General features: G+C 35.2%; 3 protein-coding genes across 6 annotated transcripts; 2 read left to right on the forward strand and 1 right to left on the reverse strand.

Annotated features, from left to right (window-relative positions):
• Nucleotides 1–2,965: 2,965 nt before the first annotated feature.
• Nucleotides 2,966–42,239, reverse strand: LOC115975530 (histone-lysine N-methyltransferase ASHH1). Of its 4 annotated transcripts, none has more exons than XM_031096336.1 (11): nucleotides 42,042–42,239; nucleotides 41,435–41,513; nucleotides 38,977–39,032; nucleotides 28,429–28,585; nucleotides 17,933–18,019; nucleotides 16,849–16,933; nucleotides 16,675–16,768; nucleotides 16,371–16,569; nucleotides 7,697–7,752; nucleotides 5,873–6,365; nucleotides 2,966–3,520 (listed from the first exon to the last, which is right to left on the reverse strand). In XM_031096336.1, the coding sequence occupies exons 2-11, from the start codon at nucleotides 41,435–41,437 to the stop codon at nucleotides 3,257–3,259; spliced, it is 1,494 nt and encodes a 497-aa protein (XP_030952196.1). In that variant the 5' UTR covers nucleotides 41,438–41,513; nucleotides 42,042–42,239; the 3' UTR covers nucleotides 2,966–3,256. The 4 variants fall into 4 exon arrangements, with proteins under 4 accessions (XP_030952196.1, XP_030952195.1, XP_030952194.1 ...); XM_031096335.1 differs by having other exon boundaries at nucleotides 38,977–39,041; XM_031096334.1 differs by lacking the exons at nucleotides 41,435–41,513; nucleotides 42,042–42,239 and adding an exon at nucleotides 39,509–39,562 and having other exon boundaries at nucleotides 7,697–7,731.
• A 5,099-nt stretch (nucleotides 42,240–47,338) lies between these two features.
• On the forward strand, nucleotides 47,339–47,937 carry LOC115964108. Its single transcript, XM_031083437.1, has 2 exons — nucleotides 47,339–47,756; nucleotides 47,909–47,937. The coding sequence occupies exons 1-2, from the start codon at nucleotides 47,339–47,341 to the stop codon at nucleotides 47,935–47,937; spliced, it is 447 nt and encodes a 148-aa protein (XP_030939297.1).
• A 7,959-nt stretch (nucleotides 47,938–55,896) lies between these two features.
• LOC115975532 (protein S-acyltransferase 8-like) lies at nucleotides 55,897–71,927 on the forward strand. Its single transcript, XM_031096337.1, has 5 exons — nucleotides 55,897–56,130; nucleotides 66,366–66,551; nucleotides 68,822–69,130; nucleotides 69,252–69,485; nucleotides 71,074–71,927. Exons 1-5 carry the CDS (start codon nucleotides 56,092–56,094, stop codon nucleotides 71,584–71,586), a joined length of 1,281 nt encoding a protein of 426 aa, XP_030952197.1. The 5' UTR covers nucleotides 55,897–56,091; the 3' UTR covers nucleotides 71,587–71,927.
• Nucleotides 71,928–72,089: the final 162 nt, after the last annotated feature.

Genomic DNA, 72,089 nt, shown 5'->3' on the forward strand with positions numbered 1-72,089 from the left:
AGAGAAGAAAGGTAAAGGTTAAAAAGGTTTGCCTTGAAAAGCACGAGAAAGCTGAAAGGTTTTCACTGGAAACAAAACCCTTTAGCCGGTCAAAATATGACATGTGGCCACAATGCACACCGCCACGAAGCAATTAATACAGAGGATGGAACCCCAAGCACCAGAGCCGCCAAAAAAAAAAAAAAAACTCTTCATATTCCTGTGATCGTCCCAAAGATGGACGACCTCAAAATAGGGGGGCAGCTGATCGTCTTGATTATATCTTCGTCCATAGAAAAGGTAATGGACGAATGTAACATCAACCTTCATCCACCTCATGGTACCCGCCAGACGAGGAGGGGGCCATTCACCCACAATCAACAACTAAGCGTTACACAACAATAATGAGCCTCTATATCGTTGGAGAGACATCTTGCCATTAACACCCCACAAGGGGCGTTACAGATACCACATTAAGTCCCCATTAAAGCACCACCAATGGCTAGAAGGAAGAAACAAGAATATATATATACCAGAACCCCAAGACCTGAAAAAGGTATTGAAACTCTAGCTAATACTCATTCATACTTTAGTATTGAACCTTCTTTTCTTCTAGTCTTTCTAACTTTATCATCAGAAGCTCTGTGGCAAGCACCACACCAGTGACCCACATTTCTTCTATTCTTCACTTACTCTTTCAGGATCTTGTTGGCTGTGCACAGTTTTCCCTCTAGACGATCCTTCTGACTAACAATTTCAGCATCATCAATTACAGAGATAGGTTGAAGGCCTTCCAAAAGGCCTTCCCTTTTTCGTTAGTTTCCTTTCATGAGGCATCACCTTCTATGTCACAATCCAAGAAAAACTTGGGTGTTTCCAAAGTGAAATTCTACCTCCGCGAATGGTTGCAAGTCTATTGTAACCTTTTTTATCTGCTTGCCATCGAAACACTTGAAACACTAGAAGGTAAACTCCTCAATTATCATGGCAAAGTGAGATTCGGCTAGACATGAATATTGAGAATTGTCATGCAAAGGTAAATACCGAATCATGTTGATTGTCCTTTAACCCTCTTGATTAAATTCTTGGATGACCAGTTGACTTTTGGATAGCTCTTCTGCCAATACTCTCAGGCATCTCATTGTCGATTTCAACATTACGTTCACAGCAAACCTCATCATCTATGAGATTCGACTTACCCTTTCTCCACGTGCTTAATCAGAGACAAAAACTTGGCCAATTATATGGTTTAGAACCCAATAGAAGGTGCTCATCGGTAAAAGTCATTTTGCCGTGGCACTTGGCACATTGAGTGAAGGCTTTTTCTAAGGCGCAAATTTTATTCGCTCTCTTCTATATCCTTCATTTCTACAGGGCTCACTTTTTCCTTCCTTTTGATAGAGTCATCTCGATCATCAATTTTTGTGATAAGATATCATGTAAGTGGTTGTTACAAGGCCCTCTAAGAGGTAACCTCTAGGGAAGAACGCTCTGGATGTTTTCTACCAATGAATGCATTAGCAAAGGTTTAGGTTTTTCAGTTGTTTGGATTATGGATAAACAACAACCGTAGTGTTTTAATCTCATAGTCATAGCTCAAGGCGAGTAACTCTAAAAAAGTTGCTCTGAAAAGATCTCACAAGGTGAAACACTCTTGGAAGAGAAATTTAAAAGTCTTTAGGCTCAAAATAGGCTTGGCACTTAGATTTGATCTTGTATAATATTCTCTCACTCTTTAGGCTTAAAAGATGCAACACAATAAGTTGTTTTACCGTTCATGTAATTTTGGTTCAAGCAAGTGTTGACTGAATATCAAGCAAATATTTTGATTAAGCAAGGGTTTAGCAAACACTTTGTCTGATCTTCACACGAGTGAGAATGATTTTGGTCAAGCGAGTCTTTTGAAGCTTGAATTTTTCAATTTGTATCTTGACTATAGTTAATACAACCATACTTGATTACATTACAACCCCTTACAACACTTTGTTTTTGACACAAGAAACAGATAAAATCTCTAATAATTAATTAAGAGATCTAGAGTTCAATCTTCGCCTACACAAAAAACCGATTAGTGTCTTGGTTTGATAACAATGAGTGCAATAATCAAAAGTAGACGTCATAAGTTTGAAACTCTCTAAAAAAAAGTACATTATAATAGAATTCATATTATAATTCTGTTTGACTTACACTCTGTTTGTTTTGACATTAGAATTTTCTAAAAAATAAATTATTTTTCAAAAAAAATATTTTCTAAGAACCCATCTCTTTTTTATGTTTGGTAGCGACTTAAAATGGGTTAGAAAAATATTTCTTAATTTCTCTTATTTAGCTTCGCATAAAGTAGAATTATTTTTCAAAAAAACATTTACAAAAAACAATTATATCTCATGCTAAGCTAAATAAGAAAAATTAAGAGATATTTTTCTTTTGACCTATTTTTATCCGAAACTACCAAATATAGGAAATATGTGAAAAAAAAAAAATCTATCTTCTTATAAAAATTTTCATTGAAACATACAGACCATTAAACTAAACTTACCATAATCAACCAAACTCCCCGAACAAATGCGGGTAATGTGAAACCCGCTCATGTTTGCCATGTGACAGCGAAAAGAAAACCCCAAAAAAAATAATAAAGAAATAAAAAGGCTATGATTATAGTTCCAATAATTTACGGTTCCAATCAATCTTATGTTGTCAAAGACAACCAAGTATCAGTGGAATAATCATCCTGAAAAAGCGGCAGAAAAGACGAAAAAGCATGTGGGAGAGGACCCACTTGCGAGTCCCAAGTCCTAACCTGCTCCTCATACGACTTCAAAGACGAAAAATGAGCCAAATTTTGCCTTCCCTTCGCACTCCTTCATTTCTCCGCATCCAGAACAGACTAATTTGAAGCTTTCAACAACTCCCGTTTGAAACCCTAAGGAATTATGTTAGGAAAGAGTCTGCACATACACAATAGAGCTTTGAGCAAGCAGGCACAACAAAAACAACTGGCATTCGGGCATTCCCATATTCATGATGAAATAAAGTTGGAAGTAGTAATTAGTTAGACACTCTGTATGGGACACACAATGCCACGTCAGCTGAAATCGTGTTTTGAAAACATAAAACACAATTTCACAATTAGTGTGTAGTATGTCGTGTGAAATAAGGAGTGCAGAACAAGATTTAGATATAAAATGGTGTAACTTGTAATAACCCCCCACATTTGACAAACCCCCGAGCTGTTAAAAACAAATGTAAATTTCACACTCTGCCTAATAGACACAAATTAATTTGTTAAGTACTTAATTCCATTCTCGTTGTCTCCTTCAGCAGGTCTTGCTTCAGCACTTTGGCGATTGCAGGCGAAACCTTTAACAATCGAGAAATGAAAGTCAAAGTCTGCCTTTAATTTTAAGCAGCTGGCTTCTATCCACTTCTCTGCTACACTGGTAGCTACACTGTCTTGGTTGTCCCTCTCATATTCTTCAATGGCAGGTCGTATCTCATTGTATAAGGAATCAAGCCCAGAGTTGGCATCATCCTTAATTTCCTGCATAGAGCCATATCTTTTTCAACATTAATTTCAAAAAATAATTATAAATGACAAAGAGGTATATAGAAAAAAATTTTAATTTCAATGTTAATTTAATAATAATTATAATTTCCAAATGGTTTCCTAAATCTACTTTGCATGGTATTATAAAAATCCACACTAATGAGGAATGTCAGGTAAAATTCTTTAAAATATTAAAATTTAACGCTTTGTTTGTTTTGAAGTAAAATATTTTCAAATGTAAGTACTTAACATTGAATATGTTTTCAGTAAAATGTTTTCATTGTAAAATATTTTACCGTGTTTAAGCGTACACGAAAATGTTGTGAAAATCATTTACCTATGTTTGGTTCCTTGTAAAAATTCCTTTAATTAGAAAGGACCTAAACTCTAAATTCTCACCAACCTAAACTGAAATTCTCAAATTCCTTTAATCAAAAACATAACCATGAATCGAAATCTGCAAGGAAAAAAAAAAAAAAAAAAACCAATATGCAAAAAAACCCCAGCAATCCAGCAAATCCAACACCACGGCGAACCATCAACACCCCACAACACCACCAAACTACCACCCCTCCAACAACACCAAAATCAGTGCCGCTGTGAGCCACCGCCCAAGAACCAAATATGGGGAAGCAAAAACAAAGAAAAAAAAAGGAATGAAATTGTGAGAAGAGGAAGTTTTCAATTAACGAGATCAGCAAGATTAAAGCAGCGGCAAGCAGCAGAGAAACCAGATTGTCAAAGATCGGCGGAAATCAAAGCAGCAGCAAGCAGTGGTGGTGAGATCAGCAATGACTCCAGCTGATGACCAACGTTTTCCTGGAGAGAGAGAGAGAGTAAAGGGAGAGGGTTTTGCGAGAATGAAGGGGGGGGTGGTTCCTCATTGTTTGTTTGGTTGGTAAAACATTTTACATTTTTGGCTTGAATTTTACTTGCGTTTTAGAGTTGACCGAAAAAATTTTAAAGCTGACTAATATTTTACAACAAAACAAACACCGTAACATTTTACTTCAAAACAAGCAGAGCAAAAGGTACAAATTAAAGCATAATGCTAAAGAGCAAAAACTGGGGAAGAGAAGAAATAACAAGTCGAAACAGAGGTCCTTTTAGTTTTGTAACCTTTAGAAATCATGTTTTGTCAAATTTAGCAAATCAACACATTTAAACGTCTAGCAATATTACAAATTACCATATTTCTCCCCAAAAAATAAAATTGCTAATGGTCATAATTTGGTCAAGTTTTGTCTAGAATTAGGGAAAGCATCCTTCACCTTGTTGACAAATAATATTGAAGGCAGGCAGAAATGGAATGAAGCATGAATAACTTTGCTTTATTTTTTCCACATCAAAATTCCAAGTACACGCTCAAAGTCTTGTCATCATAGAACCAGTAATTTCAATAGACTATAATTCATCACAATTAATATATGTTATGATTGCTCAGGTCAAAATACCAAAATCATTCCACTTCCAAGCCAAAAAAGAGTTATGCAGAGAAGATTTCCTTTAATCTAGAACACAACACTATATTAGGACTGCTTAGGCACTAGTGCATCTGCCATCAACTTTTTCATTTAGCCTTTTAGAATATTTGCTTAGATACAACTTTTTAGAGCCTCAATTTTTCTAAGTACAACCATACTTAACCAACTTTCAGCGAAAAGCAATAAGCAAAAGACCAAATAAGCCAGTGCTAAATAGACAGGCACACATAATAAACTATGGGGATGTCCAAATTACCCCACGTCCAGCACATGTGCATCCACATGCACAAGTTAGATGTTCTATATATGCCAGAATATGAGCAGATGACAACAGCATAACTGATATTTGGCTCGAGCTAATCTCAGTAAGCCTAATCGGGGAATTCATGAGCCTCAGTGATTACAAAACTATAGTAAATAACCTATAGCATACCACCATGACCTATGTTTTATTTTATTTTTTTTGATAGGTAAGTAGTACAATTTTATTAATCAGAGAAAAATATAAACTTTGAGTTCACAATGATGAACACAAGGACAAAAAAAAAATCACATGGCAGTTCTAAGAGAAGGTAGAAACTCTAGAATGGATGAACATTCAGATGAGCCCCAACACCTTGACCAATCAAAAAGAGTGTTATGAAACACAGATTTTAATTGGTTCAAGGAGCTTCAGTAAACACCATGACTTATAGTTGGCCTCAAGCAAATTTCAGTAATGCAGTACACCTAATCAGGAAACTTGAGCCTTAAGGATTAGACTTAAAATTGTAGTTAAGAACCAAAGGCAAAAAAAAAAAAAAAATCCCCAGCTAAGCTTGCATGAACCACTCTAAAAATAAACATGAAAAGCAGTTCATACCTCAGATCTTAGGATTTCCTCTTTTGCTTCTTTTGATACTAAAAGTAGGGCAACCAATTTTGCATCAACTTGCTTCTGCGACGAGTGTTTCAACCTTCCATTAGGGTACTGTTTTGATCTTTTGTTTGACAACGACCCTGGTCCAATGTGATAGTTCCGGCATGCACTATTACTTCGTATACGAGATATCATTGCATTCTTCTGTGAAAAGGCCTGTTGAGTATCTTCTGAATACAGTTTCATTTCCTCACTTGCTTCAGTTTTTATTTCACTGACAACTACATCCTCCATGGGAACTGGATCAGGTGGCTGAACGCTGAGAGCAGTGGATTCAAATTGGTGCTCAGATCCCAAACTAACATTCATTGTCATGGAGTATTTATTTTTCTCATCAACATTATATTCAGAACTTGAGGAGTTCATGCTTTTAAGTTGCTTAGAGGAAGGTTCATCCTCGGCAGAATCATAGAGAGGAATTTTCTCAACTGAATACCTGTAACCAAACAGGCATGTCAAATAAGAAGAATAAATAACAATGACTTAATGCATTAGAAACACAATGGAACAAATGTATAAGGCCACTGAATTCTTGAAGGTCAAATACTGATACTAAAGTCAAACCATCTTTGCGGGCCATCAAATCAACCTTTTTGAATTATAAGGGCCTCATGATCAGGATGCAGGGCAGATGTCTTAACAAAATTTTCATAATGCCATTGAGTACATCTAAATGGGAGATTTTGACCTGAAACAGTTGGCAGGATCAAGTCGAGCAAACCAAGCACAAGGAAACACTTAATGCCAGAAATTTACATATGACAATCCTTGTGTATCAAACTAAGCTACAAGTTTTAGCTGAATTCTTGGGCTATGAATTCCCATTTTCAACCTAGTTATCAATTTTTTTTCAACTCTAACCAATTCATTCTTTGAACTGATGAAGTGTTCCTTTCTTTCAACATTGTCTTAATCAGATTTTATGGTGAAGGCAATTATCAGTTATCATGTTGGCCATGGTTGAGAAGTGGAAAGTTGAGCTTCACAAAGAATTTTGGGTAAAATACTTTTTAAACCTTAGAATTTTGGATACAACTTTCAAAATGTTCCATTTTAACCTCAAAGTTTTTAATGTTTCATTTAAACCTCATAGTTTCAGATAGCTTTATTTAAACCTGAGTTTTGGGTAACTTTCATTTAAATCTCAAAGTTTGAATAAATTTCATTTAAACCAGCTAGTCATATGTAACAATATTAATAGAAGAAAAAAAAAATGTGATAGAAGGTCTAAATAAAATATTTTAAAAGTTTAAATTAAACATACTCAAAACTTTCAGGTTTAAAAACTTATTTACCCTTTTTTTTTAATCAATTTGTCACCTTTTCTTTTTTGTTTCTAATACTTAATTTTTTATTAATATTAAAACAAAGACAAAAAAATAAACATATAAAATTGAGGTGATATGACAAGTCAACTTTAGCAAAATTGAGAAAAATATAGGAGGACCTGATAGCACCAAGTTTAACTTAAGGGCCTTACTGAAAACAGGGTAACATTTTAGGGACCAAAAAAGTAGTTAAGCCAAAAAAGCAAATAAATAAATAAAGATAAAAGCAAGAAAAGAAACACAGTCAAATAAAACCAGCCAGGTGGAGCAAGGCTCAATGACTACAATCCAGACTGTACAAAGGATTTGACTTGCTATATATGGAAAAGTTAAAAATTATCACTTGTACATAATACATGATTCAGTACACCCACTACATGGGAACAAAGAAAAGTAGAGTGCGTATAAATGCATCATGAGATCATGAACAAAGCATTACCTATCATCATCATCTTCCCACAGATAGGTATCCTCCTGTTGAAGAAGTTGGACAACATGCAGAAAGAAACATATTAATTATCAGAACCACAGCAATATAAGAAAACCGACCCCACCACAAAAACAAAAATGAATAATACATTGAGGGACTATACTGGACAACACTAAAATTAAACAACATATGACCATTGGGAAATGTATCCTACAAGGCAAGAATGCTATATGAATTGAACACACTGAACAATGTTAGAAGCGGGTAAATTCTATAATAATTTAAGTCTAAACAGGTGTGCAACTGCAGTGTCTCTATGGCATTTGTAAACAAGAAGTTGATAATAATACTAAGGGTTGAAAATTAATTAACTCTAAAACACATATTATTTATAGGTTTTTTCATTTCCTTTTTCTTTTTCTTTTTCGGTATATTGATAAGATATGTTAAAAAGGATAAATTCAATAACGACATGATTTTACTAGTCCATAATGCAAGATGCAAACAGCTTAAGAGTTGTTACTTGTTACCATTACATAGGCCTAAGCATCTCCAATAAATAAGGCATTTTTCACCCAAATTGAAGAGAAAATTTTACTTCTATTTTACCTACCAACGTTTTTAACACACCCTCCAACAATCTCTCTATCCTTTTCACTATTTTCTTAAAATAATTTTTTTTTGTTTTTTAAAATTATTTTTCTCCCTCTTTTTTTTTATCAGTTACTAATTTCTTCTCCCCAACCATAGACCTGAGAAAGAGAGAGTGAGAGAGAGAATATGATGAGGACAGCACACCTTAATAGATTGGATTTCTTATGTAGTTGGATTAGTATAGGATTCCATTTTTGTTTTGAGATTAGATAGGGATTAGTATTTGAGTTCAGATAGGATTAGTTTTCATTAGTTGTTATATTCTATCTTTTTATTTCCTGGAAGCTCTAGCTCTATATAAAGTAGGGATGGCAATTTAAATCCGATCCGTGGATACCCGGCCCGGTCCGACCCTAATGGGTCAGATTTTACCCGGTCCGATAAAGAATAGGGTCGGGTATGGATTTTTTAAAAAAAACCCGAAGCGGGTCCTGGTCGGGTTCGGGTTTTTATTTAAAAACCCAAAACCCGACCCGAAACCCGACCCGTTTATGACCCGGTTGCCTTAAAATTACAAAAAACACCCCCCTTATATATATAGCTGTAATGAAAACCCTATTTCCCAATTTCCCTAACCCAGCCGCCTCTCATAATCTGATCTAATTTCCATTTCACGCCCAGGCGCCCTCAGCCTCACACCTCACGCCTCACGCCTCACGCCTCAGCCTCACATCTCCAGCTCACAGTCTCATTAACTCAATCACTCTGTCTCAGCTCTCTCACGCACTGTCTCACACGGCCACAAGCCCACAAGCAGTCAAGCACAGGCAGTCCGTCGCCGATCTCACACTGTCGCCACACTGTCACAAGCCTATAGCTCTCTACTCTCTCAAGTCTCAACTCCGTTCGGCCTCACTGTCGCCGATCTCACCGTCGCACAGCCTCTTCCCCTCTCATCTTCCTCGCCCATGGCCTCACGGCCTCGCTCCACCTCGATCTCCATCTTTTTCTTTTTTTTTTCCTTTTTTTTTTCTGGGTTCAGTTCGTGTCAAATTCTCAATGTGAGTTTGTGTTTGTGATTGTGATTTTGAAAGGGAAAATTATAGATCCAAAATTTGTGTTTAGGATTTCTGTGTTTATGTTTGTGATCGTGTTTGGATTTGTGTCTATGTTTGTGATTTTGGGCCGGAAAATCATAGATCGAAGTTTGTGTTTCTGATTTTGGGCTTGGCTGGGCATGAGGGACGGGGCCCGTGGGGCCCGTGGAGGCCCGACGGGGCGGGTTTGGGGTAAAGAAAAAAACCCGTTTAATAAACGGGCCGGGTTCGGATTTCTGAAACAGACCCGCGGGTCGGGTTCGGATATGAAAAAACCCGGCCCGAACCCGACCCGTTGCCATTCCTAATATAAAGGCTTCAGATTGGAGATTTTCCACTAGTTGGGTGCTAATTCCTAACACCTTGGGTGCTGATTCCTAAGTTTGTTTGCCTGGTGTTGATTCTTAGGGTTTATCTTTTAATTTTCTTGTTCTTTTATTTTCTCTTGATTGACCTGCATCATAATCACATCAAATCATCAACAACGCCTCTCCTCCACACACCTGCCTCCTCTACCGCTCCCGTCCTCGCCATTCACCGTTTCACTCATCCTCCCTCCACCGCCTCGTCGTCATCATCCCTCCAATCCTCCATCTTCGACACAAGGCAGATCAAGCTTGTGTTGATTTGGGTCTTGACTTTGGGTAAGTTTGTGTTTTTTTTGACTAATTAATTGTTTGCGGATTTGGGCCTCGATCAATTGTTTACTGATGAACTGGGGTTGGGTGAGAAGAGAGACGTTTGAAAGAGAGAAGAGCAATAGGGTTGGGTTCTTAGTTGAGAGAGAGAGAGTTGAGTAGAAAGAGAAAGAACAAATATTTTACTTCAGCTTTAGCAATTTTATAAGCCAGCGAATTCATTTGCTCACCTACAGTGACTCTCCAGACAAAGAGTCACTAAAGATGAGAAAAAAGTCTCTATTTTAGAGATACGGTTGGACCTGCATTTTAGGGTGTTACTCTCTAAAATGGAGATGCTCATGACCTAATTCACAATCATAATCACAAGAAGTGATTAGAAAAACTGCAAAGCAAAAGGAGTCTTGATAGAACGAAATCAAATAACAAAAGGGTGTTAATGCATTTCACCTTGATATTAGTTCAAAAATTGAATTATTTTGGACAACCATCAAACATGGTCACTTAAAGAATACCACCTAGTTGACAGTAAACAACTACAACGTCAAGAATTTGGCAATAGCATCTATTTATATAACTATTAAAAACTCCAAGCAATATAAAATACAACATTTATTATCACTTGAGCTTAGACTTTTCCCAAAAAAAAAGAAAAAAACCCTTAAGATACTAATGTAATTTCCTTGAAAGATGCATATCTATGATCCTAAAAACCGGCTGGCCTTTGTGACAACGTACATGATATAATATTTTTCACCCTCCACATTTCCATTCAACACTAGTTCAGGTGTTGCTCATTTGTATTCTTTTTCTTTCTTCCTTTCTTTTTTCCTCTAGTAGATACTAATGTAAGAAAAATTGAATAATTTAAATACATGTACTTGCAGATACTTTATGATTAGGAGAGTACCGAATCTAGAATTTAAAACTTTATGAAGAAGGGTTAGGGTACAAGAATGAATATGGTTTTTGTAGGAAAGAGAACAGTTGATTTAGGGTTGCAAAGAGGTGACAAGAAATTAAATCAGTGCACAATCTATGAAAAGTGCTGACGTAGGACAAGGGGGAAAAACAAAACCTGATTTATAACTCTTGGGGCAGATCTGGATAGCTTGGGTTTTGAAGAATTATAGTTAGGTTTTGGTGGGAAATAGGCTAGAAAATAATTGGGATGATAGGGTTTCCAAAGGGGACAAGGATTAGTAGGGCTTGGGAATGAAAACAAAGGTGAAAATCAAGATTTAGACTGCTGTGAACAGTATTGTGAATAGTAACGTGAATGGTCAAATTAAAGAAAATAGATAAATTCTAGGCATCACACCTAGACTTCCTAAGTATCACACCTAGGGTTCCTTGGCATCACACCTCAGAGAAGATTACATCACACAAACCATAACAAAAGCTTCATAGCTATTAAATTTTGAAAACATTCATCATCTCAATAGAAAGCATTACAACTCTTTCTAATACCTAATCCTAGTTGAACTAGGGTTTCTTAAAACCCTATGTCTTGGACTTGGACTCCGTAGGCTTTTACTACTAAGCCCAACTAAATAACCAAAACTTAAAATAAAATAAGACCCAATGGACTATTATTACAGCCCATTCTAGAATATTAAGAAATTACAAAATTGCCCTTGATACATAAAATCAAATAAAATATAATAAAACTGTCTTCTCACTGCCTCCTGCATCATCCTCCCTTGGTTGGAGAAAACTCAACCTCAAGTTTTGAAATGTTGAAGTATAAAGAATCTTGGTTTCTTGCAGTACCTCCTTTCCTTTTGTTTCTTCATTTGTGGCAGCAATGATGATAATGATAAACCCACCAATTTAATTGACCCATTAAACCTTTCAGGAATGACAATATAAATATCTTGAAAAGTTGGTGTAGGCAATAGAGCCACACTTTGGGCATGCAACATGAACTTGGGAATTAGATGCTTCAAGTGTTTACTTCAAGCTTACCTTGATCACTTGCATCTATATTCAACTCAGCATCTCCTATGTGCTCACTAGACAAATTGTACCTTTGACAAAGTCAGTAGAGCACTCATCCATAGGACGTATGGGCTTTGATAAATTTTTCAAAGAGAAATCAGAGCAATCTCTGGACAAATTCTCTGGAATTTGAGGCACTTCTATAGGCTGGTCAGGTTTTGTTTTGGTAGCTTCTGTTGCTACACCAGAATTGTTAGCTTCTAGATCTTTTCCTTCAATAACTTTTGGCTTTGATACTTTAAATTTATCCATCTTGGCTAAGGTCATAGGTTTCAAAACAACCTCCTCCTCACCAACCATTAGAGCATAGGTGTTTTCTTTCCCATTATGTTGGACATTTTGATCAAGGAGACAAGGTTGACTGAGAAGAATATGTGTAAGTTGCATAAGAATTATATCACACATGATAGAATCACTATAAATACCACAAGAAAAAGAAACAAGGCATCTATGAAACACCAAAATAGAGGTGCTAATATCCAAGACACTATGTATGGCTGAGGATGAGGTTCAACTGGAAGCTTAAGACATTCGGTGGAAGATGACACAACATTCACGCAACTTCCCCCATCAATAATAACCTTCTTTGCTTGGTTTCCACAATGAACCAACATCTGAAAAATTGAAGTTCTCCTCCAATCCTCTTCCTCTACTTTAAGGGCTGCTAAAATATGTCACTATAGAAACAAGAGAAGTATCCTCCAAGTCATCTGTAGCAAAAGCACCATAATCAAATGCATCCTCCTTATGATCTTCATCTTGTTCACAAACACTCAATTTCCGCCTAAATGATCTCCCTGATCATGTAGACATGTTGCAAATTCTCGCTCTAATACCAAACTGACATAGGACAAGGGGGAACAACAAAATCTGATTTAGAACACCAGGGGCAGATCTGGTATAGCTTGGGTTTTGAGGGTTTAGGTTTAGGCTTTGGTGGGGAATAGGCTAGAAAATAATAGGGATTAAAGGATTTCTAAAGGGGACAAGGATTAGTAGGGTTTGGGGATGAAACAAAGGAGAACAATCAAGGTTTGAGCGGCTATTCCTGTGCTATGAACTGTAATCCGTGAACAGTAAATAAAATAAAAGATAAATTCTAGGCATCACACCTAGACTTCCTAAGCATCACACCTAGGGTTCCTTGGCATCACACCTCGGAAAAGGTTGTATCACACAAACCATAAAAAATACTTCATAGCTATTAAATTCTAAAAACATTCCTCAACTCAATAGAAAGCATTACAACTCTTTAAAGCAATACATAATCCTAGTTGAACTAAGGTTTCTTAAAACCCTAATAAGTGTTGGACTTGGACTCCTTAGGCTTTTACTACTAAGCCGAACTAAATAACCAAACTTCATGCATGAACTAAATAACCAAATAACTCTGTCTTCTCACTGCCTCCTGCATCAATTGCACATGAATGCATGAACAATAGTGTGAATGTTGATGGAATAGTGACAAAATACCAAAGTGAGAGAACAAGGAGAAAGAACTAAGACCAATGTGCCTTAATAATCAAAAATACTAAATTTTTCTATTAATCAACTCAATATATAGGGAAACTTCATGTACTTAATGGTAAACCACAACTCAAATAAGGTAACAAAAGAATAACTTGGACTCAATGGAAATAAACTTGAGATATTTAGAATATCCTAAAATATATTCTCTCTTTTTTTTTTTTTTTGATGATGTGAAACCTTGCCAAGGTAGGACCCTTTGGACCCGCCTTTAGGAAGGAAACCAAGGATACACGACCCCACCTGCCAGAATTGTGTATCATGTAATCTAGGGGAACTCCTACTAGGGATCAAACCCAATACTCTTAATTCGCAGGAATTTCAAAAATTACAGTTCTACTACTGAACACAAATGCAACCATAACTTGTAAAATAAAAATCCAAATTAAAAACTATGTTAACCCCAGAATACTAATAACTAGAACTTTAAAACCATAGATTTTTGCTTCAATTGGAATCATTCATAGACTCAATAAAGTAAATCTTAAAAGGACAAAATTACAAAGCAGAAACAAATCACTCTTCCATGGCTTCATTAGTTCCTTAATCTAATCATTACAACAAGATGGAGTTGACAGTGCAGAAAAAACTACCAAGGATGTGTAGTAATGATTTTGCACGACCACACAACAAAGCCATATTTTGATGAAGAATACACCTGATATATTATAACAACTAATCCATAAATAACTACACTTTTTTTCTTTTTTTTTTTGGGGGTGGGGGGGGTGTGGGGAAGGGATAAGTAAGAATAATTTTATTGAAATGAAACCATCTCATGAAAATAGATACGAAGTATTCTAAAGAATTACAATTGGAAAAATATCTACATACGGATCGACTCTTACTATCTATGAGGCCCGAAACAAAAGATCACTCATAAAGAGAACTAATGAAGGATGCTTGCAATTGAGCAGACATGCAATCCTCATATTCAAAAGTACGCCAATTTATTTCCCTCCAAATAGTCCGCATCAAACATAAAGAAGTAATATTTCAGATATCTGAATTAGGTTCCCTACTCTGCCACCCACATAATAAATCTAAAACCTTCTCCGGTAATACCCACTGAACCCCAAACATCTTGAATATCAAACTCCACAACTCAAAGGCCACACTACAATGAATAAAGAGGTGGTCCACAGTTTTTCCACTATAACCAAAGACGGACCCAAGTGGGGGCCCGGGCCCAGGCCCCCCTGGGTCCATTTTTTTTTTTTTAGTTATTATATATTTTATTTTTGTAGTTGGGCCCCCCTTCCAAAACCTTAGGCCCCTTTCTCCCCAATCAGCCTAGCTAGCCTAACTCAAATAGCAACTATCCAACTTAAAAACTTAACAAAAACAATAAAAATATTCACAATGGTGATTATATTTTAGCAAAAAAACTATCATACCACCAAAGAACTAAAAATTTGTGTGTTATTGGAGAAGCTAAAGCTAAATTTTTTGTAACTACAGTAAACTGGTATAAATATCAGTTGACTGTAACAAGTTGTTAAAAATAAAATACAATATTTTATTAAGATTATATATCTTCCTTCAATTAAAAAAATCAAATTCTCTATCTTCTTTTATTATTTTAATGAGTTTTTTATATTATTTTAAATGAAGTGATAAAAAAAATATAACATTTGATATTGGGTATATTATAAAGTAAGGTGGTAAAATAGATAAAATAGCTTTTTGAGGTGCTAAACGTTAAAATTTTTAGCACCACCACTATGAATGCTCTAACTTCAACCACAACAAAAAATCCTAGCAAGCCTAGCATTTTTTTTTTTTTTAAATTACTTTGTTTTTGTTTTTGTCTTTGTTCGTAGATAATTGCATCTTAATGTATTTAGAAACAACGATTTTGTGTATTTATTATTTTTTAATACTATATGGATGCCTATTTGGAGTTTTCTTTTTTTTTCTTTTTTTCCTTTATATTCCGGCCCGCTTAAAATCCTGAGTCCGTCTCCAACGGTACATACAACACCGACTCACCATTGAGTAACCCCTTTTGATGAGGTTCTCACAAGCATGAATTTTCTCCCATGTAAGCCTTGACCCTCCTATGCCTTTTCCCAACACCAACTCGCCATTGAGTAACCCCTTTTGATGAGGTTCTCACAAGCATGAATTTTCTCATGAATTCCACACCAACTCCTCCTCCCCCCTCCTCCTGTCTCTCCAATAATGATTCGACAGAAGCATTCTTATCAACTGCAGTATCAAACAGTATATAGGAAACATCAGCTTCAAAGGCTGATCTCCACACCATCAATCAAGCCAGAATCGAATTTGATTACCAGAGCATATGTCAAACTGAATGCACCGTAAGAAACGATTTCCTGTCATTCTAATACTCTTCTAGAGCCTACAACCATGAGTGCCCCAAAAAGGTTTTGAGGAAATGCATTGTAGGAAAAATGCATCGTATTCATCTTCCTTTACCCCTCCTTAATGCCAAAATAAATAATAATTCAAGCCCGCACTGTTAAAAATACTGTTCAACCCATTGAGGAACCATCAAGGTTAATAAGGAATATACTTAATTCATGCTGGAGCATTGAATAAGAACAAATTATACTTAAAACCTAGCATAATAAATGCATGTTTGTAAAACCATATGAGACTAAGAGACTAACATCACCTAAAAGTGAACTTGCAAATTGATAGAAGTCCTGGATCAATAAGGAAATCAAATAACATCAACATCTGACTCAATTATTTGCATACAACTGAAAGTTTCCCTTTTTTTACTGATTTAGATTCTCTGAGCAGAACACATTCTTCAAAATTTGAATTCAGAACTCCACCGAGTTTATTAAAATTTACCTGAAACCCACGAGATTTTGCCCCAAGAAATCCTGAACAGCTTGCTGCACCACAGAGGCAACGAACCTTGGCACCGCCATACCATTCAAAATTGTAATCATATCCCAATTCGGTTCCCTTCAGTATATCTTCTTTTGCAAATATTCCAACCCTAATTTCCCCCAACACATTCCATTTCCTCGTCTCACAATTCGGTTGGCTGCAAACATTCAAAAATAAATAAATAGTGAGTGTCAACTTCACGCACAACAAAATATCTATACAAATATATTGTCTCAACTTAAACTTGTCTCAAGTGGCTAACCATGAATGGTTAATAAACCTAGCAAGGCTTCCCTTTTTAGTAGCATCAATAGATTCAGAACCATTGAGAGAAATGATAAATGCATCCTTGAGACCTGCATCAATTAACACAATGTTGAAACTGGTTTTCAAATCAAAATAATATAGACATGCAATTGACAAATTTATGCTCTACCCTGAGTTTCATAAGCATGGGATCTTCGCTTTGCTTCTTTCCAGGATATAACTTCTCCACAGTATTCAATAATAAACTGTCCTGCCTGAATTGGATAAAATGAATAAATTTTTTAAGACAAATGAAAATTTATAAATCTACTCCACTGAATGCTTTTATAACATTTATAAGCTCAGGCACACACAAAGTCATGAAAATACAAAATACCAGTTACTCATCAACATAAATATAACACTAATTTCTCCAGAGATACACTGAGCAAGAAAAAAAATGTCACAACTTTGCACATAAACAAAGGAGACTCTTACGAGCTTGTTAGGATCTAGGTTTATGTTGACAAATTACTATACTAATAATGTTAAAATGAGGGGTGTATACATTGCAAATTGTTTTTAGTACTGAGTCAACTTCAAGAAGACTTGCTCGAGTGATGAGCAAGTCCTGAAGTCGGTCAAGCAACTCTTCAAAGTCAGGCTGAAACTTTTCTTGAGTGAGTTTGCAGAATTTACTGTTGATATTTCCTAAATACATAACCTAAGCCTTAACTTATATATAAATACCCCCCAATGCACAATTTTCAGTGAGAGAGATAGCTGCTCTAAGACCATTGAGAGAGCCTTAACTCCCTTAAGCCTAAACTGTCAGAAAACCTCTTCCTGTGAGTTTCCCTCAAACCACTGTCAGCTTTCATGCCTCTATCTGTTTGGTAGTATCCCTCCGGAGGGTTCTTTGGAGTGCAGAGTTCTGGATTGTAACAACCATTTCTTCTACAGTGGAAAGATTTCCTGTGGGGTTGGTTACACTTAGCTTGGTTTTTGTTTTAAAGAGTTCTTTAAAAGTTCCACTTGGTCACCAAAACCTATGTATTCTTTTTATTATTTTGGATTGAGGTGATTATTACTATGAGTGTTATTTGTCAAACTATTAGTTCGACGTATCAGCAATAATAAATCCATTGCTTAGCTTCGATGGGGTCAATCTAGATTTTTTCAGCGCTAATGAAATAATTTTAGAATAGCAAATAAACCGTAACTGATACATTTATATGATTGCAGAAGTTCATAAAAGGTCTGTAAACTATTACCTTTATATCCTTATCAGCTAGAAGTCCCCACCCTCGGCCTTGAGTTTTAAACAACTTTGTTTCAGCATATGCACATTTCTGAAATCTCTGTCAAAGGGAACATATAAGACATCAAAAAGAGTGAAACATCAATTCCAATATATTTAAACAGGAAACTCAAATGCTCATCAAACTTTCTAAAAGTTAATTTAAAAACAACACTTTCCGAAGTTTGCAAGAAAAACATATTATAATTTTATAAGAATTCCTATTGCATAGCATAAAGTATATGAGACAAAAGAATAACACACGCGCACATTTGTGCTTGTTTCTACTGGAGTGTATGTTATGTGTGAATACAAACCCATGCATTTTTTTCCGAAACAATTTCAAGAAAGTTTCTATATGGCCCAGGTGTAATAATCATCTTGTGTTATATGATATCATTAACATTCAAGGAATTAGTTTCAATTATATTACATATCATTAAGAAGGGGAAAATATCAAGAGAAATAAATTTTTGAGAATATATATTTATTTAATTGATGTCTTAGGAATTAAACATATTGCTTTAGTGAATTCAGAATATTTTAATGATTTTGGCTAACTTAATTGGACGATTCTCTTTTATATTCTTGATTGTATGTCTTACTAAAACTTGCTTTTCTTGGATTCACATGAATACTTTTCCTTTCCTCCAATGAACACAAACTACCATCAATGAATATAGAGTATTGGGTTTGAGGTAGGGGTGGGGGATAGAGTGAAGTTTTGGACAGATCGGTGGTGTGGGGATTTACCACTCCTACTGTCCTTCCCGGTAGTGTATGGGATTGCTACTAATAGAGAGGCATCTGTGGCCTCGTCCCTTGAACGGTTGGGGATAGAGGCACAAAGATGTTGGAATGTTCATTTAATTAGGGATCCAAATGATTGGGAGTTGGGTGTTGTGGATGAATTCCTTCGTACCTTAGGATCTAATTTACCTCAAACTGAGAATGGAGACCGTATGAGATGGAAGTTGATGAAGAATGGGGATTTTGACATCCGCTCGTTCTATTATAAGCTACGAGGTCCCTTGCCTATTATCTTTCCTTGGAAAAGTATTTGGAAGGTTAAGGCTCCTCAGCGCGTTTGTTTCTTTGTTTGGACTGCAACTTGGGATAAGATTCTTACAGGCGACAATTTGCAGGGTAGAGGCCTTGATTTTGTTAACTAGTGCATTATGTGTCGTTGTAATGGGGAGACGGTGGATCATTTGCTACTCTATTGTGAAAAAGCTTATCACTTGTGGAGCTTGGTTTTTAGATCTTCTGGGATTTCATGGATCTTACCAAGATTGGTTGCAGATACTCTTTTTGGTTGGTGGAATTGGTTTAGAAAGCACTCTTCTAGCATTTGGAATTTAGCTCCGTTGTGTCTAATGTGGTGTATTTGGAGGGAGTGAAATTGGCAAACTTTTGAGGACATGGACAAATCCAATGACCAGTTGCTTGCTTCTTTTAGTGGTTCTCTTTTTGATTGGTCTAGGGTTTGGAGACTCACCTCTAGTGATTCTCTCCCTTTGTTCCTTAGTTCTCTCCTTTGTATTTAGCTTTTTTTTTTTCTGCCTCCTATCAAAAAAAAAAAAGTATTTAGCTTTTTCTGTCTGTTTGTTTCTTTTTCTATTCTCTTTGTTCTGCCTTTTGCTTTTTTCACTTGAGGTAGCTTCTTGAATATACATCTTTCTTACTTATCAAAAAAAAGAGTATTGGGTTTGACCACCATCTCTATAATTTGACAATCAGTTTGGATTCTCACGTTGTAAAATTACGTGGTTACACAACTATCAATGTCACTTTAAACATTATAGGATTAAAAAGTTCTAACTCCATGCTAAATTGAATAATGAGGGCTTTAAGTGCAATTAATATCTACAAAATTAAAGTGCTAAATGTATTTGAAAAAGAAATGTGAAGCTTTGCTTGCCTCTTTTATTTTAATCTACATGACCTCCTAATCTTATTTTCTAACTTTTAGACAACTTTAATTCAAAAGTGGAGAGTTTAAATATACCATGTGTACATTTGAAACCACACCTAAAGAATAACTAAGGCCCTGTTTGGTATAGAAGTTTAACAACGTTTTTTCAGTTTCTAAACAACATTGCACGCATTTTTATTCACTTTTTCACCCACACATATTTCCAAAAAATACAAACAATGTTAATAGAACAACATTACTAAACAGCCCCTAACACTTCATTTATTCCAGCAGAAAAAAATTTCTGCATTTTCCAGTATTTGGTATGGTAGAAAACTTTGGCCAAAGGAAAACTTGTAGCCTGGTCAACAAAAAACAATGAATCTTCCCTAAAACAATAGCAACCAAAGCTAAAATATTTTTCACCTTGAGATGTTGAACTATTTTTTATTGTGATGAAGATGGTTTAAATGTTTAACTATTTTATGTGGTTGATTTTTTTTTTTTTTAATATTTATAAACTAGTAAAGATGGATTAATATGTTGTGAATGAAAGTTTTTATTTATTCATAAGCTTTGATGTCCAAACTCCCCTGTAATAAGTGGGGCCTAATATACAAGCTTTTATGTGAAGTTGCCTATAACTATGTATTGCAACAATCAAGCAGAAATTCATGTTGCCTTATCCCATGTTCCATGACCAAACCAAGCATATAGAGGTAAATTGTCACCTTGTTTGAGAGAGAATGGAATGTGGTGTAATTGCTACCCTAGATATTTATATATGAATCCAAATGGCTGATATGTTTACCAAAGCATTATTTAAGACTGGTTTGGATTTATTATGTAACAAGTTAGGTTGTATGATATATACATCACAGCTTGAGGGGGGTCTTATGAGTTTGTATTGAGTAGGGCAAATAGTAATATCATTGTAATCACCCACATATATATAAATAATAATGTGTATTAGGGCAATCTACTTAACAAACCATAAACTCAATTTCTGAGAGCAACAAGGATAGGCATCCTAAAAGAGGAATGAAATAAGCATGAAGAGAAGCAAACGTACTTTTGGGAGAGAAACTCTTCTGCCACTTGAGAGATTCAACATTTTCCACCCTACAAGCCTTCTCCCCATCCTTTCTATATGATGGTATTCCACACTGCTCAAGCTTTGTAAGATGGACCCCAAATGGCAATTCCAAATACTACATAGGTAGAGTAGAAAACTTGCATCCCGGTATTGAGGATAGTTCATATGCATCCACAACTTCTCCCACAAGCACCAGCTTGCTTTACCCAAAATGAATCTCAAGCCCGATATTGCTTTAAAACATCATAGGACACATCTGAGATAGCAACATCTTCTTACAAATTGGAAAGTTTCTTCTAATGCATGCTACTTCTAGGCAAAACTAAGAGCGGAAACTTAGATTTCTATCTTTCTTCTCATTAGAATAATGATTAAATAATTAAATTCACAATTTCCTAACTATTTAAGATTTTGGGAGAGGTAGTAATTTATCGTGGTATCAAAGCAAGTGGTCCTAAGTTTGAAACCTATCTCCACTCTATCTCCCATTTAAAAAGTTAAAAATCTCACATGTTAGGCCCCACTTATTAGTTCTTATAGGGGAGTTTGGACTCCACGAGATGAAGAAGTGTTAGGAAAATGTTTAATTCACCTCATTATAGGAGAGTCTAGGCTCACACATAAGGAGGAATGTTAGAATAATGGTTAAATAGTCAAACTCATCATTTTCTAACAGCTTGATCTTTTAGGACAAGTGGTAATTTATCATTTCTTTTTTTTTTTTTATATAAGTAATAAGTTTTATTGATATCAAAAAATAGACACCCTAGTACACAAGGAGTGTACAGGGATCAACAAATCAAATACAAAAATTACAAGAATCAAGAAAATCAAGAGAATGATTGGTTTCGCAAACCAGACAACCAATCCAATAAAGTTCTAAAGAAAAATAACTTGACGTCTAGTATGGATCTCTCATTATTTTCAAAACACCTACTATTTCTTTCCTCCCAAAACCACCACATTAAACGATGGGGAACAATTATCCATATATGCTCATTTCGATAACAACCAAGCCGGCCTTGCCAACAAGCTAGGAGCCCCACAACTAAATGTGGCATAACCCAACTTACTCCAAATAAACCAAAACCATAGACAACAAATCCATAGCAACCGGACAATGAAGGAAGAGATGGTCAACCAATTCACCATTACACTAGCACATATAACACCAATCCAATATCCAAACATTCATTTTTCTTAAATAGTCAATTGTCAAGCATTTTCCCAGAGCAACAATCCATACAAAGAAAGCCACTCGAAAATGGATCTTCTGCTTCCAAAAGCTTTTCCAAGGGGGGAAAAAAAAATCATTAGAGCCCACTAGAAGACTATAATAATTTTTAACCATGAACCCCTTATTTCTATCTGGTTTTCAACTCATCTCTTATCCTCCCCAAACCCCCTTACTAAAGAGCCATATATGGTATCCATGAAACTCAACACAACCTCCAAATCCCGAACATGAAAGCCCCAAAAGAAACTTACATCCCAAAAAAGGACCCCATTAGTGAACTTCATAAGCTGAACCACACTTGCCTTCTTATCTCTGCAAGATCTTTTTTTTTTTTTTTGATAAGTAATAAGATATATTGATACCAAAAAGGAAACACAGGGAGTGAACAAGGGGACAACAAATCAAATACAAAAATTGCATGAATCTAGGAAATCAATAAAAGAAGGGAATGATTGGTTTTGCAAAGCAAACAACCAATCCAATAAAGTACTAAAAAAGAAAAGATTGAGGTCCGGAATAGATCTCTTGATATCTTCGAAACAACGAATATTTCTCTCCCTCCAAAAACACCACATTAAGCCATGAGGAATGATGGACCATATATAACCATTTCAATGACAACCAAAGCTACCTTGCCAACACCCTAACAGCCCCAAAACAGTATGCGGCATAACCCAAGATACTCCAAATAAACCCAAAACCATAGACCATAGATCCATAGCAACGGGGTAGTGAAGGAAGAGGTGGTCAACCGATTCACCATTACTCTTGCACATGTAGCACCATTCCAAAATCCACACCTTCCTTTTTCATAAATTATCAATAGATTTAGGATGGCTGACAGCAAGGAGTGTCTCCCCACACCAACGGTCTAGCCAAAATTTCACCCTCGACCCATCACCAATATCATACAACATATAACAAGAAAAAGAAGGCCATCCCCGACTGATATTTTTACACAAACCAACACCATATGGACCAGAAACTGGACTGGTACAAAAGCCATGCCATCTACATCCATATTTCACCTCTATCACTTGCCTCCAAAGGGCATCCCTTTCAAGCCGAAATCTCCATAGCCACTTCCCAAGCAAAGCTTCATTAAAAAGCCTTACTTTCCTTATCCCCAAGCCACCTAAAGAAAGAGGAGTACAAACAATAGCCCATTAACCAGGTGAAATTTGGGTTCATCCCCTAACCCACCCCATAAGAAATTCCGCTAAAGTTTTGCAATTCAGTTAGCCACAGCAGTAGGTATCATAATTAAATATAGAAAATAAGTAGGTAAATTTGATAGAGTGCTTTTAATTAAAGTGACTCTACCTCCCTTTGAGAGATCAGAGGAGGAAGATCCAAATTATCTTAGGACAATCAAAGAGGAGGCAAAGGAAAAAGGAAATGATGTACATGAGGTTGCTTGGGGATTGGATGATGTGGATTGGGAAATTTCTTAAAAATTTCTATGATGCAACCTTGCGTTTTTCGAGTGCTAATTATGTTACTAGCAATTCTTTTTTTTATTTTTGGAGTTCATGTCAATTCATGACACAATAGACTTGAGGAGTATGAAAAAGAAGGCTATTTATTGAAAAAAATGGCAGAGTACATGAAGTCCAAATTTGATAAGTATTGGGGAAACTTTGATGATATGAATCATTTGTTGTATGTTGGGTTGATTCTTGATCCTCGATATAAGTTGCGGTATCTTGAATATCGTTTTGACACTATATGAGTAGCAAAAGGCTACTGATATGGCAGATGGAGTAAAAGATGTATTGTTGAGTTTGTATGATGCTTATACTTAAAATCTATTGGGGAGTAGTCCTGCTACTGCTGCTGCACAAGCACACATTCAAAAACTAAGTGTATCAATGAAGAGAGACGATTTTAGTGTGGTTGTGGATGTGAGGGCAATGAGGATGATGGGATTTTTTTGATAAGTAATAAGAATTCGTTGATAATAAAAAAGATACACCCAAGCACACAGGGAGTACACATGGGGGAGCAAGTCAAGAACGAAAATTACAAAAGTCAAGTAAATCCAAAATAGAAAAATGATGGTTTCTCCACACAGAGAACCATTCAAGTAAGGTTCGGATGAAAAGAAGCTTGAGGTCAGGCATAGCATGCTCAAAGTCTTCAAAGCATCTACCATTCCTCTCCTTCCAAATACACCACATCAAACAAAGAGGAACGACCTTCCAAATAACTCCATTGCGGAAGCGACCAAAGTGACCTTGCCAGCAAGCAAAGAGACCAACAACAGACGAAGGCATGATCCAACACACTCCAAATAAACCAAAAACCATATCCCATAACTCCGAAGCAACCGGGCAATGAAGGAAAAGATGGTCAACACTTTCACTACTACACTTGCACATATAACACCAATCCAAAATGCAAACCTTTCTTTTCCTTAGATTGTCAATAGTCAAACATTTCCCCAAGGCTGCGGTCCAGACAAAAAAAGTCACTCTAGAGGGGATCTTCTGCTTCCAAATACTTTTCCAAGGAAAAATATGCTCACTATGGCTAACAAGAAGATGGTAGTAAGCACTAACCGTGAACCCCTTACTCTTACAAAGCAGCCAAAATCTCTTATCCTCCTCGATTCCCCTTACAGGAGTGCTATAAATGAAGTTGATGAAGCTCCTGAAAGCTTCCAATTCACGATTATGCACCTCCCTACAAAACTGAATCTCCCAATGGAGGACTCCATTGGAGAATCTCATAAGATCCGCCACACTTGCCTCTTTGCTACAGCTAATCCTATATAAATCGGGATAGCGGACAGCGAGAGAGGAAGTCCCACACCAACGATCTAGCCAAAACTGCACTTTTGAACCATCTCCAATATCATACATAATAAACCGAGATAAAGAGTTCCACCCCCTGCTAATATTTTTTCACAAACTGACACCATAAGGACTAGAGGAAGAGCTAGAACACCAACCACCCCAATCACAACCGTACTTTACCTCTATCACTTGACGCCAGAGAGCATCCCTTTCTCGCCCGAATCTCCAAAGCCATTTCCCTAAAAGAGCTATGTTGAAAGTTCTCAGGTTCCTAATCCCTAAACCACCTGAAGAAAGCGGGGTACACACCGTAGACCAATTAACCAAATGAAATTTGGGCTCATCTCCTAGGCCACCCCACAGGAAGTCCCGCTGAAGTCTAGCAATACGGTTGGCCACAGAGGCAGGAATAGGGAATAAAGAGAGAAAATAAGTAGGAAGGTTAGAGAGCGTGCTTTTAATTAAAGGACTCTACCTCCCTTAGATAAATATAATTTTTTCCAGCCTGCTAATTTTCTTTCCATCTTCTCAAGAATTGGATTCCAAATAGACTTGTCTTTGAATTTTTCCCCCAAAGGAAGACCCAAATATTTCATTGGGAGAGACCCTTGTTTGCAGCCTAAGATAGCCACCAAAAGATCCATGTTATGAACAGCCCCCACAGCCACCAGCTCAGACTTACCCAAATTGACCTTCAGACCAGACACAGCCTCAAACCAAATGAGCACCATACGGAGAATCAGCATTTGATCAATATTAGCATCACAGAAAATTAGAGTATCATCAGCGAAAAGGAGATGAGAAACCATCAAAGATCTACCAGCAGAAGCACTTATATTAAAACCTGACAAGCGACCTTCATGGACCGCCTTATTCAACATTCTACTGACTGCCTCCATAACCAGAACAAATAATAAGGGGGACAAAGGATCACCTTGCCGCAACCCCCTAGAACTTCCAAAGAACCCATGGGGAGGTTGATAAATACTACAATAACAAAGGGGTTCACGGAGTGTTATTGGGCCTTTTGATTCTTCAGATAACAAATCAGAGGTTGATAAATACTTAGCAAAGATTTTGAAGATGTCTTTGGCTACAAACTGTGATATATACTGTTGACTGTTTGTATTTAAATAAATATAGGTTATGTATTGGTTATTCATTAATCTTGTTTGTAAGGAATGGGTATGTGTATGGTATTTTTTATTTGGGATATGTACTGTTGTGGTTGCATTTTAATGAATAATAGAAGCAGGTTATGTATTTTTTTTTTTTTTTCTTTTTTTAGAAAAAGCAAGTTATGTAAGATTAATTTCAAAAAGAAGCAGGTTGTGAAATAGAAGCAGGTTGTGAAAAATTAATTTGTAATAAATTTGAAATGGAAGCAGATTAGAAGCAGATCCTGGTTCAGGACCTTCAGGTTGTATTTTAATGAAAAGCAGGTTATGAATAATTTCAAAAGGCCCAAAACATGTTTCTAAAGGACAAAATTTAGCTACAAATTTGGTTGTAGCCTTACTCAATATCTTTTTATTGGAGGTGAATTTTTAAAAATCCACCATTGGATTACATTTTCTTCTTATAACTTCCATGCTTACAAAATTTCTAGAAAATTAAAGATTAATAGCTATGTCATCAATTAATTATTTAAATTACACGATTTTGTAGTTTAAAATTATTCATAAAAATAAAATCTAAAAGATCTCATAGTAAATAATATCTGATTGATACAAAATTTGACATGTGTATTAAGAGCGTAAAGAACATGCAATTCAACGGATTAAATTTTCAAAATATGCAGTAATGTTAATGATAATTGAGTAAGGTTGTAGCCTTTGACTACAACCAATTTTATAGCTAAACTTTGTCCTTCTAAAAAAGGCCCAATAACAAAAAGGCCTAATACTACAATTTTTTGAAAAAAAAAAAGGCCCAAACAGCAACCAAGGCCCAACTAGCCCAAACAATTTTTTATTTTTTTAAAATTATGGGCAAAAACCGAAAACCAACCAAAACTGATATACCCCGAAACCAAATGATTTTCAACCATTTCAGCCGGTTTCAGTTGAGATTTTTAAAAACTGACCAATTTGGTTCAGCCCAAAAAACACTCAAAACCGACCAAACCGAACCAATTACACCCCTACTTTCTTGCCTCCACCACCATCTCTCCGATCGCCTCCACCACAGCCAACAGAAAAGATTTGGGATTTTTCTGTCAGAACTTCTGCACTACCGATGGTTTCAACACAGAATGTGATGGTGGTTTGGGCTGCAAGTGTCTCAGGAGCAATAGCCTTTTGTAGATGAAATCCAAACCCCCTCCAACCACTACCCAATTTTCCTTCCGGCACCACAATGACACCGCGATGAAGCCTTTCCAACAGCCATGAACAAGTTCTGAGATCATTACAAACCTGCCATGTGCATTGGTGCCCAATTGCAAAATAAAAACTTTATCACCATTAAAGGTTCATGCAAAACTTCCAGCAGTTGCATTGGACATGAGATCCTCCACAATAGTTAACAAGTGTTTTGCACTCTCTTTTCCCATGAACACTAACTAAAGAGAATCCATGTATCTCTCATATAAACATAACGTGTAAAAAGTACCTCCCTCCTCAACCGAAAATTCGAAAGTTTTTGACTCAACAAAAAAGAAAAATACCTCCCATGACAACAGAGAAAAAGAACGAAAAACTTTGTGACTAATCCGAGGTAGCCAAGCCTCTAAGTTGTAGATTATGATTCTGACTCATCCTAGGCTCTAGAAATCTAATCAAACAATACTTCCAATCAATAATGAAAAAAAGAAACTAAAAAGAAGTTTACTGAGAGTATTGACTGTCCTGTAATTTCTAAGGCCTGGTGCTGCTCTAGACAACCTAGGTTTTTTATCTTTTTATGTTCTTTTTGTTTCCCATACACATTCCCCTTTGAAAGTTCATTTTTCTGCATTGGTAGGACCATATCCAAGCAAGCCCTCCCAGAACCTGACCACAACTAGGTAATGAACCTTTTATTCATTCGTACATGTATATTTATATATAAAAAAAGAAATGTGTAAAATGTACGTATTTATGTTTATATGTATATAACTTTTCTTGCTATATTTATGGTAGATAATGAATTTTTCTAATACATAGATAACACCTAAAACTATAAAAAAAAATACACAAAAAATAAGAATGAAATTTCATATTCACGACAAAATTATATGAAATGGCAAATACAAATTCCTCCAAAAAATTAAACAGTCAACTCAACATTCCAATCAAATTAATTGAAATTCATAATATGAAACTAAGGGCACAACTGCAACAAAAAGATTAATGAACGTTTGGAAACGGACATAAAAGAATAAAGGTAAGTGGAAAGGATGCAAACACACAGACAGAGAGGAGCAGGAAATCCCATAATTTACCTGATTCTTGCAGCAAACACCACAAGGGCAGTAATTAGGAGTGCATTCTGTGCTGGTTAGTACATTCAAGCACCTCTCCCCACATGCACTATCAGGATCATTGGCATTATATTTGCATTCGCAAATAGCAATATCTTCCTCCTTTTGCTTCTTGTGCCTAGAAACAAGCAGAAAAAAAGTCAATATCGAAAAGGATTTATACAGGCAAGTCATTAGATATCTTTACTTATAGAAAAAATCCTCTTTTTCAATAAGATATCTTTACTTATAGAAAAAATCATTTGAATAATAAATACTTATATATATATATATATATATATGTATGGGTCAAGTTACACCTGAGGGTCCCCTAGTCTGTTTTTCCATAGCAAGTTTTTATTAGTGTTAGTGGCTTAGGAGACTTGTAATAGATGGCATCTGTTATGTTTCTTGATGTGTTTTGATAAAATTTATGCTTGCTCAACAAAAAGAATCTAAAAAATCTTATCAAAAATTTTTTCTACAAAATCCATTTAGAGTAGAAGTATGGGGAAGGACACCATATGCTCTGTTTGGACTACATCAAAAGACTAAGTACCCATTTAGCATCCCTTTCAAAAATGCACCTTTTTTGTTTTTTGATAAGTAATGGAAAATAGATTCTCTAAAAAATAGTCGCCAAAGTATATGGGGACTCTATGATTAATCACGTAAATTACATGAATCAATCAAGAATAAACCACGACGACTAACTATACAAAATTGACATCTAATCTAGCAAAGTTATAAGAAAAATAATTTGAGATCAGGAATAGTTTTCTCTGTATCTTCGAAGCTCCAATTGTTCCTCTCCCTTCATAAACACCATATCAAGCAATGTGGAGCAACCATCCACAAATGTCCATTCCAGTGAAACCAAACAATGACCTTACCAACAAGCTAGCACCTCCACTGTAGTCTTCGGCATGACCCAACAAACTCCAAATAAACCCAAAGCCACAGAACACATTTATGTAGCAATAGGAAAATGAATTAGTAGGTGGCCCGCTGATTCACCATTGTGTTTACACATATAACACCTGTTAAAGTGTTGGGTTTATGTTGATGTGATGGCCTAAGAGGCCCAACAATGTTGTAAGTCCATATTGGGCTAACCCTAGCTTCCATTCTCTATATATACCCGATTAAGGGTTCACTGCTAAGTTACACCGACACGGACACGGCCACATGAGTACAGATACGAGGGTACGGCAATTTTTGAAAAATAAGGGTATGACACGGTATGGGTACGGCAATTAAATAATTAATTAAATTTTATATTTAGGCATATTTTTTAATATTTTTAGACATAAAATACGTTTATGTCTAGAATTTAAACTATGTAAGAACTACAAATAAGTAAACTAACACTCAAAATAGTACAATAATACACATAAAATGTTTAGAGTACAAACCAAAAGTTTAAACAGGCTACATTCAAATACTAATACTAATACTAAAAATAATAGTCAAAATAATATTATAAATTATTTTCTTTTGGACCAATGGCATATCAATGACATCATGGCACTGACATATGGTACTCAATAGTTAAAATTTGAAATTGAAAGTTTGAAAGTGACTTTCACGTGGGGTTGGCAAAAGGCACACAAAACAAAGATGAAATATAAAAAAAGTATTAGAAAAGTTAAAATGAACTAGACTAGAAGACAGAAGGCATCTGGGTGAGAGAGTGAAGAAAAAGAAAACGAAAAAGAAGCAGAAGAAGAAGAAGGAGAGAGGAGGAGCTCGCCAAAACCTAAGCTAACTGGCAACATGAAGGCGAAATGGTGGTGGCAACGTCAATGTGTTGGCGCCGTGTCGGAGAAGCAAAAAAAAAAAAAAAAAGAGACACCACTTAGACACCGGAGTCCGTTGAGTCTTACCGGTATCGGTGTCCGACACGTGTCAGACATCGGTACTTTGCCAAAAATGGCGTGTCAGTGCAACCTAGGTTCACTGTAATCAATGACTTTGAGTACACAATAAAGAAGTAGCAGCTAGGGCTTTATTCTATGGATGTAAGACGTTGGCCAAACCACGTAATCCCTTGTGTTCTTCTCTCTTTCTTGCTTCCGCTTCTCTATATTATTTTATTCTCGTCTTTAACATGGCATCAGAGTGGGAGGTCCTGAGTTTGATCTCTGTCTCCTCCACTCTACCCCCATTTAAATTCCCACGTGTTGGGACTCACTAATTAAAAAGGTAGTTTTTGCCCACACGTGAAAAGGAGTGTTAGAAGTATGTGGTTAAATGGTTAGATTTACCATATCCCAATAATTTAAGCTTTTGGGACAATCGGTAATTTAATATGGTATCAGAGCCAATGGCTGTTAGTGGTTGTTAGCTTGTGCAACCTTCATATCTAAGTTTGTTGGTTGTTCTCAATAGTTGTTGATTGGTTGCTGTTGTTGTGGCTATGGTTGTTGGTGATTGTAGTTGTTGGTTTTTGTTTTCCGCAGATTGGTTGTTGTTGCTGCTGATTTTTTTTTTTTTTTTTTATAGGAAATTAAAGGACATCATGTTCACGATGGTGAACACTCAAAACTTAAAACGAATACAAGTACCTCAAGAAGAGATACGAATAGAAAGAAGAAATTCAAAAATGGAAATACATTGTGTAAAACCCCAAATTCTACCCCACTGAAAAGAAAAAAAAAAAACTAGTATAGCCTTCAAAAGATCTATTGATCTCACAATATCTTCAAAAGTACGATTATTACGCTCCCGCCAAATTAACCACATCAAACAAGCCGGAACCATATTCCAAATATTAGAGGAATGCTTCCCCGGCCAATTCCACCAGCCAAAAAGAAGGGAGGCTACTATCTTCGACATCACCCACTGGATTACAATCAAAAAAACTTCACTCCACAAGGCATAAGCAAACTTACAATGGAGTAGAAGATGATCCACAGTTTCCTCATCACAATGGCACATGCAACACCAATTAACCAAACGGTAAATGCCTAAGAACCAAATTATCAATGGTAAGAATACTACCCCTAGCTACTGGTTGTTGTTGTTCTTGGCTTGTTGTCTTGTTGCCGTCACTAGTGGTTGTTACCAGTGGCTTTCATTGTTGTTGTCGTTGGTGTTGTGGATCCAACCTATAGACACAAATCTGACCACAACCCAACTTGGTAGATCTCGGTGGTTGGCCTCTATTTTTGTTGTCGCCGGCATGTTCTAGAGCTGCCAGTGTTGGTTGTTGGTCGAAGTAGATATGGAAATCCCTTATTTGCCTGTTTGGTGGATTTTTGTTGTTTGGGTATAGGTTTTGGCTATCCCATATCCATGATAAGGGTAACCTAACCCCCTATAAAACTTATGTTTGGTTTTGTTTGATAATTGAACAACTTCAGCCGATTCATCTCGTTTTTTTTTTTTTTTTGACGATTCAGCTTTCAATTTTGGCCCGTTCACTTTGTTTTCAACCTCCTCGAGCAAGTTGGTAGTTGTGTGTTACAAGCTAGATCTATATGCTCTAGCTTGAGGGGGAGTGTTAAAGTGTTGGATTTATGTTGATGTAATGGCCTAAGAGGCCTAATTATGTTGTAAGCCCATATTGGGCTAACCCTAGCTTCCATTCTCTATATATACCCTATTAAGGGTTCATTGTAATCGTTGACATTAAGTATACAATAAAGATGTAGCCACTAGGGCTTTATCATGTGTACGTAACCCGTTGGCCGAACCACGTAATCCCTTGTGTTCTTCTTTCTTTCTTGCTTCCGCTTCTCTATATTATTTTATTCTCATCTTTAACAACACCAATCCAAAAGCCAAACATTTTTTCTTCGTAAATTTTCAATCGTCAAAATTTTCCACAAAGCTGCAGTCCAAACAAAGAAAGCAACTCTAAAAGGAATCTTGGGTTTCCATGTACTTTTTCCAAGGAAAAGATTGATCCAAGTAAAACCCAATAGTAACCACTTATTGTAAATCTCTTTTTCTTCTCTAGTCTCCAACACAGTTTATCCTCCCCACTTCCTTTTACTGATGCCCATAGATCACATCCATGAAATTTGACAAAGTCTCCAACTCCTAATCCCATACCACTCAATTGAAATTTACATCCCAATGATGGACACCATTAGTGCATTGCATAAGATCTACCACACTTGTCTCCTTGTCATGGAAAATCCTAAATAACTTAGGAAAGCACATAGCAAGAGAGTTTTCCTCCACACCATCAATCTTGCCAAAATTTCACTCCAGAACCATCCCTTATAGCATACTGGAGATAGCCGAACAGAGTAGGCCAGCCCCTTTAAATAAAATTCCATAAACTCATCCCATATGAACTAGACACTATGTTGGAACACCAGCCTCTCCAGGCACAACCATACTTCACCTTGTAGGTGCTTCCTAGGCCATAACACATCTTTCTCAAGTCCAAACCTCCACAACCACTTCCCCAATAATGCTTCATTAAGCGCCTTAAACTCCTAATAGCCAATCCACCAAATCCCAATTAACCAGATGAAATTTGGTCTCATTCCCTAACCCTTCCCGTAAGAAATTTTGCTAAAGCTGCTCGATCCAGTTAGCCACATCAATAAGAATAGGGAATATAGAGAGGAAATAGGTAGGCAAATTGAAGAGAGTACATTGAAGAAGAGAGACTCTACCTCGCTTCGACATGTATAGTCGTTTCCAACCTACTAGTCTATTTTCCACCTTTTCTAAAATTGGATTTCATATTGCCTTCTCCTTGAATATAGCACCTAAGGGGAGGCCTAAATATTTCATAGAAAGTGATCTACATTTACAGCCTAAAACATCCACCAACAGGTCTATATTAGGAACCTCACCCACAAGTACCAATTCAAACTTGGAACAATTTAATTAAACCTGACACTGCCTCAAACCAAAGAAGCACCAATCAAATAACCAATAGCTGATCAAGATCAACGTCACAAAGGAGCAAAGTATCATCAACAAAGATTAGATGAGATATCATCAAAGTATTCCCCTCCAAATTACCTACCCTGAAACCTAACAGACGACCATCACGAAAAGCTTTATCCAACATTCTACTAAAGACATCCATGACTAAGGCAAACAGCAAAGGAAACAAATGATCACCTTGTCTTAATTCCTTGGAATTCCAAAAAAAAACCACAAAAGAAGCCATTAATAAGGGTGGAGAATCAAACTGTAGAAAAACAAAAATAGTCAAATGCCTTCTCCACATCCAACTTACATAATAATCTAGGCAAACCAGTCTTCAATCTACCATCAAGGCATTCATTAACAATTAACACAGAGTCAAAAATCTGTCTGTTCAAGACAAAAGCATTTTGAGATGCTAAGATGATGGCTCCAAGCACCACTCGTAACCGATTAGCTAGTACCTTTGCAATAATTTTATGAACATCCCCAATCAGACTTATAGGACGAAAATCCTTCAGCTCCACTGCCTTAGATTTTTTTGGAATGAGAGTAAATAAGGTTGGATTTAAGCTTTTTTCTCACTGACCTTCATCATAGAAGTACTAAAACACTACCATAAGATCAGATTTGATAACATCCCAAAAAGTCTGAAAAAAAAAGGCCATTGGGAAACCGCCAGGCTAGGGACCTTATCCCCATTATAATCCCTAATGACTCCATGGATCTCTACTTCCTCAAAAGGACTCTCCAACCACCCAGCCTTATCCTCCGATATCCTGGGAAACTCCAAGACATCTGGAAAGGCCTATTGACCCGCTGCTTAGTATATAAGGACTAATAAAATTGAATGATGCTCTCAGCAATCCTTTCCTGATTGGAAGATAACACCCCATCAACCAATAGACTCTCAATGCTTCTTCTATTAGAATTGGCCATACGAAGCAATAATTTTGTATTATTGTCCCCCTCCCTTAGCCAAAGGACCCTAGACTTTTGTCTCCAACTAATTTCTTCTAGCAACATGGTCTTCTCGATTTCAATGCAAAGCTTGTCCTTTTCTAATTTCTCCACACCAAATCTAAACGGGATTCAACCCTTATGATGCTTTCCACTCTGCAAAAGAAGTGGAAAGTGATCTTCGAGAACTGTAGGAAAACTTCTTTGGATGGTATTAGGAAAGTGCTCCTCCCAATGATGCAAAAAACCTATCTATTCTCAACCTAAAGAAGAATTAAACCATGTGTATTAACCACCCTTTAAGGGAATGTCTACTAAACCGTGCATGGAAATGAAATTTGAAAAGTCATGCATGGCCTGAGAAAAATATTCACCCTCCAACCTCTCTAATGGGAATCGAAATATGTTAAAATCTCCTCCCACAAACCACAGTATATTCCACAAACTATAAATCCTTGCCAATTTCCCCCATAACAACTCTAGTTCCCTGTCCAAATTAGGACTATAAACCCCAATGAAAGCCCACTCAAAATGATCCTCCACATTTTTAAATCAACAAGATACTGGAAAATCCCCCACTGCTTTCTTCACTTTTTCTACTACTCATCTATTCCATATGATCAAAATTCCACCTAAAGCACCCTCCCAAACCCAAGTACAACCAATCCACATATTGGCAACCCCATAAACTTCTCACTAGACCTCTAATAATACACTTCAATTCAATCTCTTGCAAACAGATGATATATGACCTCCAAGATCGGATCAGATTCCATATTTGGAGTCCCTTGTCCCTCTCACTCAAGCCTCTAACATTCCAAGATAAAATCTTTAGGTTCATTGGTGAACAATCAAAGCCCTATCCCTACCGCTAGTTCGACTCTATGGAGGAAGCATAATAGTTAATAGAGCTGAAAAGGTTTCTCAATTCCCTTAGCCCTTGTACCCTAGCCCTTGTAAGTTGCTTTTGGGCGCTTTCCTCAGCTACTCTCTGTTTTATCTTAGCTTCAATGTACAGTTGTTTTAAGCCTCACTTTTTTCAATGTACAGCTTTTTTAAACATCCAATTTTCAAAAAGCTAAAAAAAAAAAAAAATAAGTTGTACTAAATGGACATTTAGACTAAAGACTGTGATAATTGTTCAAAAAGGAACTATGGTAATGCTTCCGTAATTGACAAGCTTCATTTAAACTAGACACATGACTTAATGAAGGAATTGCTAACTTGAGTTTGGCCAAGAACAATTGACCCAAACGAAAATGCATTTAGGAAGAAGAGATGATAGCACTCCATACTAATGAAATGAGGGAGAAAAAGCTATCAGCTTTGACGCAACACATATCCCTAAAATGCATGGAATCACTCACAACCATGATGCTACATAGATCTTTTAGGTGGGAACAGAAATTACATTTTGAAAATCCAAATAGAGGTAGAAAGGTTAAAGGAGACAATTCACCAAGAAAGAACTAGCTATAGGTAGAGATCAAATAAAATCATCCACACTAAACTCGCACCATGGAACTTATAACATCAAGTTTTGAATAATCTTTGTACCATACTTCTCTTGAAAGCTCCAAGGTATTAGATTTTTTTTCCCCTCCGGGATAAGTACAAATTTTATTTCTAAAGGAGGTGTTATGAAGCCATGGAAGATTAATTTGCTATTACTTTGCAAATTCGCCTATTCAAGAATTATTTTATTGGGTCCTCTTGTGAAGTCCAATTAAAGTGAACGTCATGTCATTTTAATATTCTGAGTCTTTTAGGATTAAAAAAAAGTTTTTAATTTGGGTTTTGTTTTATTACTTATGGTCAATTTTATATTCAGGGGCAAATCTGTAAATTCTGCAATTCCTACAAATTAAAGAGTTTTGGTAATTTAGTTGAGTCTAGGATCTTCTAGGGTATTCTAAGTATCTTAGGTTTATTTTATGTGGGACCAAGTTAGGTTTTTTTTTTTTGGGATAAGTAAGATATATTGATATCAAAAGGGAAACACCCTAGTACACAGGGAGTGAACAAGGGGACAACAAATCAAAAACAAAAATTGCAAGAATCTAGGAAATCAATAAAAGAAGGGAAAGATTTGTTTTGCAAAGCAAACAACCAATCCAACAAAGTTCTAAAAAAGAAAAGCTTAAGGTCCGGAATAGATCTCTCAATATCTTCAAAACAACGACTATTTCTCTCCCTCCAATGACATCACATTAAGCCATGAGGAACGATGGACCATATATAACCATTTCGATGACGACCAAAGCTGTCTTGCCAACACCCTATCAGCCCCAAAACAGTATGAGGCATAACCCAAGATACTCCAAATAAACCCAAAACCATAGACCATAGATTCATAGCAACAGGTCAGTGAAGGAAGAGATGGTCAACCGATTCACCATTACTCTTGCACATGTAGCACCAATCCAAAATCCACACCTTCCTTTTTCGCAAATTATCAATCGTCAAGCATTTCCCTAAGGCAGCAGACCATACAAAGAAAGCTACTCTAGAGGGAATCTTCTGCTTCCAAATACTTCTCCAAGGATAACCGATGATAGTAGGACCAGCTAAAATTCTATAATAATCTTTCACCAGGAACCCTTTATCTTTGCTAGGAATCCAGCAAATCTTATCCTCACCAAACCCCCTTATTGAAGAACTGTATATGGTTTCCATGAAACTTGACAAAGCCTGTAATTCCCAAACATGCACATCCCTAAAGAAACTCACATCCCAAAAAAAGGACTCCATTGGGGGATTTCATAAGCTCAGCCATACTAGCCTCCTTATTCCTGCAAAATCTGAACAGGTCAAGGTAGCTAACTACAAGAGGTGTCTCTCCACACCAACGGTCTTGCCAAAACTTCACCCTGGACCCATCACCAATATCATATAGAATATGGCGAGAGAAAGAAGGCCATCCCTAACTGATACTCTTCCATAAAGCAACACCGTAAGGACCATTAACAGATCTGGTACACCATCCCCCCACAAACATCCATATTTCAACTCTATCACTTGTCTCCAAAGGGCATCCTTCTCAATCCCAAATCTCCATAACCACTTCCCAAGTAGAGCTATATTGAAAAGTCTTATCTTTCTTATCCCTAATCCACCCGAAGAAATAGGAGCGCATACAGTAGCCCATTTAACCAAATGAATTTTAGGTTCACCACCAAAACCGCCCCATAAGAAATTCCGCTAAAGCTTCTCAATACGGTTAGCCACACTAGCCGGTATAGGAAATAGAGATAGAAAGTAAGTGGGTAAATTAGAAAGGGTGCTTTTGATTAGAGTGACTCTACCTCCCTTTGATAAATACAAGCATTTTCAACCCGCCAATTTCCTTTCCATTTTCTCCAAAATCGGATTCCATATAGTCTTATCCTTGAAATTAGCACCCAAAGGAAGACCCAGATATTTCATTGGCAGAGAGCCCTGCTTGTAGCCAAGGACATTTAGCAATAAATCAATATTATGCACTACTCTAACCGAAACCAATTCAGACTTGCCCAGATTAACTTTTAGCCCCGACACCACCTCAAACCAAATAAGAATCATATGAAGAATCCAAATCTGGTCTAGATCAGCATCACAAAAAATAAGAGTGTCATCCGCAAAAAGGAGATGAGACACTGCCAAGGATCTTCCCTCCGAGTTACCCACACTAAATCCTGACAAGCGGCCTTCATAAACTACCTTATCCAACATTCTTCCCAGAGCTTCCATCACCAACACAAACAACAAAGGAGACAACGGGTCACCTTTTTTTTTACCAGTCAAACTAGTAGTCCTATTACTAGCAGGAATCCTATTACTATTAGTACAAGAGTCTTTATAATATATTTGTGCTCAATGTATCAAAAGGTAGATTGAGTTGATTAATAAAATTGAGTGTTTTAAGCAATAGGAACATTGGCTTTTGTTGGTTCATTCTCCTTCTCTTTTCTTTCTTTCTTCTCTTCTTTCTTTATAAAGTTACTGTTCACACAGCCCCTAAACAGCCCTATCTTCTCTCTAATTATTCTTCTTTCCTAACCCTAAACCCACCATGAACAAACTTAGACAAATTCAATAATTTGTCCTATATCAAGGTACAACCCTAGTACATAGAAAATATATAAAAATAAATAAAGCCCTGAGAAAACACTCATATTTGTTTCAAATCATTACTGGATATATATATATATATATATATATTTGGAGGGAACGTTGTCGGCGGACTTTTGAGGACATGGACAGATCTGATGACCAGTTGCTTGCTTCATTTAGCTTTTTGATTGGTCTCAAGCTTGGGGACTCACATCTAGTGATTTTTATCCCTGTGTTCCTTAGCTCTCTCTTTATAATTAATTTTCTTTTTTATTTTTCGTTTTTCTCTTTTTTGTACTCTTTGGTTTGCTTTATGCTTTTCCTGCATGAAGCAGTTTTTTGAATATAAAACTTTCTTACTTATCAAAAAAAAAAAAATTTATATATATATAAATTCTTGACTTTCATGTTATCCTCACAAGCGAAGCATCATACATATAGAGATATTTGTGCTTCACTTGTGAAGAGATAACCTGTAAGAAAAGAATTGGTCAATGAGATATTTTCAACAAAGAAAAACTTTAAGAGAAAAAGAGTGTAGATAACAACAATGACCAAAACAAAATGATTGAGAAATCTTACTTTCGGTATGAGAAATCATTTTGATTGATATGTATGTATTCTGGTAGTTCTTCAATCTGTTGATCCTTCATACAAAGCATTGTCATGTTACACATAATTTCTCAAAAAATGCTACGAATAAAAAGAAAATCTAATATCTTGTGAAGTTAATTTCAGAGAGCACGAATGATAATAAAATAAATAAAAAGATGTACAGAGAAATCATTTTGATTAATATGTATGTATTCTGGTAGTTCTTCAATCTGTTGATCCTTCATACAAACATTGTCATGTTACACATAATTTCTCAAAATATGCTACAAATAAAAAGAAAAATTAATATCTTATGACGTTAATTTCAAGAGCATGAACGATAATAACACAAATAAAAAGATATAAAGACTAAAATTAAGTTCAAAGATAGTCACACACAATAGACAATCATCCTTGCTTCCGAGAAATAAAATAGACAACCATCCTTGAATCCCCATAAACAAAAATGTATGAACCTATAACCTAAATTATCTTAACTAATAATCCTGATGTGTATTACCTTGCATATGAAAGGGAACTGTGCATACTCCTTACTCATGATCACAGATCCATCTGGTATCTTGACTTCTAGCTTTTGTCATCTAGTCATGGGTGGTTGAGCTCCAGTCATGATGGAAGGGTCCAAGAATTTGAGTACTTCCAGTGTCAATCAACAATTCCACCTAATGCCTTTTAATATGCCCCAAAAGGCTCATGGTTATAGGATTAGAACTTCCTATCAGGGCATATAAGGAAATTCTAGCAACTCCATAGTGTTTTTACTCCTTCCTGCAGATTTTCCATCCCTTATTCATCCAATTCTTCCGGGTGAACTTCCCGTTTTTCTTCTTGGAATAGCTGCAATCCATCCATTCAAAACAACTCAGGTTTTGCACAATCCCTTCTCATCATAGTAGTAGCATAACCCCTTCTTTCTTATTTCTTCCATTTGAGCTGGAGAAATTTTTATACTGAAATTCTTGGTTTCTTATCAATCTTTGGCAGGCCTAAATGGAAGGCCTACCCCTTGTTCAGTTAATGGCTTCACTGTCATTCTATTGCTCAGGATATACTCTTCTTGAATCTTGCCCAGCCCAAAAGTTGTGTTCAAGGATGTGGGGTTAAAATTATAACTGCTAATCTCATCTCTCAACTCACTCAAACAACAAATTAGTTTGTGATTTTCAAATAAGCCTTTCAGCCTATTGGACAGACTCAAATTGAGCCTTGCATACTACTACAGTAGATGTTTGTCTGAGTCTTGTGGAGGCTCCTATTGGATTATCATAGGAAGTAGGGTCAAATATAGTCTGTAATGCTCCCACAAAGGCTTCCCAAGTAGTGATAACTCATGATTCTTATGCATCTTAAAACCACACTAAGGCTTCAAATTTCCATGTGCAACATTAGAATTTTTTGATGGGCAGGAGTATTATAGTAGTTGAAGTATCGATTTGCATTGTATATATAAATAGAAGGATTTTTCCCTCCAAATTTGGAAAATCCCAGTTTCATTGCCTTATGATGATGCCTCCATTGCCTGTTGGTGCCTCTATTTCCTCATTGAGTTCTTGACCCCCGTTTTGAGTTTCAGTTAGGGATTTTAAGACTCTCTATAAGATAGTTAATCTGCTGTATTAGTCCTTCTAGGACCTTTTATTAATAATCTTGCTGTTACTTCATGCAAACAATGGATTCAGTTAACTGAGAAAATTAAGTTCCTTCATCCATTCCAGGTTGATGCTCTGATACCAAATGTAATGTTTAAATTGTAGATTTGTGTCAGGTGGAATCTAATTGATTAAAGGATTAACTTAGATGAGGTAGTCACCCTTAAAGGAGAAGAGAATGAGAGGAAGTAGAGAGAAGAAGTTTATGATTGGTTTCTTAATGATATTCCTCACTTATGCCAAGTATTAATATAGGCTGGTCTTGAGGTCAGTTGGTTCGTGTAACTAATTTGAATGTAACAACTAACTCATTAACAACTCCTAAACATAATCAACTCCCAACCAACTAAATGTAACAAAGGCTTGACAATGTCATAAACTTTTAATTGCATACACAACCAATTAGAAGTACAATTGAAAATACGCTCTGGTTCATTCCATTTTACTACCGGGCTCTGTTACTTCTTGAAAGTTGAAAATTGAAACAGACCATCAATGTGTCAAACATGATTCACAAAAGTTTGTGATGGGCAACAGAAATTCCTCAGGGATCCCCTTCCATGTATGAAAACGCACAATACTATATGCTAAAATTATGCCCATACCCCATATTCACAAGCTGAACCCGGATAGCTTAAGACTAACAAACTCACACACAGCATTTTCCAACTAAATTAAGGGGAATAAAAGTGTTTTTTTTTTTTTAACTAGAAATAAAATTATGTGAAATTTGAACAAAGTTACAATCATATAATGAAAAGGAGGAACATAAATACCATATCATGAAGATTCTATACAAAATTTTTTGAGAAAATGCAGAACTCCAGGCCCTTCAATGAATGCCTTGCCTGCCACCTGAAAACCAAGAAACACAAATTATTTGAACTTCACATAAATCATACACTTTTGATTATCCAATTAAGGAGAAGATATAAATGAGAGAAATTTTAAATAACATATGATGCTTGCAATTATTTCAAGTTAAAAAAAAATTTTAGTTTGAATAGACAATTGAAAATTTAGCAACAATACAAACAAAAACTGAAAATACATGAATAATGCAGCAGTCATATCCAGCACAAAAATTATACAATTATTATAGGTTTCATAAAATAATCTCAAAAGGAACAATTATAGTCAAAACAAAGCTCAAGTGCCAAACAATAATCAATTTATACATATGTGTGTAAACCCACACACCAACTAAATTTATTATTAAGTAAAAAAAAAAACTCTCTCGCTCTGGGTCAATTTATAAAGTCATAAAAATTTTCTCCTTTTCCCAGTTTTCGAAACCCAACAACGCAAACAAAAGAAAAAGAGAATTTTAATGTATTCAAATAATTTCTCTTCTCTGAATTTTAGATTCTTAGGGGTACTTACCCAAAACAATTTCTCGTTTTCAATGTGTACGCGCAAAGGAGATCGGTATATAAGATTTTGTGGCGGCCAATGACGAGTACTTGAGCAGCGGCGAGATAGAGAAGAGTGAGAGTCGATGGTACTCGTTGAGAGGGAGAGAGGGAGGTGCAAATGTGCTATAGAGACGAACAGACAGAGATAAAGAATTAAAGCGTACAGAAAAATTTTAAATTATTTTGATGAATAGTAGCTTTAAAATTACTTTTTAGCTCTGTTTTGATAAATTCGTGCGTAAAAATAGTTTTCTATATTTTTAGTGTTTTGTAACATTAAAAAAAAAAAAATTAGTAAAAATATATGAATTATTTTTAGAAATTATTTACCTAAAAATAAGTTGTTTTTCACTAATTTTTTTAGAAAAAATTCTATTTCACAGCAAATAAACAAGTAAAGTTAAAAATTATTTTTCAATTCATTTAAGATTACTGTCAAACATAAAAAAAATGAGATAGTTTTATAGAAAATAATTTTTAAAAAATAACTTATTTTCTAGAAAATAACACCGCTAAAACAAACAGTGCGACAAATCCTAGACAATTAAATTGTAACTTATTTTTGTTCAACAAAAAAAAAATTGTAATTTGTTCTAATTTAAACTAACCTTTAAAAAACTATATTAAAAATAAAAAATAAAAACTAACCTTTAAAATTACTTTTTTTACCTAATATTAACAGTCAATAACAACTTATTACTTAGAATTTGATTTGAAAATGTTATGTAAATAACATTTTTCCTTCGTACTTGCAATAAGGCTTTTTTTTTCTTTTCTTTTTTTGGTTTAATGTCATAATTTTTCATTCATTCCAATATTTTGATTATAATACTAAGTGGTTTTTCCAAATAATAACTATATGCATATAAGGGAGTTGAGATGTGTATGGTGGTTACGCACATATAAATCCTTTATTTTGAGACAATGATAATTACTTTAGAAAAAGTGTTTAAATTTGAATTTGTTTATTATTAGTGAGGTTATAGGGGAAGAGATTTTTAAGAACCTAAAATATAGGATTTTAAAAATGAGTAAATTGCGGAGTTTAGTGACGTGTGTGAGATATATCTAAATAGAGGGTGTGCTAATTTTAGGAAAAAAGTTTGTATTTGTCTAGCGGAAAGATAAAAAGGGAGATTTTTCATTTTTGAATTTTGTTTAATTACAATTTTAACCGCATTTTATTTTTTATTTTTTTAGGAATAACGACTTTCTAATTAAATTAAGGGTATTTTTGACATTTTCTGAAGTAATAACTAATTTTCTGAACCTCTTAATATATAAAGATACTATGATACTTTAGGATGGCATTTGGTATGGGGAATCCACATTACTCCTGACATCCAGATTACTATGAATGTGACGTCTTGTAATCTGAATGCCTAGGAATATAACTATTCTTATATTTGGTTTAATTAGGAATCTAATAAGATTCCTAAGAATGTGGGATTATAATATTTAATTTATTTATAAGAATCTTAAATGAATTATTTATTTTTCTCATTCTATCCTTAAATTTGTAAATCCAATATCAAGACATTTTTATTTTTCAAATCTTCTTCTAAATAAATAACGACAAACAAAATATAAACTATAAATTATGACAAATTCATTAAAACTATAGTCTAACATTTCAAAATGACAAGTATAATACAAAAATAACTATTTAAATTCTTATTCTTTATTCTTAATAATAATTTTAAAAAACTTAATCCATAACAAACCAACCTGATAACGTTTCGATCTATATGACCATAGAAGTAGCAATAAAAATAAAAGTAATTCATCAATAATTAAACAAATGTGATCTATTACATATATAATATATTCACCCCTACATCTATGAGCACTTGAATAACAGTCATACCTAATGTCCTAAGCAATGATTAAAAATAATCACATTTACGAGTATCAGCCGTAAGCAATTCTTCAGCTTTGATTATTTCTGATATAGAAAGTCATTCAATTTTCAATAGCTCATTAAATACTTTCATTCTTCTCTCAGCTTCCTCTAACTCAATTTTAAAGCAAGATGCAATGGTGGCCATAAACACAAGATTTGAGATAATAATAGATACATTAACAAATTTCCATGAAAATAGATCTATTAATAATTTGTTGAGCAACACACACACAATAGTAAAAGGGAATACCTGGCAAAAATGGAGGGTCCCTTCAAACTTTTTTTTTTTTTCCCACACGTGAAACTTGAATAGAACTTTGTTAATGAATATATCAACAAAGTTGTCTATCCTATTGTTTTGGCAGGAAGAGATAAAGACAAAGGAAGAGATATTGATGATTTGTTTTATGTTTTATCTCCATTGTTTAAATAATAAAGAAAAATTGTTAAAATTGTCAATTTATAAAAAATACAGTTTACTTTAAACTTGAGAATCTGGATATCCATCAATTTTAAAATGGAAATCAACATCTTACAAAAAGGGGGTTGAGGGGGAATCAAGTTCTCCTGGCATCTGATTCCCTAGTCTGATTTGCAACCAAATATGAGAACCTTTAAATATTTCTGAAAATCCTAAAACATTACCTCATTCCAAACAACACATATGGGTAGTATTTATGTTATTGTTATTGCTACCAAGGCAAACGAAGAGAAGAAAAATATAACAACTCTGAATTATGATGAATAAAAATTAATATTTAAGAGGAAAAAATAGAAGGACCTCTAAGCATGCTCACGTACAGGATTAAACGAAAGAAACATAAATTTTTCTTTGAGAGACTCTGATAGATGGAAATGTTGCTGAATTTAGTTTTGGACAACAGGTGGATGTTCTCTTCTGTAAGAACTCATGCACATCACGTGTAACTGCAAAAAGAGCATAAAGATCAATCATAGCAAGAATAATTTTTATGTCCTGTGAGCATGCACCCTTAACTGCTGCAACCTTAGGTTTAGCAATCATAAATCTTCCAAAATGATTTCTAACTACTATCCAAACACCAACCTATATATCGGAAGGGGGAACTTCACCATACATTAAAATCTTTTGAAGGTAAAAAGGTAGAAATTTTATTATGTATATCTATATCAAAATTACAAAATAACTACAAACTTATCTAACTGGAAACAAGCCACTATTTATAGTAAAAAAATTAAAAATTAAAACTTATTGCCTCATTGGCCATAGCAATGCCATGTTGATTGTGTTGTTTTATTAATAAGGCCTAGAGCATAATTATATTTATATAGTTGTATTAAATATAATTAATAGTAATTTTGAACTTGTCAAGAGTTGACAACTCATTGGAGATAGTGTCTTATTTGTTCCTTTTTGTCCCACTCCAAGCCACATACTAAAGCCCAATTGGAATGATCCAAAAGACTAGCCCAATTAGACAATCAGTTATAAGGAGAGAAACATACAAAATTTAGTAAGAGAATGAAATGGTTTTGTATGTGAGTGTAGGACACTCTCTAATTCTCTCTTAAACATATACATATAATCTGAATGAGATACCACATTTCTTGGGCACAAGTGGAATTGGAGTGAAGATTAAAAGTATTCCCGAGTACTTCTAATCTTTGGTTTTGAATTTCATCACACTAAGGTACATTCTCTTGTTCTTATATTCTAAAATTTACATAGTACATATTATCAATTGCAAATGAAATAGATTCGTTAATTTCCCACTGTGTATGTTTTGTATGCGATACAAACATGAATTTTTCCAACAATTGGTATCAGAGCGGTCTTCAATTTCGAATTTGTATAACATGTTTTGTGAGTTTTGGAATCAAAGATTGTAATTTTATGTTGTTTGAAGAATATACATTTAATTTTTCTGCATGTTTGTTGAAATTATTGTTTGATGAAAACTGACATTGATGTTATGATGTTGTTTAAGTTTGATCTTAAGTATGTTAAATTAAACTTTAAGGCTATAGCATCAATGGAATTCGGTTTTAATATCAATCACTGTCTATTATGTTCATATGATGGTTGTTTATTCATGAAAAACCGTTGAAAACTACTTCAGAAAATTTTTGGGAAATTTGAGTTTCACAAGTTTCAATCGATCGAAAATTGCTTTCAATTAATCGAGTGAAATAGTGACCAATCTGTTTGATTCGATTGATATTTGATTACTAGTCGATTGATCAAATGTTCTTTTTTGATCGATCAAGTAGCAATCGAGTACCAATCAAGCCAGGTAGATTGTTTGGTGAGAATTTTTTAATTTTTTGGACCAATCAAGATACACATTTGATCGATTGAAAACTTTGAATTTTTGAATTATTCTAAGTGTTTTCACATGGATAAGATGCATGGCTATGTGTGATTAGATTACACATGATTTCTAATTAAAAACCTTTATTTTTAAAACATCTAGTGGGAGAGAGATACAAGGGCTAGATCTCATGGCCTCCATTGTTGGTTTATAATAATGTGATTAAGCACCTTGCCCTGGCGTATATGCCTTCCTGCATTTGGAGGGTGTTTAATTCATGGTACTATAGATTAAACTTCTTAATGACGGATAATATATGTTTTTACATTAAGAACGACCACCCTACCATGGAGTTACTTAATGACTTATATAGATTTTCAGGCAATGGTGTACACTAGACTAAGTTTAATATTAACCTCCCTACAAAACTATGTCATTATTACTTAGAGGTTAAAGGAAATAAGGCATATTATTAGTGTTTGATAAGAGTTATCATGATAGCACTAATAATGAGAATAGTTCTCAATTAGTCATAGTGTTTATAATTTACTTGCTACCAAGGAATTTTAAACATAGGATTAGGTTGTTGTTGCATATTTTATATTATGGTTTTATTAAGGTTTCATACTATATGTGTATATGCTAAATTGATAATGTCCAGTTTACTTATTATATTCATGTTTATTGTTTTTAGATTTAATCATGGCATCATTTAGCCCACTTATTACTATTCTTAATCAAAACAAACTGATTAGATCCAACTATGTTGACTAGAAAAGAAATTTGGACATTGTTTATATTACTGAAGGGCACAAATATGTGCTTACTCAACTATGTCCTAACTTTCCATCATTAGATGCTCATTCTGAGAAAAAATAGCGATATAATCGTTGGCAAAAATCTAATGAAATGGCCAAGTGCTATATCCTAGCATATATCTCAAATGTTCTACAGCATCAAATGCAAGATGTAGGACTAGCTTCGAACATAATATTAAGTCTGAAGGAGATGTTTGGTGAGTAAGGCTGTTTTGCAAGGCAAGAAATCATAAGGCAAATTTATAATGCCAAAATGGCTGAAGGCACTTCAGTTAAGGAGTATTGTCTTAAGATGATCTCTAATCTGAATACACTGGAAGTTTTAGATGCCGATATTGATGGAGAATCCCAAGTGGATATGATCCTCCAGTCACTACCAGAATCATTAAAGGAATTTAGACTTAATTACACTATGAACAAAAAGATTTATTCATTGTCTGAATTAATGAATGAATTGGTAGCAGCGAAAGGCATTCTTGGTACATCTAGTGTTGATGCTAATATGGCTAAAGCTTCTACTTCTCAACTTAAGTCGAAAGGCAAGAGTAAAAAGAAGAAGAAGAAGAAGGACTTCACCAAGCAAGATGGTAAACAAATGGCCTTAGGAGTTGCCAACAAGGGAAAGAAAAAGGAGTACGCCAAAGGAAAGTGTTTCCATTGTGGTGAGAAAGGTCATTGGTAGAGAAATTGTCCAATATTTAGAGCTGCCAAGAATAAGGGTATGAAATGTTTATTCATTCTTGAAATACGTTTAGTACAAAATCCCACGGATTCTTGGTGTGTGGACTCAGGTTGTACTAATCATATCTGCAATTCTTTGCAGGGGTTCTAGGAGACCAGAAAGCTGAATAAAGGGGAATTGTTTCTTACTTTGGCTGATGGGCGCAGGATTCTAGTTGTGGCTGTTGGAGTGTTTAATTTATGTTTTGATTCTAAAGTTTTAATATTGGAAGACTATTTATATGTACCTAATGTTCATAGGAATTTAATTTCTGCAACTTATTTAGGTAAGCATGGATATTGTGTTATCCTAAAATATAATGTTTTAATAAAGAAAGATAAAGTGTTTATCTATTCTGGTAATATTGTGAATGGTTTTTATATTTTAACTCCTGATAAGCATGAATTATATAATTCTGAATTAGATAATGACTCTCATGTAAAATCATTAAAGAGAAAGTTTATTTCTACTAATGATGCATATCTTTGACACTTGTATTTGGGTCATATTAATCTAAACAGAATTTAAAGACTGATCAAATATGGACTCTTAAAGCCATTGGACTTTGATGGATTTTTAGTTTGTGAATCTTGTATGGAGGGTAAAATGACCAAATGACCTTTTAATACAAAAGGAAGAAAAGCCTAAGAGTTGCTTGAATTAGTTCATATGGATGTATGTGGTCCTATGTCAACCCATGCAAAATGAGATTATGAGTACTTCATCACTTTTACGGATGATTACTCAATATATGGTTATGTGTACCTAATGAAACGGAAGTCCGAAACTTTTGAAAAATTTAAAGAGTTTAGGGCTGAAGTTGAGAATCAATTGGGTAAATGCATAAAGGCCATTCGATCTGATTGAGGTGGTGAATACCTTCTTGGGGATTTCATGGATTACTTAACTCAAAATGAGATTGTATCCCAATTGACTACAGCTGGAACTCCCCAACAAAATGGTGTAGTAGAAAGAAGGAATAAGACTCTTTTGGAAATGATTAGGTCCATGATGAGTTATTCAACTTTATCAATTTCTTTTTAAAGGTATGCCTTAAATACAGCAATGCATCTTTTGAATTTAGTTCCATCAAAATCTATTCCCAAAACACCCATGGAATTGTGGATTGGGCGTAAGCCAAGTACGAAATACCTCTGCATTTAGGGTTGTCTAGCACATGTGCTAAAAGGGAAGCCTGATAAATTGGAACCAAAATTAGAAGTATGTTTGCTTGTGGGTTATCCAAAAGAAACTAAGGGTTATTTATTCTATAGTCGAAATGATAACAAAGTTTTTGTTAGTACAAATGCTAAATTTTTGGAAAATAACTATATGAAAATTTTACTGCTAGAAGTAGAGTTGTTTTGGCTGAAATGAATGAACTTGTAATTGAACAACCAATTGATGAAACTATGAATGATGTGGTTTTATCAGATACACCACAAGATGTTACTCACGAGATGACTAGTACACAGGAGCCTCATCGTAGTGGGAGGATTGTTAGGCCACCTATAAGATTCATAAGTTTGGGAGAAACTTATGGAGTTATCTCAGGAAAGGCCGAAACTGATCCTTACACTTATGAAGAGGCAATGAATGATATAGATACATATCATTGGGTCAAAGTTATGAAATCTGAATTAGATTCAATGTATTTCAATAAGTTTGGGATCTTATAAAGGCGCCTAACGACATTAAACTTGTCAGTTGCAAATGGGTTTACAAGAGGAAGAGAGGGATAGAAGGAAAGTTTGAAACCTTTAAAGTAAGGCTAGTGGCGAAAAGGTATACATAAAAAGAAGGTATTGATTATGAAGAAACCTTTTCACCAGTAACAATGCTTAAATCTATCAGAATTCTCTTATCCATTACTACTTATTATGATTATGAGATTTGGCAAATAGATGTCAATGCTGTTTTTTCTAAATGGCAATCTTGAAGAAGAAATCTACATGATGCAATTGGAAGGTTTCATAGCAAAGAACCAAGAGCATATGGTATGCAAGTTAAAAAGATCTATTTATGGACTTAAGCAAGCATCTAGGTCATGAAACATCAAATTTGATCAAGCAATCAAATCATTTGGTTTTGAACAAAATATTGATAAACCATATGTGTACAAAAGACATCAAGATAAAGTAGTAATGTTCCTAGTGCTTTATGTTGATGATATTCTACTCATTGAAAATGATGTAGGGGTAATGTCATTAGTAAAGGTTCGGTTGTTAAGCCAATTTGATATGAAGGACTTGGGTGAAGCTAACTTTATTCTAGGGATCAAGCTTTGGTGAGATCGCAAGAATAAGATGCTAGGTTTGTCATAAGTTGGATATATAGATAAGGTTCTAGAATGGTTTAACATGTAAAACTCAAAAAAATGATTACTTCCTTTTAGACATGGAGTTCCTCTGTCTGATGACCAAAGGCCTAAGATTCTTGAGGAAGAAAATATGATTAGACAAGTTCCTTATGATTCTACAGTTGGAAGTCTCATGTATGCCATGCTTTGTACTAGATAGATATTTGTTATTCAGTTGGCATGGTCAGCCGATATCAATCAAATTCAGGACCAAAACATTAGCAAGCTGTAAAGCATATTCTCAAGCATCTACGGAAAACAAGAGATTATATACTTGTTTACCAGTGTGAGGATTTGATTCTCATTGGTTATACAGATTCAAATTTTCAGTTAGATCTTGATTTCAGAAAGTCCACTTTAGGTTATGTGTTCATCTTGGGAAGTGGAGCCATAAGTTGTAGGAGTGTTAAGCTCTTATATTGCTGACTCCACCATGGAAGTTAAATATGTTACTGCTTGTGAAGCAACAAAGGAAGCTATTTGGCTCAAAAAATTCCTTCCCGATTTGGTGTTGTGAGAATGGAGCAAGTTCCTATCACATTGTTTTGATAATGGAGTGGTTGCACAATCCAAAGATCCAAGAAATTACAAGAAAGGAAAGCACATTGAAAAAAAGAACTACATCATTCGAGACATTGTTGCTCGAGGAGATGTAGTAGTAGCAGCAAAAATTGATAATGCAAATAATCTAGCAGATCCCTTTACCAAAGCCTTGCCCCAAAGGACCTTTAAGTCACATTTGAAGGGTATGAGAGTTAGATTAGTGCACAATAGTCTTTAGGGCAAGTGGGAGATTGTTAAGATTAGTGCTCTTAAATCCTATTGTATGATACTATGTATGACATTATGTATGACTTAATGTTGTAATTAATAAAGTTGTTTTATTATTATATAAAATAATGGTAACATGGATATTTGGACATTATTATGTAGTCCATGAGATGTATAGTATGTGATTTAGTCACAGAAGATATAAGTCATAAGTTCTTTGTAAACTTAGAATTTTAGTTCGTAGTCTGTAATGAAGTTGGGCATTTCATTTGTGAAAACTATAACATATCAACTAAGATGATTTGTCTTGATCATGAAAGTGGAAACTTCTAGTTAGTATGTTGATATGTTTTAAGAGTTAAAATATATTGAATTGGACCGCTGTGAGATTTATTATTCTTCTAACGATTGTCAAATAAATAACAAATCTTACGAGTTCTATTTACATGAAATCTTAATCCTGATAAAATAATGGACCTGATCATGAAGTGTAAGTTGCTTTAATATATCAGGAGTGAGATCTAAAGTTACGATCAAAACCTTAGTATGTTGAGCAGCCACATTTAGTGTTGATGAAACATATATTCTCAAGATGAAATTCATAATCTCTTAACAGAAATATAAAATATTCCCTTAAGATAAATTTAATGGGTTTGGTTATTCAGAGTGTTAGACCTAACTACTTTAGTAAGAGGTTACTAAAGTATATATTTATGGAATTGGATTTCATATATATATATATAACTAGTCGCTAACCCGTGCAATGCACGGGAAAACTATTAGAAAATAATAAAGCATGCATATATTAAAAGACAATTTAAGTTCATGTGTGCTTGCAAGGGATACATACCTAAATAGTTCTTGCGGTAGAAATAAAAGTCTTATCTTTGAGATAAAGAACTGATGTAAACAAACTAACCTTACATAAAAAAAATTAAAAAAAAAAAAAAAAAAACATAAAACTGATGTCATTGGAAATTCAGCCACATAGTAGTAATATATAAATCTCTTAAAACTTAAACCTAAACCTAAACCTAAACGTAAGGACTAAATATATAAACAAACTAACCTTACAAAAGCTGAACTTTATAAACTAAAATCTATACCGTGAGTTGTAGATCTTGAATGCTATACCATGCGTTTAGGGCTTCCTACATCTGGAGAGAGAGAGAGTTTGTAGAAACCAAAGAAAATCTCTCTATAGCTTAAGAAACACAATATACTAAAATTAAAGAGATAAAATTTTCAGAGGACAAAATATTATAGATAATTTAAAAGAATTTTGGTTTAATTCTTGAACACCGCAACTCCATAAAATTCATACTAATAATAATATTTTATGATAGCGCAGTTAGAATTTTGGTTTAATTCTTGAACATTGAATTGAAAATTGATTATATGAGTATTCAATGGTGAACAAAGTACTATGTATTAATTAATATATAAACAAAACTAACCTTACAAAAGCTGAACTTTATAAGCTAAAATCTATACCGTGCATTATAGATCTTGAATGCTTTAGGGCTTCCTAAGTTTGGAGAGAGAGAGTTTGCAGAAACCGTGGTTTTATATTTCTTAACTTGAGGTTGCTAGGATTTTGTAGATCTTGAATGCTTTAGGGCTTCCTACGTCTGGAGAAAGAGAGAGTTTGCAGAAACCGTGGCTTTATATTTCCTAACTTGAGAGAGGGGTAAGGTTGTTAGGGTTTTGAGGAGTTATAATTTTTATTTATTTTTCATTTTTTAAATATTGTGTTTTTTAAATATTGTGCTGATGTGGAAAATTGTGGTGCCAGCAAAAACTTCGGTTTTATATATATATATAGATGAATAATTTAAAGGATTAAACCGGGTACTCAAGGATTAATATGTAGTAATTTTCAAAGTGGCAGTTTGCATTCATAACTTTATATTACTACGAATATTTTATGAAGGAATTACATGTATAATAAAGTCTTGGAATATAATTTATTAAGAAGGTCTAGAGTGTAATTATATTTATATAGTGATATTAAATATAATTAATGGTAATTTTGGACTTGTCAAGAATAGACAGAATAGCCCAAGGCCCATTAGAGTTAGTGTCTTATTTGTTCTCTTTTGGTTCCACTCCAAATCACATACTAAAACCCAATTAGAATGGCCCAAAAGACTAACCCAATCAGATAATCAGTTATAAGGAGAGAAACATACAGAGTTTAGTGAGAGAATGAAATTGTTTTGTATGTAAGTGTAGGACACTCTCTAATTCTCTCTTGAACATATACATATAAACTGATTAAGAAACCACACTTCTTGGGCACAAGTGGAATTGGAGTGAAGATTAAAAGTGTTTCTGAGTACTTCTAATATTTGGTTTTGAATTTCACCACACCAAGGTACATTCTCTTGTTCTTATATTCTAAAATTTACATAGTATATGTTATCAATTGCGAATGAAGTAGATCCGTGAATTTTCCGCTGCGTATGTTTTGTATGCGATACAAACATGTATTTTTCCAACACATCATTCATTTGGTCCTAAGTTATGAAACAATATCATGTTGTCTGTTGAAATTTGATGTGGTTTGATCATCATACATAATAAATCATTTTGATTGTTAAGACTTTTTATTCTTAATTAAACTATTATCCATAGAATGTTTGAAATGCCCTTACATTGTAAATTACTCATTTATCTTTCAATTTATGTTAAAAAACAAGTGCAACATTGATCTGAGAGGCTTAAAATTTAAACCCTCTAGGCTTGAATATTAGGACATCAGATCCTTTCTGAGTAAACTTGGCTTAAGCCACAGACCCATGCAAGGGGTTATGGGTCTATTAAAGTAAATATACAATTCTTCTTATGACAAACATATATATTGTGAAAAAACCTAAGGTATTGTACATCTCTTTTCAATTAGGATCATACTCACAAGACAAGTGGTGTATATAGGGGGAGACATTCCAAAATTAGAGCACTAGCATCAAGTGTGCCAAGTGCCAAATATTTGGCGTTTGGCACACTAAACACCAAAAAAGCTCCCACAATACATATTTCAAATTCCAAAAATTTTTAGAATAGGTGAACAGCACCGTTCCAAATTTGGAATGGTATGAATGAAATGCTATAAATTTTTTTTATTCTCCCTCTCTCTTGCACAATGTTCTCTCTCTCTCTCTCTCGTTGCCTCTCAACTTTTCTCTTTCTCACTTCTATTCCTCTCTCACCCTCAGACACCACCACTGCCAATCTCCCCTAGCCATGTTCAATCTCGCCAATTGCCGTAGAGTCTGTCTCAAGGCAAATCTCACCCACGGGTTCATCTCAATTTGTTTTTGTTTTAGGGTTTTATTTTGGAAGTTTTGGGTGGTGGTGGTGGGCTGTGGGTGGTGGGTTGATTTTAAAGTTTTATTATGGTAGTTTTGAGTGGTTGTTGCTGGTTGTGGCAGTAGTGGTTGGTTGGTGACCGTTGCCCACTGGGTGGTGGCTATTGGTTGTGGTAGCTATGGTTGGTTGAGTTAATATAATTTTAATGTGTTGTATATATTATTTTAATGTATTGAATTATAGAATAAAACAAGTGATATAGAGTGTATTGTAAAATAATGTGTTAAAAAAAAAAGTAATAACTTTTAGATGCGTAAAAATAACATTTTTTTTTTTTTTAATTTGATGCTAGTGCTCTTAAGGGGTCATTACCAAATCTTAGACCATGGTCACCCTTAATTAGCCATGTCTACCCGGACACAAAGTCTCTTTGCTTGTGTATGCTATGCGCTTCATGGAATGCTGCTAGATTTTTGTCATGAAAATCTTGTTCGGATAATGTGTGACTGAGGGGAAACAAACCTAGAACAAGTTTTTTTTTTTTTTGAGAAACCAAACCTAGAACAAGCTGAAGCTAGACTGAATATTAGCCGCAATAAGGCAGACTGCATTAGGTGTAGAGTTTTGCACCCTCGAGATAATAAGATTTTTTTTTTTTTTTTTTTGATGAATGAGATAATAAGATATAAATCATATGGGCCTAAATTAGTAACCTGTATGATTGTGATGCCAAAAACAACACCTTCCTAAAATGGCAAAATGCATTTTTAAAGAAAAAGAGATACAAGCTAATAAATTTCTTTTTTTGTTGTTAGCTAGGAGGAAGTCATAAAAAGAAAGTGGTTACTCTGTTATATAGAAATTTATCCTCATATTGCTAGTAATTAGGAAAGCATGAATGGTTTTTTTCTTTTTTTTTTTTTTGGGAGAAAAGAGCATGAATGGGTTGAACTATCTGGGAGTGATTAATTAATATACAAAACATAACATTGAAACTATAGTATAGACAATAGACGAAGGAATATTATTTGCTTACACGCAGGCAGCAAACACCATCTGTACCGGTAGAATGAATGCCTAGTTGAGGTATCTTTCAAAAGAATCCCGCAGAGAGTCCCACAGTCGAGCTAGGCTGGCCTGTTAATTTTCTTTTTCCACCTGGAAATTTAAAATAAAAAAGAAGGATGGCTTTTTTTTTTGGAACTGTGGTCTATGTTAGACCAAAAATCATTCATTGATTATTCCCCTATTATACCCAGAAAGAAAGTGTTCTACCAGCCGAGAACCAATCTGATGTTGCCACGTCCGCAATTTTGATGACGTGGCAAGAAAACAAAAGTGAACTCGGGGGTAAATTAGACCATTTGGGAGAATTTTACTGATTCAATCAAAATCTCCACTTTGTTTAAAGTGACGTGAGGAAAAGAAGAAGTAAACTGGTCCATGGAATTTCCGTGGTGTATTATACTTAAGATTTTCCTTTTTCGCCTACAATTTACAAATACTAATAAAGATTCCCACTACTTTCACGAAAAAAGAAAAGAGAAAAAAACACATTTGCAAAACAAAATTCCACACTCAAACCAGATTTCAATCATCAACGCCTCTCTTTCTCTTCAAAACCCTTAATAATAGTGTGTGAGCCCCCAAAATCAAAATCAAAATAAAAAATCAGTGTGGATTTTCATTTGGGGTTTGTGTGTGTGTGTGGGAGAGAGAGATAGAGTCTTCAAATGAGAGTGAAATGAACAGCCACAAGTTCCAAGTCTTTGACTCCGTCCCTGCGTGAGTGTAAAAGTAAGTAAAGTAACTAAGTAAGTACAGAGCTTTGTGCGATTCACTCATGGCAAAGCGCGTGTACGAAGCCTGGAAAGGAAGTAATGTAAGCCCAATTTTTTTTACTTCTAAATTTGAAAAACTGGTGCATGCTTCTATTTTTGCTCTAGATTTGCTGGGCTTTTGTTTGAATGAATCTGAAAAAATTGTGGGTTTTGAATGATTTTGTGATTTGTTTGGTTATCCGTCTGCCAATTAGGTTTTTAGGTTATTTTGACTTAATTTCCCTGTTTTGTTTGTTTGTTTGTTTGTTTGCTTTATTTATAAATTGTTAGCTTTTATTTATTTTTTTTGTTTTTTTTTGGGTTTCTGGATTTATGAAACGATGAACTCGATGTCTTATTCTTATCTGAGTAGGGTTTTTGCTATCTGGGTCTTGAGTTGAGTTGTGCTAATAATGGACAAGAACTTAGAACTATAATTCATCAATATTTTATTTTTAATATTTCATACACCTTCTCGTATAAAATGAGTGTAGCTGATTGACAGTGTAGCTGATTTCCTTGTGTTCACCATCATGAACATGAAAATCATTGAAGATACTTATTTTTTGACTGATTTTCTTTTGTTGATTTTGCGTACAATGTGATATGGGCTCAAGTGGGGTTTTGTGGTCAAATTACACAATTATGTCATATACTTTTTTTTTTATGCAAGAAAAGCATAGAGCAAACCCAAAAATTACAAGAAGAAGAAAACAAAGAAAAAACATAAAAGAAAACCAAGCAACAAATTAATTACAAAAGAGAAAGAGATAAGCCATCTAAAAGTTAATCCAAAAGTTATAAAAACGAAGCTCCACAACCGATAAGCCATCTAACAATGAAGAAATAAGTGGTCTACCATCTCCCCACAGTATCAGCACATAATGCACCTGTCCACAAAATCCAATCCCCTCAATCTCAAGTTATCACCCGTTAGGATCTTATTCCAAGTTACACACCAAACGAAAAAAAGAAACTCGCCTAGGGACCTTTACTCTCCATATACCTTTCCAAGGAAAGACAACTAAGGGAGAATCTTGCAACTTGTTATAATACGACCAGATGTCAAAATCCCCATTAGGCTTCAACTTCCATCTCATCCGGTCTCCAACATCATTGGAGGAGTATTGGCTCCCAATATACGGAGAAAATGCAGCCCTTATGTCATATACTCTTTGATTGGTTGTTTAAAAAATGGAGGAAATGAATTGGAAGCCATATTTTAAGTATTATGTTTATTATTCTAAAGTCAAATAGTTGTTATCTGGAGTTGCAACTAATGATGTTGCAATTTTTTAAAATAATTATTAAAAAATGTTTACTTTGTCTCTCAGTAAGACATATGTTTGCTTATTTTTGCATTTACAAAGATGTTCAATTAGAAAACCATATAGTGAAGTAAGTAATTTGTTTGTTTATCCAATTGTATTTGTTGGTGCTAAGTATGCTAGAGGAAATTTCTACTTCTGCACAGGTTGTTATACTTCTTACTTTATATTAAAATTTTAAATTAGGATAGGCTTGGGCAGGTATTTTACAACTTAGAATGACAATATTTCTACTGAAAGTCATTGCAATTTTTATTGGCCAAGAATTAAACCGAACTATGCTAGGATACATGGCATGCAATGTGGCAGTTAAGGCTGATGGATTGGGGTCCCTACTTAGATTATAGCTACCAAATCATAGAGTTTGTTCATGTTTGCTTAGTGTGCTTTGGACGCAAGCTTTAGGTGGTTTTTATACCAATTTTGATGTAGGATTTAAATCAGCACTAAATTGGGATTCTTGATTAGTTCTTGAAGGATTATTGAATGGGGTTTGATATTTAAGGGTCTATCACACTTCAGTAGGAGAAGAAAATTGCACCTTCAAAGCTTGAAATAAGCTGTCTGATTTTTGTTAGATTAGGACTTCTAATTAACAAAGAAAAGTAATTAAGATCTTCTAAACAAAATAGAAAATGGACTGATAGTTTTTTGAGGTCCCATAGCCGATTCCACAATTATGTTACCAAAGGCTTGGTTGTTGTCATAACTCATAAACCAAATAGAAAATGGGCTTAAAATAAAATTCGTGGGTGATGCAGCATGGGGGTTGCAAGAGTAAGAAACAAAGGAAAAACAGAACAACCTTAGGCTTTATCACCTAGACCCAGAATGACCATCAAACTAAATTAAACATCTTCAATTTTCATTCATCAAATTCACATTGTCAAAAAATTTATCTGGAGCCTTTAAGTAAAGGCTATAATCCATGATCAATTTCATGAAATAATTAGCTAGTAATCAATCACATTAAGTGTAATTATGGAAAATTTAAATATAGTCTAATCAATTTATCGTGCTCAGGCTCAGTGGGTGGTGGGCCTCTATTGTTCAACCATGTGATTGGTGGCCTGTATCTGGTGCCCACACCATTGGGCCTTTGGAACTGCCCATTAAGGCCTGTTCCAGAAAATCTGGAAATTACCAAACTACCCCTAGTTTAGTAGAACTTAACCAACAATTTTCCAACCTACGGAAACTTAATGCTAAGACTAAATAACTATTAAAGTAGCCTAAGAAAGATGTCAAGAAGTTCACACATTGAAACTAGACCAACAACCTAGAATATATTGGTATATGATTTTGTTTTTTCTTGAGCTCTTTCTTGGCTGCATTAATTAACTTTTACAATCTGATGAAGTATGTGGTGTAAGAAAAATGAAGCTGCATGGTATGGAATCTATGGATTGTGCTATTGTGTCTAGAATAGTTGGCACAAGAGTTAGGCTAAGATATGCCAACAATTCTAGCAGTTGGAATGGGTGTATGGCAGAGTACAATGGAAGAAGTAGAGAGTATTAGTTATATTTTATGCATAGCAGTTCTTAGATGTTCTTATCTAAGATCTGCTAACTCTTTATGACTTGAGTTGACTTTTGAGTTCTTGTGTTGTTGGATTCAATCCTATTTATTATTATTCATTCAATTTTTTTTTCATGTTTTTAATTAAAAAAAATTGTCTAATGATAGATAATAAAACTTTATTAATAATTAAGAAAGCAAGTACACTGGATATATACTAGCGACATAATAAGCTAAATTTTAAAATTACAGATATCAATAAGCTTAGATAAATTAGAAAAGGAAAACATCCCTGGAGCTGTCATCCACTCAGGAAGTGTCTTCATAAAAAGAGCTTTTAGCTCCAACATGTTACGCTCACTCCCATCAAACCTTCTTGTATTTCTTTCCCTTCAAATACACCACATCAAACAGTGAGTAATAGCCTTCCAGATTTCAATGCACTGATGATGCTCAAAACGGCGTTGCCAACAATCTAATAGATCAACAACCCTTCTTGGCATCACCCACTGAATTTTGAAGAGGGTGAAAACCATGTCCCACAATTCTCTAGCCATAGTAAAGTGCAACAACAAATGTCTCACTGTCTCCTCGGCCCTCTTACGCATACAACACCAACTTACCAAAATTATCATACACTTTCTCAAATTCTCCACTGTCAGAATGTTCCCCTAGGAAGCCACCCATATGAAAAAAGACACTTTAGATGGGACTTTCGGCTTCCATATACTTCTCCAAGGGAATCTGTTACCTCGCAATGGAGTTAACGATTTATGATTAGATCGAACCTCAAAATCCTTCTGACAAGATGGCTTCCAGCAAAGCTTATCCATGCCAACACCAGCCGCCTTACCAGAGTATAGAGTGTCCAAAAAAATCGATAGAGATTCCAACTCCCAATCCTGAACAGCCCGAATAAAATTCATATCCCAGAAAGTCGAATTATTTCTCCAGTTGATCAGATTTATTAATAAATTTAATGAAGAATTGTTTGCTTTCCTTAACCTTACCAAAAACCTTATTCCATTTAATCAGATCTTGCTTTAACAGCTTGAATTTTTTTGCCAAAATGAAACTACGTTACCTTGAATATTGTAATTGCTCCACCATTTTTTAATCTTCTCCTCAAATCTTTTAGCCTTCAGCACATGTACAATTTGCATTTTGACATTGGCGTAGAACACATTGGGGAATTTGTTGATCTGTGCTTGTGGTGGTGGGTTAAGGTTTAGGAGGATTTATAGATATAGGATTTAGAGTTGTTAAAGAAAAGCTTAAGGCTCAAACTTGGCTTGGGGGATGAGTTTTTTTTTATGGTAATTTTATAGAGAAAGTAAATGGAGTTTTAGGATTTTGATTGGTAATTGGAAGTGCTTGACTTGGGGTTGTATTTGTAAGGAGAATGAAAAGTGAGAAATTTATAGTTTTCATTGCTGTATGAATGGTTTTCGTGAATAGTACCACGAAGAAAAGAGAAAAGAGTAAGGAAGAAAACGAACAATAAAGCCAGATGCTTCAATAGTAAAAACACTATATTTTTATGAATCAGCACTAGTTTGACTCGTAAACTAACAACCTAGTAAGGTAATAACAAATAGAAGACTAACTTGGACTCAAAGAAAAGAAAACCTATGATAAGATCTCCTAGAAAATTCTAGACTCAATCAAACTACCAAAATGCCCTTAATTTGCAGGGGTTCCAGAACGATATTTTGTTAAATGACCATCTCTTTGAAGTTTCCTAGAAGTCAGAATGTGATTGGTACTCCCTACTGTTGTATAATCAATTGGGATAAATAAAGGTTTTGGCATGGGAATTTGAATAAAAGTAAAGGAGTAATAAATAGTGTTTTTCCTGGATGGGTAAAAATTTAAATATGAAGCAGAAAGGTGATGCATTTATTTACCCAGGAAGTATACTTAAACCCCTAGAGAACTGAACTTTGGGATAGCTAGAAATTGGTATGCACTAGTGTTTGCAAATAAGAAGTCCAAAAAATCTGAAAAAGAAATAGTAGGGTAGACCATTCCCATAAGGGAAGTATATGTCTGAAGAGGCAGGCTTACTGTAATGTAGAGGATGCTCAACCCCTTCAAAATTCTGACAGTTCCTCCTTTGCCAAAGATTCCACATCAAACATAAAAGTGTATTTTTTTAATGAAATCTTCTATCAATGATCATATGAAATGGATAAATTCCTAGACTCACAAGAGTTCTATTATTAATCGTAAAATTTATTTGTACCATTTTAAATTCGTGTGACACTGCATATGCCTTCTGCATGATCAAAATTTCCAGTGAGGACTCTAGATGGCTTGCAATTTAATATTCTTAATGGTGGGATGAGTGCAACAGTTTCTGCTTTCCATGATTCTCAGTATCTGTTCTCTTGTAGAATGGAAATTAGGATATTGTTGATTTCCTGAGATGCATGCATGTTCAATTTGGAATGATCTGCTACTGGACAACTTTATAGCCTAAGGATATTCTGCATGGGGACAGGAGTAACAATCTTGCCTTTTTAGCCGCTCTGAAGGGTATGGTAGTTAGATTATCTCCACTAATGGAAGGTTTAAATTATCTCTGGTTCCTTTTGTTCTCTTACAAATCAGTCATTTTTTGGCTGTTGTGTGCGTTTATTAAAGATGAATATGCTCCTACACCTGGGTTGGTTTAAAATTTAAATTTTGCATTGTTTGCTTTATTTTGTATACCTTGCTGACAACTGGTTTTCCTTATCCATTTCCAAAACAGAAGTTTTTGTCCTTTTTTTTTTTGGGTTCTGGTTTTCCTTATCCTTTTTTTTTGGGTTTTGGTTTCACCATGGTTTTTTTCCACAAATGTTGGAGTGTTGTGGAAAAGGATGTCATGGATTTCTTTGACTATTTTCATCAGCACTCTATGTTTGAACGGTCTTTGAATGCTTCGTTTCTCACTCTTATTCCCAAGAAGTGTAATGCTGTTTCCATTAAGGACTTTCGCCCCATCAGTTTGGTGGGTAGTGTGTACAAGCTGCTATCCAATGTGTTGGCTAATAGGTTGAGGGCGGTTTTGGATAATCTTATCTCTGAGCCTCAAAATTTGTTTGTTGGCGGAAGGCAGATTCTAGATTCAGTGCTTATTGCAAATGAATGTCAGGATAGCATGTTGAAGAGCAAATTACCGGGTGTGGTTTGCAAGCTTGACATTGAAAAAGCATATGACCATGTGAACTGGGAGGCCTTGTTTTATTTGTTGGGCCGGATGGGTTTTGGAGTGAAATGGAGGGGGTGGATTAAGGCTTGTGTTACTTCTGTCTGTTTTTCTGTCTTGGTAAATGATTCCCCTGAAGGTTTTTTTGGTAGTTCTCGTGGATTGAGACAAGGGGATCCATTATCCCCGCTTCTGTTTCTTTTGATAATGGAGGTTTTGAGTAGACTTTTGAAGAAGTCAGAGGAGTGTAATCTTATTCGGGGTTTTCAGGTGGGCTCTGTGAACTTTGTTGGGGTGCGTATCTCCCATTTGCTATTTGCTGATGACACTATCTTATTTTGTGATGCCTCTAGGGAACAGCTACTGTCCATAAGGTTGGTGTTGTCTTGTTTTCAGGCTTTTACGGGTTTGAAGGTCAATGTTGGAAAAGTGAGATTGTCCCTGTTGGGGAGGTGAATAATCTAGACGCATTGGCTAATATTCTTCAATATAGAGTGGGCAGTTTGCCTATGAAATATTTGGGGATGCCGTTGGGGACTTCTTTTAAGACAGCTTCGATTTGGAATCCTATTTTGGAGAAAGTGGAGAAGAAGCTATCTGGGTGGAAGCGTCTCTATTTATCTAAGGGTGGTAGGCTCATGTTACTTAAGAGTATTCTTTCAAGCCTCCCAACATACTTTTATCTCTTTTTACTATTCCTAAATTTGTGGCTGCTAGATTGGAAAGTATTCAAAGGAACTTTCTTTGGGGGTCTTCTGAGGGGAGTTTCAAATATCCTTTGGTGGCTTGGGAAAAGGTGTGTTTACCCGTCGAGATGGGTGGTTTGGGGATTAGAAGTGTGGTGTCATTTAATCAAGCTTTATTAGGGAAATGGTTGTGGAGATATAGGCATGAAGATACCCATCTTTGGCGGCGAGTTATCTCCACAAAATATGGTGAGGGTCAAGGGGGGGTGGTGTTCTAAAGTGTGCAAGACTCATGGATGTGGCCTATGGAGAAGCATTAATGAAGGGTGGGAGAGCTTCTCTAAGCATCTGTCTTTCGTAGTGGGTGAAGACACTTGTATCTGCTTTTGGCATGATAGGTGGATTGGTGATAATACTCTAAAAGATCTCTATCTTGATCTCTATGTGTGCTCAGCGATCAAGGATGCTTGTATCTCTGAGGTTTTGTGGATGCCAGAAGGGGGTATTGTTAGAGTATGGGATTTAAGGTTCTATAGAGCTTTTGAAGATTGGGAGCTAGCTGCATCTTATTCCCTACTCCAGCTTATCCAAACTCGTATTCCTTTGGGTGATAGGAGTGATACTCTTTGTTGGCGGTTAAAGGGTGATGGTAATTTTGACACCCGGTCTTATTACCAAGCAATTCGGGGTGCTTCGAATTCTTTGTTTCCTTGGAAGGGTGTTTGGAAACCAAAGATTCCTAGGTGAGTGACATTCTTTTTGTGGACTGCTGTCATGGTTGGATCCTCATTTTAAACAATCTAATGCTTAGGGGTCGCTCGTTGGCTACTTGGTGTTGTATGTGTTGTGATGGGGAGTCAGTAGACCATCTTCTTTCTTCATTGCCTTGTTACTCATTCCCTTTGGACTTTTATGCTTTAGGCCTTTGGTATTCATTGGGTTATGCTAGGATCAGTGGCGGGTTTGTTATCTTGTTGGCATCAGTGGCTTGGGAAACATAATTCGGACATTTGGAATTTGGTTTCAGGATGCTTAATGTGAATTGTGTGGTTGGAACGAAATCGTCGTTCCTTTGAGGATAACGAGAAGACGTTGGACGAGTTAAAGGTTTTATGCCAACGTAGTCTTTTGGAGTGGTCTCGTTGTTGGGGTTTTACTGATTGTTCTTCTCTCTCTGAGTTTATGTCTTCCCTTAGCTTAGTTTCCTGATTTCTTGTTTTGCTGTGCTGTTTGTTCTTTTTTTCTTCTTGTTCATCATCATGAACAACTTGTACTTTTTTTTCTCATTAATAATAAATTTCTGGTTACCTATAAAAAAAAAAGTAAATGTGAGTTATAAAACTGCCTCAAAGAGACAACATTGCTTTTGAAGATGGCCAATAATATCTTGTGTTTTTTTACAAGTAAAGAACAATTTTATTAGAAGAAGAGGAAATCAAAGCATAAAAGCAGTATGCATAGAATTTCTAGAAAGAATTACACTTTAAGTTCAAATAATCAACAAATCTACATGGGAAGTGGGATGAACACTGCGAAAACCAAGGCTCATGAAATGATAGCAAAAGAAAAAAAGAAGTGAAGAATAAGAAAGAAGAAAAAAGAAAAAAAACAAAGAAAAGAAGAAGAAACATGAAAGAAAGCAGATTAAACTATCATCTATGACCATCTGATTGTTACAACACATACCTGCTAAGACTTTCTTTGACCATGTGCGTTAATAAAATTATCCCCTTTGCTATGATATGGGTGAGTTTAAAAGTGTAAAAAGCTAATCGTTTAATTACTTTACATTACTATGGTATGGGAGAATATACTTGCAAATAAGCTTTCTCTACTCTACATGCTATATATCTGTTTACCTTCCTACAATGATAATACTAACCGCTGTTATCTTTATATCTTATTTCACCTGTCCATCAATAATTTTGTTCAAATCGATTTGTAGAGATTTTAAGAAATTTAATGTCCTACACAGGATATCAAGAATTTTGGTCCTTTGACTTTTGTGTTAGACAATGTGCTAACTATTTTAACTAATAAGCTAAATAATCACTATTTTGATTGTATATTTTGAACATTTCTTTTGGAAATCATTACACATCACATTTAAAAAATGTGCCTTCATTCAGCCGTGCACCTTTGCTTTGCGCATTTGCTATGTGCCTAGGTTCCATGAGACATTGCGGACAAGTGCACCTTGAGCTTTTAACAGCACTGCAAAATCATCTATCCAATAGATTAATAATATGCATTTGGAAAAGTACATATAAATAGTAGAGTAAATTGCGGGTTAAATATCAGATATGACTCTGGAGGGACATATATCAATCATTATCAACGATTAGTTGGGCAGATTTGCTAAACTATGATGATCGATGCATTCTCACAGCGTTGTGAGTGTTAGCAGTCAATTGATTGCGACAATAATTGGTGGAAAAGAAGTTTTCATATCGTAACTATTCCTAATAAAATTTATATTCCATGTCTATCTTTTAATTTTTTTTCTCTGTAAGTAATTTATTGCATGTCCTTTTACTGTAGCTTGTGTTTGGATTTTAGGATTTAAAATCCAGGGATTCAAAGAATAATTACTATTATAAAATGCTTAACATAAGTTTAACAACACATGATGATGTGAAACTTGGAAACTTTACTCAAACAAAAACACTTGTGATATGATGGATTTGAAATGACATCTTACACGTGATTATTTGAAATACGCATATTAATAAAGCTCAAGTCCTCCATAAATTTCATCAAGAGATTTTTTGTTTGTGTTATTTTATACCCTATTCAAGTTATTTAAACTAAAGATTGAAATCCAAATCCTTCTCTTTAGATTCCTTTATCCCAATGAACCAGTAATTTATTTCTCTAAGGAATTCTGAATTTCTGGTCTTCAGTCATTTAAAAGCCAAAAGGGTTTGAAATTAAGAAATGGTTTCCTCTTAAACCAACGTTTTATGCCTCTTTATTATTAAAAAAAAAACATAACCATGAATTCGTGAAATGTACGTGGTTCTAAGTTCCTGGCAAAGTGATCCTAACCCATACAAGCAGCACTTCTTTTCATGAGGTTAATTTTGATGTCTGATGATCCATCTTGAGCCTGGCTTGGTTTGTTACTGTTTTTAACAGTTTTGTTTAACTATTAGCAATTTTTCTATCTTGCCATTCCCATTATATATGTGATTAATCTTCAATAGCTAGGCTAAGAGGTTACACAAGAATTTGTTTTTTCTTTTTAGGGGGGTTGGGGGAAAGACCTATACCACGTGTGTCTTTGAATGCTATGGTAAATGGTTAAGTGGCAATGGAATTACTACTTTCTTTTTTACTATGTCGTTTTTGGTTTCATGTCCTTTGCTCATGATGTAGTCTTTCTTAATAAATTTTTCTTATTTATCACAAAAAAAAACCTTGTCTACCATATTGATACTGGTTTTAATTGAATTGTGATAACAGAGATGATATTTCCTTTTCAGTCTCTCTCTCTCTCTCAACATCCTGTTGCATTATGCTTTCAGACTATTTTGCATTTCACTCTTTTATCATCCCTCTTTTTGCAGAAATTCATCCTTGGTGGGAGGTTGATATTTGGGCCAGATGCTAGATCACTGCTTGTTACATTATTGCTGATTATTGTCCCTATTGTCATCTTTTGCGTATTTGTTGCAAGGCATCTTCGGCATGAGTTTTTAAATAATAATGTGGGATATGCAATTCTGGTGGTAGCAATTGTCTTTACTATCTTTGTAAGTCCTCTTAATCTCTTATTTACTTGGCACTCAATATCTACTTATTATCATGTGATCATATGCTTTGGTATTTATCCTTCCTTTTGTCGTCATTACCCAGCACCTAAAGTCTTAGATTTTCATTCTAATATTTTGACTGAGACTACATGACAAATCCCATTATTTTTGGGTTAGGACTTCCCCTAGATGTTTGTCTATTAGGTTAGCATATGTTACTTCTCTTTAGAAGTTAGAACATATTAAATTTGTTGTAACAACGGATTTCTCTTGAGTGGTTTAGGAGAGGAGTTTTAAGTTTCATTTGGTTAATTGGAAGATGGTTTGCGAACCACTTCAATATGAGGGCCTGGGCACTAGAAACTTTGAATGATTTAACCATGCTTTGATGGGGATGTGGCTTTGGCACTGTACCATAGAAATGGACACTATGGAGAACAGGAGTAGATACTAAATATGGGATAGAATGGGGTGGTTGGGTGTCCAGGATGACTAATGGACCTTAAGGTGTGGGCCTATGGAGACAACTGTAACGGGTGGGACTGGGAGAGATTTTCTTCTTCCAATGGGTTCGGAGATGGTGCTATTGCATTCGTTTTGAATTTTCTGTACTCCAAACTAGAAGAGATGGAGAAGACTGCATATGCTGGACCTACTAGGAGCATCATTTTTGCAGTGAAACCCCATTATTAGGCTCTTTCTAATGGCCTTCCACATTTCTTTCCCTAGAAAAGTATTTGGAGGGTGAAGGTTCACACAGTAGCTTTTTTCATGTGGACAGCTGCCAGAGTAAGATTTTCACAATGGGTAATCTTTGGACATGAAATATTTGTATTGTAGAGTTGTGTTGCATGTACAAGAAAAGTGGGGAGTTCGTATATCATGTGCTCCTTTGTGAGTTTGCATGTCATCTTTGGTCAGTGGTGTTTTGTTTGTTCATATTTCACTGGGATATTCATGAAAGGGTGTGGGATTTGTTGGCTTGTTGGAAAGGGAGCCTTGGTAGTCACCAAAGTGCTGATTTATGGGGAGCAGTTGCTTTATGCATCATGTGGACCATTTGGAGAGAATGCAGCCGACATATATTTGAAGAGGTTGATCACATTGTTGGATTTGAAATTTATTTTCTTATGTACTATGTATGATTGGATGGCCACCCCATGTATGATTGGGTTTATTTTCTTATGTGCTTTGTAGCTGCCTTAGTGTACTGCCCATGTGGATGGGGTGCATTGATTTTCTTTATTTTCAACAAAATTTAACTTTTTTTCTTTTTAAAAAGGAAACATTGTTTACATGTTTTGGCCAGCTCTATGCCTACATTCATGAGCAATGCCAACTAACCTTAAGTATCAATGGTATGACTTGCAACCATGCTCAATAAACTCTCAAACTGTAGTTACAAAAGTTCAAAACCTATCACAAACACAAATTAATCCAAATCCAAGACACCTAAAACAAACACCAAATTCTTACGTACTTGACACTTTCACTAACCCAAAACATCACTACACCTAGTGGTGTTCTCACCCAAACAAAAAAAACTCTTTTAACTTAACTTTCAACCTTTGACAAGGACTATCAAACTGCTTCTTTGGTACAAATAAACTTTACTTCCACACCAAGAAGACCCAAACTAAGTTAAAATAGGATTATGAGACAGTTTCTGACATCTAAATCCCAAACCCAAAGTATGAGGCACTACCCTTAGTAGACACGCATCATGTGGTTGATTACATGATCATGCATGGTTTTCATAAGCCATTGTGTTTAAGTTTCTCAAGCTTTTATATCTGTTCCTTCTCTCCTTAGTTTTTTTCTTGCGAAGTGTTTTCCCTGTAAATTTTAATGCAAAAATAGCAAAATCTGTTGTTCCCACCTATATCTTGGAATGTAAGCATAATAGTTGAGTTGAAACCATATTTTACTGGTTTCTAACCTTCTACTTGCATATTTATGGGGAGAAAGAAAAGAAAATAGGCAAAGAGAGAAAAAAAGTGGGGGGGAAGGATACGCATACAAGTTTAAGTTTTTCATAATAAGATATTTAATTAAACTCTTTACTTATCAAAAAATAATAATAAGATAGATACGTTCCAATTGAATTTACAGCTTGAAGAGTTATAGTGATGGCCTCACCCCCTGAAATGTTTTTCATTTTATTATTATTGTTGGTTATGAAATATCTTCTGGATGGGTTCCTATAGTAATTCCTTCATTTTGATCTCCTAGGTTTGACATTATTTTAATCCCTTAGTTGATGTTGATAGGTCTTGGTGCTTCTTTTTCTTACTTCAGCCCGGGATCCGGGTATAATTCCACGTAATTCACATCCACCAGAGGAAGAGTTTCGTTATGACTCTTCAGTGTCGGTTGATGTTGTGGGGGGACGACAAACGCCAAGCCTTCAATTCCCTCGAACAAAAGAAGTAACAGTCAATGGCCATCCTGTGAGGGTGAAGTATTGTGATACTTGCATGTTATATCGACCTCCTCGTTGCTCCCATTGCTCCATTTGCAACAATTGTGTGGAGCGTTTTGACCACCATTGCCCTTGGGTGGGCCAATGCATTGGATTGGTATGTTGTTTACCATGGAAATAAAAATCTATTGTTATGACATATGTACTTTCCCTGTTACTGTTTCTGGGTTCCTTTTGTGTTGCCATTAATATTATGTCTTACCTCTGTCTATGTGCAGCGCAACTATCGTTACTTCTTTATGTTTGTTTCTTCAGCAACTCTTCTTTGCATCTACGTCTTTGCCATTTCAGCTCTGTACATCAAGGTTCTGATGGATGATGATCAGGGCACAGTTTGGAAAGCAATGAAAGAATCTCCTGCATCTGTGATACTAATGGCCTATTGTTTCATCTCTCTGTGGTTTGTTGGGGGACTAACTGGCTTCCATTTGTACCTTATAGGCACAAACCAGGTCAGTTCTCTTTTTGTAAATTTGTGGTTCTAGCTTTATTTTTTACTGACTTCTCTTTTTGTATATTTGTGCTCCTAGCTTGATGTTTTGCTGTCCATTCTAGTTTTATATTAGGATTGGTTTAGTATCAATGGGATAGCCACTGCCATGTGGTCTGATTCTGGATTGGCTTAATAGGATGGGTTACGTGACACTTTTATTATGTCTCATTTTCTCTTTGCTGATGAAACTCTGGTTCTTTGTGATCCTGATCTTGATCAACTTTTGATTGTTTGCTTGGTGCTTCTCTAGTTTGAGACGGTGTTGGGATTGAAAATAAGCTTTGACAAGTCTGAATTGGTGCTTGTGGGAGAGGTTCCTAATATTGAGTTGGCTTAATAGGATGGGTTATGTGACACAATGACCAAAAAAATTGGAAAAAAGAAGAAGGAAAACATCAAACTCTCTCAAATTGCAATTTAGATTGACCATTGATCAAGCTCTTTTTTCAATCTCCAGTCCCAAATCTCTCTTTCCCCACTCCCTCCCTCCCCAATTGACAGTTCTGAACTCGAGCCATGTAGATTGGCTTTTAGATCGTCTGTCCAGCACTCTGTCTATTCAGATTGGCATCGCTCAAAGCTTATTGGCACTCTCACTCTTCAGTCTTTGTTCCTTAATAATTTTTACTCTCTTTTTTAGTATTTTATGTGAATGGGTAGTGGTCCTCTTTTTTTTTTTTTTCCTTTTTTGATGATAAGTAATAATATATTATCGGGGGAAAAGACTACTTCATTTACATGATGATGCACTCGAAGCCTTAATTACTAAGTAGGAGGTATAATGACAAAAGTGTAGCAAATCTTTTGATAATTAGATAGTTACAACAGGGGAAGAGGGGAATTTAAACTTTGGATTTCTCCGTGGGAAACACCAAGAGGTGCCAACTAGTTGGAGCTACAAGGTTCTTGGCACAAAAGTGTAGCAAATCTATAAATTCAAATTATGAGTTAGATTTTTGTTACTTATATATATTAAAAAAAAAAGAAAAAGGAATTATTTTTGTTACTTATATAAAAAAAAAAAAATGGAATTATTATAGGTAAAGCCTTACACAAGACCAATCGAACAAAGATCTAAAAAACAACGTTAGCTAATGGTCCCTGAAATTTCTGTCTTCATTCTTTTGACTGTAGCAATTTATTTGTTTTTTTTAAGGGTTTAATTACACATTTAGTTCTTAACCTTTGCCTAATGTTTCATAATGGTCCTCATCCTTTGAAATGTTTTAAGTTTTGTCAAAAGATCCTATCATTAATTCTTACTTTGGTTTTATATATATATATATATATATTAGTTTCCATGTCTGCCATGTCATTTCCTAGTTTTTCAAGGATAACCATGTCACTGTGTTGTGTAGTATAATGTTCATGTATGTATTCATGCTTCTTTGTTGTAGACCATGATACAGGAAAAGCTGCATTGGGTTTTACAGCGTTTTAGCTTTTTGATCATTATTATTTCCCTGAAAATGAAAGATCGCCAGCATTGTTTACCATGTAAATTTCTTTCCTTATCAGCTAGATTAATACAACTTGTCTTTTTTCAGACAACCTATGAAAATTTCCGGTACAGAGCTGACAATAGGATCAATGTTTATGACCGGGGTTGTTTGGATAATTTTCTTGAGGTATTTTGCACAAAGGTGAAGCCCTCAAGGAACAACTTCCGGGCTTTTGTTCAAGAAGAGGTACAAAGGCCTCCCCCTTCGCCTGCCCCTCGGGAAGGAGTATCAGCAGATGATTTAGGTGCTGATCCACGTCCGAAGGTAGAAGATGATCTAGAGATTGGTGAAGACCTATTGAAGATCTCTCAGCGTCGTAATATTGATGAAATTGATGAGGACATACGCAGCAGAGGTAGCAATGGACCTCCCCATAATACCTCAGATGCTGATTCTGTTTTGGGTTCGGATCATCGAGCCCCCACCATTCGAGCTGATGCTCGCCACTCAAGTTGGGGAAGAAGGAGTGGGAGCTGGGAAATTGCACCAGATGTCTTTGCCAACTCCAATGTCACTGAAAGCAGAAGTTATGTCACTCCAAAGGAAGCACGTCAGTGATAGGGAAATTTGTTTATTTGTTCTTAGCGTGATGGGTGATTACTTTGATGATGTTCTTTCCCTTGTCTGGGAGGACGGTGACATTGATGCAATTATGCCAAGGGGAGTTCAATTTACTCATCTTTCAGGTATAAAACTTATATTACTTCCTTTTAATGAGATGCTAGCTATAGCTCTTCTATTTTTTTAGAAAGCATAGAAATGTGTGTAATTGTCTGAGAGATCAGGAGATTAGTGTCTTTTGTCAATTTCCCGTTTTATTCTTTTGTTATATATTGTTATTATATACTGCTACTTTGGATCCAATTGCTAGTGCTGGCTTTATTCTTTGTGTAAATTAACCCACTGCCTTCAAAGCTATACTCCCAATTTAGCTGTTAAATATATAAGCCGGCCATTCTTGAATTTTCACTGAAAAATTTAACGGTGGGGTATTCACGCCGCAAAAAAATTGTTCACAAACTTGCACGCGCACACACAGGTGGAGTGGAGCGAAGGGGATT

The sequence above is a fragment of the Quercus lobata genome, chromosome 2, assembly GCF_001633185.2.
Source record: "Quercus lobata isolate SW786 chromosome 2, ValleyOak3.0 Primary Assembly, whole genome shotgun sequence".
Taxonomy (NCBI): domain Eukaryota; kingdom Viridiplantae; phylum Streptophyta; class Magnoliopsida; order Fagales; family Fagaceae; genus Quercus; species Quercus lobata.

Excerpts from the sequence above, each read along its gene's own strand:
- LOC115975530 (XM_031096333.1), bottom strand. The coding sequence starts at position 39,547 with ATGAGTAAGGAGTATGCACAGTTCCCTTTCATATGCAAG. Across the intron at positions 16,769-16,848 it reads CCATGCTTATGAAACTCAGG|GTCTCAAGGATGCATTTATC; the intron begins GTAGAGCATAAA and ends TAATTGATGCAG. Across the intron at positions 6,366-7,696 it reads TGGGAAGATGATGATGATAG|GTATTCAGTTGAGAAAATTC; the intron begins GTAATGCTTTGT and ends GTTTGGTTACAG.
- LOC115964108 (XM_031083437.1), top strand. The coding sequence starts at position 47,339 with ATGGCTGAAGGCACTTCAGTTAAGGAGTATTGTCTTAAGATGATCTCT. Across the intron at positions 47,757-47,908 it reads TTTCCATTGTGGTGAGAAAG|GGGTTCTAGGAGACCAGAAA; the intron begins GTCATTGGTAGA and ends AATTCTTTGCAG.
- LOC115975532 (XM_031096337.1), top strand. The coding sequence starts at position 56,092 with ATGGCAAAGCGCGTGTACGAAGCCTGGAAAGGAAGTAAT. Across the intron at positions 56,131-66,365 it reads AAGCCTGGAAAGGAAGTAAT|AAATTCATCCTTGGTGGGAG; the intron begins GTAAGCCCAATT and ends CTCTTTTTGCAG. Across the intron at positions 69,486-71,073 it reads ACCTTATAGGCACAAACCAG|ACAACCTATGAAAATTTCCG; the intron begins GTCAGTTCTCTT and ends GTCTTTTTTCAG.